This window comes from Rhipicephalus sanguineus, chromosome 11 (assembly GCF_013339695.2).
Source record: "Rhipicephalus sanguineus isolate Rsan-2018 chromosome 11, BIME_Rsan_1.4, whole genome shotgun sequence".
Lineage (NCBI taxonomy): Eukaryota > Metazoa > Arthropoda > Arachnida > Ixodida > Ixodidae > Rhipicephalus > Rhipicephalus sanguineus.
In genome coordinates, this window is record NC_051186.1 from 90,842,487 (window position 1) to 90,914,575 (window position 72,089).

General features: G+C 47.2%; 1 long non-coding RNA gene across 1 annotated transcript; it reads left to right on the forward strand.

Moving 5' to 3' along the window:
- The first annotated feature begins 10,510 nt into the window (after positions 1 to 10,510).
- On the forward strand, positions 10,511 to 38,678 carry LOC119373225 (uncharacterized). Its single transcript, XR_007414353.1, has 3 exons — positions 10,511 to 10,620; positions 38,393 to 38,526; positions 38,592 to 38,678. It is a non-coding gene; the product is annotated as an uncharacterized LOC119373225 (long non-coding RNA).
- The last annotated feature ends 33,411 nt before the right edge of the window (positions 38,679 to 72,089 follow it).

Genomic DNA, 72,089 nt, shown 5'->3' on the forward strand with positions numbered 1-72,089 from the left:
CGTGCCTGCAACGTCGATGCAAGCTATGTCCCCGCAATCAGACGTTCTATGTAACAAGACTGAAACTTGGACTGCGGGTCCGTCATGAAGTCCCATTAAAAGTGGACGAAGGCCCCAAGAGACGAAGGGGACGGTCTTGGCGAAGGAGCTTGGCCTCTATCGTGTGCAAAGCGCTTCTTAAGTCACTATCGCCGCTGTACTCTATTGTCATGCAGAAAAGCGCAGCAAGATTAGGCAGGGGCTACCGTCGGTCACGGGGCACAACACATTTGGTGCGCGCATGCACCGTATATTTACGAGTACAAGTATGATCCTTGATGTCTGAAAACTTTACTGGCAATCATTCAGAGCTGTTCATGACGTTGCTGCGGCCCTGAGAGCGCTAAATCAAAACGTAAGCCAATTTTCTTTTGTTACTTGAAATACGTCGCATACTAATTTTTCATGTTTTCTGGTGATACGAATTTCGGGTGATACGAATATTTTTGGTAACCCCGCGAGATTCGTATCACCGAGGTTTTACTGTATTTCGTTCCGTCGCATGTTTGCTTTCGTGTACACCGTCAGTACTTGAATTTTTCAACCATGACTTCGATGTTGATAAAAAGCACAGCTTGAGTAATAGATATCACGATATTGTTTTTGTGTGATGCTCGTTGGTCGCGAACGCCTTGCGAGCGTACTTCGATGTAGGAACCAGTATATGTGGTATGGTACGTATTATGTTATGCTACGACGCGTCGATGTAAAAAAACGGAGATGAATTCAGAAATGTATACATCCTTTTCTTGCTTATTTCATCGTCGGCTTTGTCTTTTTGCACCTCTTCGTAATAATGGCATGAAGTATGTATGGAGTTATCACCTATAGTAGCTGAAACAAAAGCTAAGATTTTTGGCAGTGTCACTTAGGACTTGAAAAGAGGGTTAGGCAACATCTGCCAAAACGAGTCGAAGACGCGTCACACAGCAGTTTATCGTAGATAGAACGCGCACTTGTGTACCGATGCCGCCAAATCTCTCGAGTTATGACTAAACGCCAGCTGGTCAGCGCGTGTGTGCGACGTAGTATGGGACAGATCCTCGAGCTCTTTTGGGGTCACAATCACTTTCGCGAGATTCCTGGTCGTGTTGTGCAGCGACTGTTACATGTCCTAAGCAGATGTGAGCTGGTTAAGCCGTTAGCGGCGCGGCAACTCACCTTGCATCGTTTTCGAGGCGCCGTGCGCCAGCTGGCTGTATTGTTCGCGGACGGGGCGAGCTGCGCCTGATCTCGCGAACGTACGTGGTCGTATCCCAAATGCGTATGCTCGTGAATATCAATTCAGCTCTTCAACAAACCTAAGCACATATTTCCCAGCGGGCAATGCAGAAAAACACCAACGCGCACGCGGCGCACAGTTTCGTTTGCTGCCACGGCGGTAGCGTTTGTTTACGTTTACGCTGGCTGTCCCAGCGTTCGATTTTGCAATCTTCGGGCAGCTTCGGGTTGTCTCGGGCTTCCCAGGCACGTGACTAAGACGATGTTTCCTGTCCCGACCGGAACTAGCTGGCTGACCCTCTGGTTAGCTCTGGCTACGAGCGAACTGACAGAAGTCCGAAAATCGAAGATCCCCATTCGTGGCATACGTGCGAATCAAAGTAAATGTGTGCCGGAGAGCGCGTGCCTGCTTGACCCAGGTCGTAGCAACTGCGCGCGACCCATGCGGGACACAAACAGAGGAAGAGAAGAAGAAGAGGTGTAGCTTTAGAGCTGAAAGAGCACTGTTCTGCAGAACTGCTCGGGGACTTCCGTTTTAGTTATCTCCTGCTTCCTTCTCGGCACAAGTTCGGCCAACTCACTATAGTTCATTAAAAGGTGTTTTTGAGCTGTGCGTTACAATATAGTATAGCATAACCATATATTTTATAGTATAGCAAGGAGTGGAAAGGGAACTGGAGGGTAAGGAGGAGGGAAATGGGGAGGAAGAGTATAGTTTAGTATAGCGGAGTCGAGTTTAGGAGGGAGGAGAATTGGAGGCATGCACCTGGTCAAACGGAAAAGAGGTTTTTTAGTGCTAAACCATGTCCATGCGCCTAGCTCTGATTCACTTTCTATTTCATCGCTGAGGGCTCCCCTCAGGTCCGCCGTAAATTGGCATTTAAGAGGCTAGGTCAGGTGAATTTTGCATAAATTGTACAGGTACGGGAGACCACAACAAAACGAGTTAGGTGTTGGCTTCCCTTGGTATGACATTACAAAAAGGTGGCTTAGCAATCATTGCTTCGCCCTTGCGGTGAAATGGTGATATATTTTCTGGAAGCCCGTAACTTTAGAAATTTTTGAAACTGTTTGCTGAAACACCCTGTTATAGTACGGAACGTAAGAGAGGGGATGGTTCGAGGTTTCGTTTCTCTTGGTAGACACAACATAATGAAACCAACGAACGATGAAGCAAGGGTGTGCTTAGTTCCTTTTTTATTTTCGTTCGTTCTTTCATTCATTCATAGCAACGGTCTCTTTTCGAGATGCCTTGGGTAGTATACGAGTGTTTATTGGTCGGACTCCAGCTCGTAATAAGATCACGTGCGACGTGACGGCAACTGGAGACAAAAACACCGTTCCACACTCGCCGTAATGGCTGCGAGCGACGCTGGCTAGTACTCGTAGAATTGCAGGAACATAAAAACACAAATACCCAAGAAGGTGGATAGGAAAGCAACCGCCCCTGTAGCTCAACTGCTAGAGCATCGGGCGCGTTATCCGAATATTGCGAGTTCGCTCGCTACCTGCGGCAAGTCAATTTTTGAAGCACTTTAAAACCTTCATATACAAATTTTGATTACTATAATACAGTTAAAGCATACAAGTAATGTCCCCTACACCTTCCTTAGCTTTATTGCTGGTGGCTTCAATAGGTTATCTATAAGTAAACAAGACTGTTGAAGAGCTTGAGATTAGCGGACAAAAAAATTGAAGAATGTTTATTCAGTGACTTGCGCAAATACCTTACCTTCGTGCGGACCAACCGTCGTTAAAGATTGCGCTGTTGTTCGTTGGGAGGCCCTTCATTACATATGTTCCTCTTGGGTTTTCCTGGTACCTGTGTGAGAACATTCTTTTTTCAGCTAACACGACACTTTTATAAAAAAACGCTGTTTAAACTTAGTGTTGTCCGAGAAAAAGACACTGAGTAAGATGGCATAATCGACAGTTGTTCTGCTTAGAAATTGAACTGTACAATAAATATTCATGTTCACCATCATATTTACTGTCCATATAAGCATTTGTGTTGTAAAAGTGCAAAGGAGGAAAATGAACCTTTCAATATCACTTGTAGCTAACATTTTGAAGAACATGGGACTCCAGACAATCGCTGGAAAATCGCCACGTTGATGTTTATTTAGAACAATTGTACGGACGACAATATGACAAACACTCATGTGGCGCTGCGCAGTTGGTGTGGATAAATATTGTTTACGCACAATGTGCTTTTTTTCCTGTTTTTCATTTTCTGCATCCCGCGCGTCCCCTAGGAGGGCAGAGTTCTTCGGTCACGACGTTTGCGAAACTGTGTTTCGAAACTTCGACATGGCTTTAGGCAAATCTGCGTAGATTGGGAAACCATCACGCAGCCGTGTAGCAAGAACACCAAACGCACCACATCGGTGTAGTTTTCGCTGCCATTGCGTGAATATCTCTTGCGAGAATCAGGGAAAGCACATTCATAGACGGTTGCAAAGTTTTGTCTCCGCGAGGCTGCTTAAGAAAAGCAATCCGCAAACGTAAGCTCTCATCGCTCCAGCACTTACGAGTTCAGCCACCAATATGAGCAGAATTCCTCAATTCTGACTGACGGGGCTCATCGAATTTTTATAATGGAGCCCATGGCGAGTCTTGGAAGTCGTATTATAGTAACAAAATCCTGTCGTTGGGGTTACTAAGCGGCCTGAGGAGGCTTCGGCTTTTAAAGGAAAGTATATTTCCGATGTTCACCGCAGCTTTTGTAAGTCCCCTCGCATCTTCCATAGCACAATTGAAGGTATGGTAACGCTGTCGAGGTTCTACAACGAAGAAAGAAAGAGCACAGCGTGCGTGTTCCTGAGATACATGCAAGCGCGGAGCGCACATTTGCATTTCTTTGATTGCCTGCCCGTCTATTCGAGTAAACTTTTTCTCTTCTTCTAATTACTCAGCGGCTCAATAGCATCTGTCTTCTCCATGATGACACCTACTACTTCTCTCAGGCGGCGCTTTCGCCGCCAGCGTAAGAATACCGAAACTACTCAAACGTTTTATCTACTGCCACACGAATATAACTCGCAATATCATCGTTGTGGCTATAGTCTCGCTTTTGTTTCGACCGCTTTCGACATATCCCCCACAGAGCTACAGGGAAGATACCGATGTGATCGCTTTTAATCAAGGTATGGAACACGGGATTTGACTAAGACGGAAGAATAAGACTACGACGTGCGATCACTACCCGCACCTCAAGTTAGCCCTTCTAGTAGGCGAAGTCATCTTCATTTGTGGAGGCTTTGACCATTAAAACACCTCCGTTTGAACGAGCATTTCATCCTTTCACTGTACTTTGCCACGCAAGCGCTGTTCATCTCGACGCCTGCGCACGGCAGGACGTCCGAATATCCCCGTGAGAGTTGTGGAATCTGACCAGGCGGTGAAATCTGTTCGACGATTTTCGTACCACAGTTTTGCAACCTACGTTAAATAGAAGTTCAGATTTGTGAGCATGTCGCTGGCGCCTCATTTATTGTAAGCGCACACCAGCTTTTAGTAATTGACGCACACTAGTAAGCGTAGTTGTGTGATTGTGTGCACATCGTGTACTTACCAGGCATGTCGACTACAGTGAGCTTTAAAGGACAGTTTATGGTCGGACGTAATGCCAGCACTCACTGCAGAGCACAAACGTGAGTATTATCAAAATGAAGCGCACTTTACGGTGCGATGACGTTAATATTACACGTAACTTTTGTTAGAGTATTCCTCCGGGGTCGAGAATCGATTGAATGTAATTTCCTGAATGGTACGAATAAAAAGGGAACAGAAAATGGAGTAAAAAAGGAATACAAAGGGAGTTTAACGTGCCAAAATCACGATATCATTACGAGGGGTGGCGTGGTGGAGGGCTCCGAAAATTTCGACCACCTGGGATTCTTTAACGTGGATCTAAATATAAGTACACGGGCCTGTAGCTTTTAAATGTGAAGCATTTCTTAGCGAACCTTTGGAGCTTTGAGCGTTTCTATCTATCTATCTATCTATCTATCTATCTATCTATCTATCTATCTATCTATCTATCTATCTATCTATCTATCTATCTATCTATCTATCTATCTATCTATCTATCTATCTATCTATCTATCTATCTATCTATCTATCCGCGTACGCCTGGGTGCTCTCATGATCGCCTCCTTAACTTGGTGTAGACCAAAATTGGCATGGGGAGGGTAAGAAGATTTGACGAATATGACTGGCGGGTCATGACATGAAAAGGTGAAAACGCTCTAGCGTACGTCGTCAAACCCTTTCCTCGGGACACGTGTGGCACATACCCGTTTACCACGGGCGGCGGTGCACGGGTATGCGCCACAGGTGATTGACAGTTTATATCTACACAGGAACGGCGAGAACAGACATTGTCTATTTAAGTACGAGAGCGTGAAGAAAAATCGAAATCAGCAGCGTTGACCTGACGCGTGGAATGGATAGAACTTGGGATAACAGCAGTAATCGAACCCAAGCATTGTATCTTAGAATAACAGAGAGCTGAGCTAGTTGGTAAGTATTCATTCTAAAAAGACAGGGCGTGCCAACATGGACACAAGAAAGAAGTCAGGACACCACAGTGTGGTGTCCTGACGTCTTTCTTGTGTCCGTGTTTGCAAGCCCTGTCTTTTACAGCGACAGCTGTTATGAGATCATTTCACCGGCCGTTTTTGGCGCCGTATTTGTCCGTCGCCGCCGCCGCTGCCGCTGCCGCCTCCGCTGCCGCCGCCGCCGCTGGTGTCCGTAAACAGTATCGCTCGAAATAAAAAAAAACGAAACTAGAAAAAATTACAGGATGGAACGAGGTTTGAACCTGGGCCCTCTGCGTGGGAGCCCAGTATTCAACCTGTGAGATCATGCCAGTGCTTGAAGCTGCTTTGCAAAAAGGTAATATACAGGCTTCATGTCCGGAAGGAACCACATTAGCATATGTAATATAGCGTGGTAGAAGAGTAACATAAGCAGCAAGCGTCGCGCAACGCGAATTCTGTAACCAGGCGTCACAAAATGCGAATTGCGCATCGAGTAGGTTGTTGAATGCTTCCAACCCATTACAAAGGGCTCTGCCATAATTCTTCATCGTCATCAGTCACAGCATCAACAAAGTGCGCAAATGCCTTACATGCGTTTAGCAGGCACCACGGCTCTCCGTTGAATGACGAAAAATGGCACAGTGCCTGCTGCCCTACTTCTCAAAAATTACAATGATTTGTAGCGTAGTGGGTTCCTCGCAAGTGCACTTTTATGGATTGCCAAGGAAGTCCATAAGCGCATGATCCATTTCCTCGGGGTCTCAGTAAAATTACAATGATTTATAGCGTAGTGGGTTCCTCGCAAGTGCAATTGTATTGGTTGCCAAGGAAGCCCATAAGCGCATGTTCCATTTCCTCGGGGTCTCAGTAAAATTACAATGATTTATAGCGCAGTGGGTTCCTCGCAAGTGCACTTGTATTGGTTGCCAAGGAAGCCCATAAGGGCATGATCCATTTCCTCGGGGTCTCAGTAAAGTACTTCGCCCCCCCCGTCTCTCTCCCACGTCAACGTATGTTATACAGCATGAAGGGAGAGGCAAATAGCACCCGGGCGTCACCCAATGCATATTACATAACTGGTGGGCCGTTTAAAGCTTCCAACCTATTACAAAGGGCTGAGCCATCTTCATCAGTCGTCGCGTCAACAAAGTGCACATAATACCTTACAGACGTGTAGCTGGTGCCTCGCGTCTCCGCAGAATGACGAATAATGACTTAGTAGGTGCTTCCCAACGTCACAAAAAATTGTGATTTATGGCGTAGTGGGTACCTTTTTAGTGTACATGTATTGTAGCCCTAAGAGAGCTTACAACGGGCTCTAGAAACGCCGCTCTTCCAGCTTTCGTTGTGACTGTGCTGCGGTTTCAGCGCAGGCCTGGTGTTTATTTATTCACATACACACATATGTTTCGACTATACCAACGGTTTTCTAACCACCTTGACAGCGGACAGTGAGCGTAGACCACAAAGCTAGGTCCTAAGGTCTATAACTTCTGCGTTTAAATCGCAGACTTGTACAAAGGGTTCCTGCTTCTCTGTCTTTTAGATTGTTCTGTCACAATTATGATACACCCTTGTGCACCGCAGCGCCCCTAGAGGACTCCATGCAAGACTGAGACACACCACCGCCTCGCCGGACACGCGACAGGCCTCAACCCTCAGATGCTGCGCCCCTAAAAGAATGTCGTTTTCGAATTACTCAGCGTTACCCGTACAATTCCACAAAAGCAGTCTGAACAAATTCCTGACCCCCACATTGCGCTTTCTAAAACATGTGACCTTTTTATTCATTATTGTAAACTTGTTCACCTATTCTAATTTCACAGCCTACGCCACAGTATATTTCGTTTTCATTTATCCAATCGGAAAATCATTATTGCACACCGTTCCTCTAGGACAAAGCAGTTTTTAGCTTGCACTCTTTTGCACTTCCGAAATTTGTCTGTGCAGAATAGCAACTGCACTCATAGCACATACAGATTTCTTTGAAAGAACCTTTATCAATTTGTCCAGAATATGGTAGGCTCCGCCATTCCTACAGAACACTTGAAACAGTATACATGCGTTTTCATTGCTGGCGTTTCAATAGAATGTCGCGAACTCATAGCAACAATAGTACACAATATGGATTGAGAGGCATGCACATTGGCTTTTTATTCGTTGTGTTTTCTTTTGCTTTTTTTCTTTCTTTAAGGTATATACGTTTTCCGGGATTTTATCCTCCAGCATGCTCGGCAACCTAAAGTATTACGCATTCTACGACAGAGTGGTTCACTTGCGTCAGAATGTACTGTTCGCAATACCACAGATATTTTATGAAATTTCCGTTTTCTAGAATACTTCGAAATATTGTCTACCCGTTATTCCTTTTAGGGTCGTATGAAAGAGGGGACAGAAGCTAGAAATTACCCTATGTACCTGAACAGTTTTTTGGTAAATCGATTTTTTTTATTTTATCAATAATAACACTTTTGAATCATTGCCCGTGAAAAACAGCCAGCACATCTTCTCGTTGTTTTATAGAGCTGCTGTAATGTCTACGCTTAGTTTCAAAGCACGCAAGAATTAAAGCGCTGTTTCGAAAACTTTCCGAGTCAAAAATGGAGTTTATTTTGAAGATTTTAAATATGTACAAATATACCAAAATAGTCACCACAAATGAACTCCAACTATCAACTAACAATAGCTGTTTTAGCTACTCCTTGTCCAGCAACTCCAGAACCACTAATGCGCAATGTAGTTCTTACTTGTTTGTGCGGATGCGGTTCATCGTCAGTATCGGGCCAGTGGTCGTCCTCGTTCGGTCATTTCTTGTGTCCCTCACCGATCCATGGATCCAGTCTACTGTCCGATGCGCCGTCCGACGCCTGTTACAAGCAGGAATCGCCTCATTTTATTGCAAAAGCGTTAAACGTGAAACAGACTTAGGCGTGCTTTAAGTTACCATGAAGTATAGCACAGTTTCGGTTTCTGAGTTTGCCTCTCTTAGAAATAAAAGCCGAATTTAAAAATGCCGACACGTTTTTGTCGCGGGTAAGGTTATCTAAGACCGAGTGCAGTGCTTGCCGCTGCTATTTTTCTGTGAGCGTTGCGTTTTTTTTTTGTTTTTTTTTTTTGCAATTGGTAGTCCAATACTTGGCGCAATGTTCACCGCTTTGCTCAATTTCTACAGACGCGCGCGTCGACATCACCTCATAATGTGTTGATTATACGCATAAAGCAAGCGTGAAATCGGTAGTTGCTCTTTAAACATGCATAAACGCCATGCCATTGATTGCCCAGTATTTATGCATTCACAGGGCTAAGAATGGCTTAGGTTTCTCATTGCCTTAAACGCTACACGTTGAACCAAACACAGCGTTCGCTACTGATGCATCCCTTATCCATAGAACAATGACAGATATCCATATTCCAAAAACTGCGGGTGTCATGATGTACAGAGTAAGATTCGTATCTGCGCTCTCACAAATAGCTGCAGCAATACCATCTTCGTTAAACCTCATTCGCCGCTGCACCCTCTCTAACGCGTCGTTTCGTCTGCCTGAGCACTGCAAAAGTTAGCTTTTAGGCTTCTCAGAACACTGCACTCGGCGTGCACTATTTGGAAGGATCGCGAAATACGGATGAGTATTGATCAGCTATTATGAAGTATCCAACCAAAAATTGAATATTTATCATCATGTTCCCTTCTAAGTCCACAAACACACTCAATAACAAAGTGTCCAGCTGCAAAGAAAAGTTATAGTTGCGTACAATTTCTTTCCATAAAGGAAGACAAAGCAGCTCTAGGGCTTCCGTTTGGTACTGTGCTGTAAATTAGTATTTCCGCGAACTTATGCAGCCAGTTGGTATTACTTCCTGACACTTTAAAATTTTCTTCTGTATTGCGAGCAGGATTTGCATAGATTGGTCGTATGCTGCATCTAGATGACCTCGAAGAAATATATTGCGTCAAGATAAAAACTAATTATTTATAAAATTTTGATTATTATCAAGCCCGAAATCTATATACTGTCGCCGCGGTGGCTCAGTGGTTATGGTTGCATACAAGGAAAGCAAAAATTCGGCTTAAATTTAGCTTTCCGCCAGGACACTTCCCGCCCGTGTGCTGTGCGATATCAGTTCTCGGTAAACATTGCTTCGTGGCGGAAATTATCCGGAGCCATGCACTAAGGTGTCCCTTATAGCATGAGAACGCTTTGTAACATTTACCGCCATCAAGCAAACCAAACGCAACGTCTTTACAACAATGCAGGTGTTCGGGCTTCTTTGTCATCCATATTGAAGACAGCTAAAAGCGCGCAGAAAACAAGGACGAAAGAAGGTACACATACACACACACGCGGGCACCTGTGTGTATATATATAAGTGACTTTTTTGTCCATGTTTTCTGTGCGCTTTTACCTTCCTTGAATCTTCACACCGTAATCGCGATCGCAGGGGCATTGTTTGAAGTATTTTTTAGATGTTTGGAGTTTCGCCTACAATACATATATGCTCTGAATATCCCTAAATCAATACGCACAAAAACCAAGGAAAAGTATCAGCCGCACATTGTCCATGCGACCTATTGTCATAAAACTCAGTTCGGAAATTCAGAAATATAACATGAAAATATATGAACAGCACTCCGAGAACGCATGATACCTTACGGAAGAACTTGTGAAGCGTGCAGCGCGTTAAATTTGAAACCTTGCACATGATAATGGAGAATATTTTTTTTGCCCTTACTATTGCAGCCTTTACTGTGGCTGTAAAATGCGATGGAAATAGTACATTTCCTGATTTCCCTGAGAAGGCGCCGGATATCACAAAGGTAAGGTGTCATTTGTGATAAACATGATGCGCCATTATTTTCAACTAAGGATCCAGGGCTGTCGCCATTATACCAGGTGTGTGAGGCAACCCGTGAAGAATTTAGCAGAGGGATTGACACGGAATGTGTGTCTCACGCCATTTTGAGACATCCTTGGTTTCCTACTATTACTCGTTTAAAACCTGTGTCACTTATCACTCGCCAAACCAATGTACCTAATGAAATACTTAGCTTTATATACCTCAACTGGAGTAGTTTTTTGCACAAAATATGGCACTAAGTATCTGCGAGGCATACATTTATTTTCCTGAGAAAAAAAAAAAACTAGCATGCATCCAGTGCAGCTCGTTTTGGCATGTTACTCCGTACGCACGATATTGTCATCCCGCATTCTGAACGAAAATGGCCTATATTTTATTGTGGCCCAACTTTGTTAATATGCTTTTTCGCAGACGCCAACAAAACTGCTTGCACTTTTCTTGTCCAGCGGGTTGTCTTCTGGCATCAACGAGAGCACGTCAAACTCAAAGATGAAGCCAGTTCGAATATACAAGTGCAAGAAAAGAGTTAGGATACTGCGTCCGCGCTGCGGTCGTCTTTGGCTAGTTTTAGTAGACAATCTTCGACAAATTTGCTTGTTCATGACACAGAATGGATGTAGGACTGGGCGGAGGCGGCACAGATATTTGGCATCGAATTCTGGAAATTGGCCCAAATACACCTAAAGAATCGCGGGTAGTCATTTTTAGCATTGTAGCGTCCTCGTGTCTAATGTCTATAATATGTCTTACCTCAAATATAGCCAGTGTTGTACTTGCGTCTGCGCGACCTCGAAAATCTTTATGAAGCAATATTCGAGAATATTGAAAGTGCTGTAGAAGCGGCGGCTCTTCGAGCTGCTGAGTGAAGCTCATGTGAGTGCGAGGCAGCGTTCCCTACCAATATAGGTCGCAGTGACACATTTCAATGTTAACGTCTGTGCTAGCACCGCTCAAAGTAGTGCTGAAATTGGAAAACATTAACCCATAAGAATGAATCAAGAGCATCTAATTGAATCTCATTGAACGCAGGTTCTAATGAAAAAACTTACCGAATAAATAGATAAATGAAAGACAAGATTGAAATGAAATTACATTGATTTGGACATGGCATGTATTCCACCGCGCCGCGCTGCTGCAATACTTCTATTTATTATTACTTATACGCATACATTACGTTAATAATGTTGCTAGAGGAACGCATAAAACATATTTACATTTTCTCAACATCAGGCTCTTAGGTTAACTAGTATATATAATATACATAAGTTTTATAAATATATATATATATATATATATATATATATATATATATAGTCATGTAGATCCTCCGTGAGAAGTCACAACGTTGTTTATTTCGACGTTTCAGCCAGAGTCTGGCCTTCATCAGGAATTCCTGATGAAGGCCAGACTCTGGCTGAAACGTCGAAATAAAGAACGTTGTGACTTCTCACGGAGGATCTACTTGACTACTTGCAACGCTACGGCCACTCCACCACGATGCCTGCATATATATATATATATATACATATATATATATATATATATATATATATATATATATATATATATATATATATATATATATATATATATAAGCACATCGCATCATATTTTTAAAGCCTAAACACGTTCTGCGAGTTAGCAGGACTCGTAAGCAGGATGATCGTGCCTTTGTGCGAACACGCATCCATCATTTTCGAGCACTGTTTAGGCACGGCTGTGCGATTGTGCATTTGTAAGCAGACAGACGTCGACCTCGTGCTTGCCGTGTCGTCGTCTTCTTATCTTGTTCGGATTTTTGTGGCACATGCTAGCGCTCTATCGAGCCCCTGTTAGAGCGAGGAAGTCGTGAGTACGCGACGAGTGCCGAGGAGCTGACTGTTGAACTGCGAATTACATGCGGCGTGTATTACAGACTAGCAATACTAAGACCAGGAGTTGAGTTGTCGGATTCGGAGCAGATTTGAGATGGTGGACGGAAACGGCACGTCCCTGGATGTTGTTGAACAGGAGGAAGTATGTAGATTTGCGGTTGAGGACATTAAACGGGCCTTCGTAGGGGGGGGGGGCGGTATCGTTTTCTAATACAGCACTGGCACGCGCACGACGCGATTTTCGTTGTTGTCGGTGGGGAACTACTGTAAGCATAGCGTTCGGCAGATGGTATGTATAGTTGGAAACATCTGCAGGTGCCGTGGTTGAGCCGCTGAAGAATTCACCTGAAAGTGGAAGATTGGTCGCAAATGTGAGCTCGGCGGCGCTTATGGAGAAGTCACCACGAAGGGACGTGCGAAGACACTAAGGGAAGGCGTTCGGTCCACGGTGAAGGAAAACTGGAAGCCATGAGTAACGGCTACATATGCCGATGGAAATTTTTGATAGTTCTGTTGGCGATAGGGTGCTAAGGGGTAGTCTGGATGGAGTTGAGAGCGAGGAGCCGAGATAAATTGGCGAACAATGTGAGTTCAATTGACGACAATGGTCAGTCGTAATGGTGAAAGGGGCACCATAGGGGCTAAACCACAGCGTAATCAGTGCTCGAGCTGTCGAATCCGCAGTTTTGTTTTGAAAATGCATTATTCAGGCCATCTTGTGAACCTGTCAACACAGGTTGACAGTAGCGCTGGTTCCCACATGGAGGAAGGGAGCCAGCAATATTGACGTGTAGGTGCCTGAAGCGAGCTTCTCGGGAACGGAAGTCACCAGGAGGGGTCACAGTGAGGAAATACACTTGACCCCATTCACACCTGAGGCACGCACGTAACAAATGACGAACGACTACGTTAATACTCGCCCACACGTAACGCGAAATGATGTGTCGCTGTGTGGTGGAAACGGCAGGACGATCCAAAGACAATAGGGCATCAACGACTGCTCGAGGGAATGTAAGGGACACGCAGGCACGAGAATATCCTGTCGACGCATCTGAAACGTGGTGCACGTCCCAGTCAGGCACCAATACTTCAGCCAAGGCTTGAGATAATGCACTCTTGTGTAGCCAGCTGGAGCTCCTCCTCATTTCTCATTTTTCAGGGCGGCAGCCATGGTCGTGAAGCCGTGTTGTGTAGCATGGATAGCGGCGCAATCAAAGCGCGTCGCCCACGGCGCTGCCTTTTCCACTAACGTGGCGAATGTCACTCGTGTAGTAGGCGGCGTAGGCGAGCTGTCTTTGTAAGTATGTGAAAGTGTGCCTTGAGAAAATGTCCAAAGCGCCTCAAAGCCAAGTATATGGCGAGCAGCTCTCGGCTGAAACTGCAGTAGCGGCGCTCGGGAGGAACAAGCTTCTTGGAAAAGAAGGCGATGAGCTGAGAAGCGCCAACGACGGGCTGCTGCAAAACTGCGCCGACAAATGTGTCAAATGTGTCTCCCATGGCGAATGTTGGGGCATCGTATTTAGGATGGGCGATTAGCGTCGCGGCTGCAATACCTTCTTTGGTAGAGAGCTTTATTGCTGGGTACTGAAGCGCTTGGGGCCCCAAGGGCTTGGGTACGCGCGGGGTGGCGTGCCCAAGCCGAGAAGCCTTATAGTGGCGCGTACCAAGGAGTTGCTTCCAATGAAATATTCTTCATTAATATGGGAAACATATAAACCCGAGAAAAAAAATTGCAGTGGCTTAGGTCGGCTATGCCAGGATATACGTAGCGTTAGCAAAGGTTCAGCTGAATATTCTTATCTTTCCAGATTGTCTAGGATTATTAGCCTTCTTCTGTTGATTCTTCGTACTCTGAACCGCTAATTGCCAGGCAACTACTTCGGGATCCGATGAGATAAGCTTATCGGCTCTTCTGCGCCGTCGAGCACCATTTGCGCTCTCCTTCTCCATGACGTTACCCACCTGCCAGTCAGAGGCGCTATCAAGCGGCCCCAGCGCAGTGTCAGACGGCGACTGCACAGCGAAGGCGAATTGCTGCGCGCGCGCCGGGGCCACTGTGTCTATGGCTACGACGTCACTCCTCTCGAATGCGGCGCAGAGCAGCAGCGGCGAGCCGCGCGCGGTGGTTGCGGAGTCTGCGCGCGCGCCGCCGCCAGCGTGTCTCCCGCGCCTACGACGCCACTCCTCCTGAACGCGCAAACCGGCAGTGGCGAGCCGCGCGCGGCCCTGTCGGAGAGCGCGCGAGATGCCAGCTCCGGTGACCCAGCTGTGTGACATCACTGATCCTCGCGCATGCGAAGCACGGCTCATGACCTTCACGAGAAATCGGCTCCGGCTAGGCAAGTTAGCTAACGCTACAAAAAGCTTTTTGCACGTGTCGAAGTTGCGACTGCAGCCGGTGCCGTAGCCCGACAACTACATACACGTGGAGAACTTGTGGCTGGTGATCGGCGTCGTCTTTTCCCGTGTGCAGTTTATTTTCGTCAACTGTGCGGTTTCATTAGCATCTTATAATATGTGAGGTTTTCCACTATCGCAAAGGCGTAGCATGTGCCATAGCTGCCGTCACGTGAAGTGGCGCCAGCTTTGGACGAAAAAAAACAGTCACAGTTTCGCCGCAACGGCTAAGCAATGAATGCGATAGCAACAAATTGGAATGTAACGCGAAGAACGGAAAGCAGCTTGAAATTGCCAGCGCGTCGCTCGAGCCCAAAGGACGCACGAAAAGAAGGCACATAGGACGAGCTCGAACTATCATGCGTCTCAGCTCAACACTTGAAGCGCACTGCTCAAACATAAAGCAGCACACACAAAACGAACGAACAGGTACACACAGGACGAGCGCGAACTAACTTTCACAGTTATTACTTATTTCTGTTTGAAGAGCGCGCTCCTTTCGCAAACGCGGCCGCTGCAGCTGATAAAGTGACCTTCGTACGCTCTGTGACTTCAGCGCAGACATCGCGGGGAAAGCACAAGACATGCAACCCCCCGCTCTACCCCGCGCCCGCCCCCCTTCTTTCCTTGAGATAAGCGCACGAAGGCGACCACGCCTTGTAGGGCAAGGGGCATCGGCGTTCGCAGGAGCTGGGCGGCGACCTTTAAAAGCCCAGCGCCCACCACGCTCCTCGCCCCATCTCGCTGGTAATAAAGAAACGCTTGCAAGCGCCTGCCGTCTCTGAGTCCGGCCAGCGGTAAATGGTGTGTATATAACGCTCGCCGTTAGTTACGTGGACGATCTGCGTTTCGTGGCGTAGTGGCTTGCGCCACGCGCTGCCGAACGAGGGGTCCCTGGTTCGATTCCGCGCTTCGGGTGCATTTTTCTGAATTATTTTTCTTTGGGGCTTTTAAATATATATATATATATATATATATATATATATATATATATATATATATATATATATATATATATATAGATACTTGTACATATACGGTGCATGACGCCGGCGGCGATGGGGACGGACAAAAACCAGCTGAGACTGTCCATATAATGGCTATCGCAATAAAAGAAACTAACACACACGTAATCTATGTCCTCCAAGGTTCCGAGAGCGCCCATCATCTCGCCAAGCCTACAGCATCGATTATTTGTGAATGGCTCTCGAAAATAGGGCCGAATCAACACGAATACTTTGCTGTGGAAGCTTAAGGACATTAATTTAAATCAAGTAAAATCATCGGCTCGGAGCTGACAAACTACAGAGCGCACGACGGCAACTTAATAGATTAAAGGTGGACGTGACCTGCTAGGGACAGCTGATCTCCTGTAGGAGGCCAGTGGTGGCAGCGTTTTTTCTGGCCGCACGCACGCACGGCCCCGGCAACCCGGGGACGTATGTTCTTGGGACTTCTTCGCGCATGCGCAGTACCGCCGCCCGAACGTCTTGGGTAGCAAGCCGCTTGGGTACCCAGCAATGGGAAAGTGGAGAGGAGAAGGAAGAGGAAGTGTGTGGAGAGGGTATGCACATGCGCAGTAAGGGTGGTCATGCCGCACACCACCACCACCGGTTTGAACTCCGCTATTGGCCTGGTGTGCGACCGATGGCGGCGCTGCGAACGGCGCCTGTATGACGTCAGAGCGGGGATTCGCGCGCTTTCGTTTGCTACGTAGGCCCAGCGCCGTGTTGAAACCACCGTTGTGGTAAATCTCAACAACAAAGCAGTTCAATTAATTATTTTACGTATGGTGGCTACTGACGCTGTTCGAACAACCGTTGGTCTGCTTTTAACGTTCATTTAGAACTACAGCCCTTTGTTTCGTAGAAGTGCGGCCGCTCGTCTCGGCGGCGAGTGCTGCGCAATGGTGAAGTACTGCTCTCAGTGTACTCCGTCCGCTCGTGAAAAAGGCGTTAGCTTTCACAACTGTCCTAAGGACCCGAATCTGACGAAGTGGATAGTCAAGTTCAGAATGGGAAAGCGCCTCACGCCTTCATTGACAGTGTGCAGCGAGCACTTCGCGGACAGTGACTTCTGCTACCCACCGTATACGCGACACTCTTACGTAAGCTTGTGACCTCGTTTAAGCGCCTCGCCAATACTTAAGCCGTTTATTGCACGCAGGTGCGGTGCCGGCACCAGGTGCGGTGCCGTCCCACAACCTGCCGCGGAGGCCCCTAGAGAAGGAGCCGACGACGCGGCCTCTGAATCGCCTTGCAGGAAAGCGCGCCTCGTGAGCTCAGCTGAGCGGCGCAGGATATGAGACTACGGCTGCATTTGGATGGTGTACATACCTATTTTACTTATGAAGGCAAGCGAGCGCCTAGCGGAATACTTATCATAAATTCATAAGCGAAACCTGTTGCCGCGGTTTTGTGTACATTCTCCTAAAGTTTTCGCCTGAGGCAGCACAGACACTTTTAAAAGCGGAGCTCTTTAAGCTTTTCGTTAGTCTGCGTGGTGTGGAACACGACCCAGCTTGCCTTTGCCACGTTAATCTCTGTGGCCCTGTGAGTGGTATAATCACTGATTAACTATTTGTTATATTCTAATACCCATGCGACGGTCCTGTGCGGTGGTAATATGAACTACGACGTAATATCGTTCTCACTGAACGAACATTACGGGACATCTGCGATCATGGGCGTCGGCAGGGGGGTGTGCAACAACGCGGCACTTGCGCACTTGTTTGCAGGACGAGAGCTGCGACGGTGATGCTATCTCCGTTGACGGCCTCGACCGCGCATTCAACAACGTGGCCTGCGTCGTACACCGCCTCGTCCTCGTTGAGGCACCGCGACCTTTCACAAGCTTTATCTACATATTTGTAGATGCTGGATAACGGTACCCTTACTAAAATATCGAAAGAAACACCCAAACTAATTAGTATCGTACGGCGGAAACAAGATAACGAGCCAGAACACTGACACATAGTTTCACTTTCTTACCAGCAATGCGGTCGGTGGCATCGACGCACTCGTCAGCCATCCGGGGGATTTCTCGGCCCTGTCGATTGGGCCGCAACTAAAACAAGTTCAATATTACACTCGAAAGCATTCATTGCAGGCGTTAGTTGACCGTCGCGAGGCTGTTCGCTCGACAAAGTTCCCGCCTGAAGCAGACGATCCGCATACAAGAGCAGCGGCTGCTGCAGCGCGGTTGAGAGCGGAGTCCCCGCTCTGTCATCACACGCGAGAGGGCGCCACTCCAAGATCTCGAGGCCAATAAGATGCTTCGCATCTAAAAACGCCAGGCCTCTGTGGAACACCCAGCAGTCACACCGAAAGTTGGAGGAGTGGTATTTCTAGAGCCAGTTGTATACTCTGGTGAGGCGACTAAGCGATGACCGAGGAAGTCCAGTTGTGTGACACCAAACTCGATGTTAGGGTCACTAACAACGAGGTCGGACTCGCTCAGTCTCGCCAGAAACTGACGTAGTTGGTCTTCTGAGCATCATTAGTGGTGCTGAAGAGCATGTCATCAAGGTAGGCAAAGCAGCAGGTAAAGCATCGTAAGATCTGGTCAACGAAACGTTGAAAGGTGAGTGGCGCGTAAGACCGAATTTCATTCACAGATATTCGGATAGGCAGAAGGGTGTTGTATTAGCGGTCTTGAGAATGTCTGCGGGTTCAAATGGAACCTGCAGATAGCGTTTCTAGAGGTCGATTTTGCTAAAAATGCTGCAGCCATGCTTTGCCGAAGTAAAACTCTAGTTATGAAAAATTTGGTACCGATTCGCGACAATGGCCTCATCAGGACTACGGTAATCACCGCAACGGCGCCAGTTGATCCCTGTCTTCTTCGGCGCGATGTGGAGTATTGAGGAAGAAGGGTTGGAGGAGACAACGGATAACAAGCTTAAGCATCTGCTCAAACTCCTATTTGGCAAGAGCACAACAATCTTGCGCGAGGCGACGATCTCGAGCAAATACGGGAATACCAGTCTTGACGATATGATGCGTCACGCTGTAGGCGACCGAGGATTGAAAGGACGGCGGTCGGAAGACGTCCTGAAACTCAGCAAGGACGCTTCACCAAGGATCGAGGGTGATTGTGCGCGCCTGGAAAGGCCGGAACGCTGGAGCGCGATAGGAGACGCCTTGGACGGCTTAGCTGGTCTCTGAGTCCAGGATGTGGCTGTGCTGCATGTAGACGACGAGCTTGTAGTGCGATATGAGTTCGGCTCCTGTGATTGCGTCACAATTTTTACAACACACTTCAAGACAACAATGAGCGGACTGTATGCTTTCCCTGGCCTAATTGTGCGTTCTATTCATTTGGTTGTGTATAACATATGGGCCCTTCTGAAACAAGAATTATTTCTGTCGTTTTTCCATACATGTAGCATGTATTACACGTTTTGAAGTACTAACTCGATATGGTGAAGTGGTGTACTTTACTCCTGGCTTGATTTTAACCACCAATCGAATACCCTCATCATGGTTCCTTCTATACGCTTGAAGTCCATTTTGCCTTTATCGCTCCTAAAGCCAACACTTCAGACAGTGAAACCCCATTGCTTTGAATATCAGGGCCGCGCCTCCTCTATTTTTCTTTGCCTGGGCGAAGGAGAGGAGCGCAATGGGAACCAGCCGTCTGCGTTAGGGCGGCAGCCGCTAGGCACTACCACTATAGTAGACCCGCCGTCGCGTCGTCGCACGCGGAAACGAATGCCGTGGCTGCACTCGAAGCTGCTATGTGGTTCAGTTTCCGGCTGGTTTCGCGCTGTTTAAAGTATAATGAAAACTTGTAAACAGAAATCATGAAGAGCTTGTCGTTCTGGGCACCCAGCTCCTTTCATAAGCATGTGTCGTTCGCGGCTATTCGATCAGGACGATCGCGCGTCGTTTGCTAGGCCCATACCAGAGAGTGCATGCCTGTGATGCGCTGAATATTCGTTTGTCACCGTTACGTTCGTTTGACTGAGAGTCGGTTTTTGACTGTCTGCAAGTGGGTTTTTCAAAGCAGCATTTGCGAGTTCCCCGATGCGTGCTACCGTCTGCTAGTGTAGCACCAGGGCTGGGCAAAGATACTTTGAAATTGTATCGCGATACGATACAAGATACTCTGGCAAGAATTATTTGAGATACAGATACAAGATACTCGTGCAATAATTGTATCAGATACGATACTTCCCAATTGTATCTTAAGATACTTTGATACATTTGCAAATTTACCATTATAGATCGATATAGTGAAGCAGCAAATACCTATTTACAAAAGTGTTTACTGGAAAATTTCTTAATGCGACCAACTCTGTATAATTTTATTGAAATGCCTGTTTGTATCCCGAAAGCTCTATCCTTCTTGCTGAAAGTATACTCGTTTCATTCCGAAACAACTTATTCAGACTTCTTTGGCTGATTAAAATGGCAGCTCTTTATACACTGCGCTGTCAGTGGTTTTTGCTTGACACTTTTGTAATTGATGGGTGTCGCTGCTCTACTTGGGGATCAGCTAGCGGGTTGCCATCTATTTGCAATAACACCATTACGAAGCTTCCGCACGACGTCGCGATTGCCGCTGTGCAGTCTTCCCTTGTCCATAAGCGTATTACCGTTTTCGCAATACCGCATCACCCGACAGTTGTAGAGCAGCAACGCTGGTAGCCATATTTCTTGTCACGTATCGTTTGCTGAACAGGACGCAGGCGGCGGCCCTCACACAACTGCAGACGCGCACGTACCCCAACCCCGCGCAGTGTAACAGACACTACCCGAATACATACCCGAAAAATATATGGAAGGTCTGCCACACTGAGGTCGCCACATTAACTCACATGCTCTGGGGCTGTTACAAAAATCCTCAAGGTGCTAACTCCGGAACCCTTCCGCCGCGGTGGGCCGCTGCCTTGCGCAGCCCCTGCCTCGGCGACCAACTTTGGGCTGTAGCAGGCCCGCGAGGCGGCGGTGAGGCAAGGCCTCGACGTCCCTACGTGGGAGACCTAAGGCCCGGTTGGCGAAAGCTCTGCAGGAATATCAATAAAGTTGTTACTAACCAAATCGTTTGAAGATGATAACTACAGAGTCAGCGCTCAAAATTCATTCAGGACATAAAACTGCAACGGGTTTTCATATTCTACTTATCATCTGGCGTAAAGCGTTCGTCAGCAACATAATCCCTAACGTGCAATCTTGTACCATTTCTTCTCCGAGAGGAGTTGTGCCAGAGAGAAACGTCTCAGACATATAGTATACCGACACAAAGCGTCGCAAGTTATCGCTGCTATTCACACTATTGCCACTTCTAGCTCTGCTACCTGTTGATTTCTAAAAGTAAAAAACAAAAAAATACGGTGACCTAAACAAGGAGAACGAATATAAGTGAAATAGCAGGGCGGTTCGGTATTAAACAATCATATTGAATAAGTATACACGTTTCACGTAAGCAGAACAAAATATTTAAAAAAGAAGTGGTTAACCGCGACTGAATGAAACCGATGGCATATAGTCTACCATCACGTGGCGCTCGTTGTAGTATTTTTGTATAGCGTTGAATTCGTTAATTAACTAAGTGCAATTATGCAACATTTTAAATATTCCCTTTAGTGCGCTTCGTCACGTAATAGTGCGCATTTAAAAACGACCGATAAAACTTTTTTGGTGACGTACATGCTGAGTGGTGAATGAAATCAAACCACGTGACTGCGCTCATGCGCTACCGTACGACAGCGCTCTAAAACGTGCTTCCACCGAAACAACCGGCGCGTGAACCATGAGCCTATCGCTTCTCAGGGACGATGGCGTTTACTTGCCGTGTGCGGCAGTCAGAAATGCGGACGCACTGTGGAGCCGATGCTTAGAGCAGCGACCGCTCATTTTGGCGCGGTCCACTGGCCGGTCGTTGCGCTCGATGCACGTTTCAGAGCGCTGCAATACGGTAGCGCACGAAGGCAGTAACGTGGCAATATTTCTCCGGCTTTCTTTAAATGCCGGAAAAAGTCTGTACGTAGCATGTACAGTGGGGATAGAAAGAAATTTAAAGAGTGTTGCGCGCTGTTTTCCTCATGCTGCGACCTTGGTGACAATAAAAAGATGCTAGAATGGTTCTTGATTGTATAATGGAAGACAATTGGCTTGTATTACCATCCAGGCTACATAGCTTGAAAAGAAATGCGAAACAGTGGATAAAGTAGATGCCGCACTGTTTGCGTTTCTTTCCATTCCCCCCTGTACGTTTCCACAAAAAGTTGGCTCGGTCGTTTTGGAATGCCCTCTACTCTACAAAGTAACGAAACGCACTTGGCCCTTAAGTGAATATTACACATGTGGCATAATTCATCTTAGTGAATTAACAAATTAAGCGATATATAAAAATACGGCATGATTTACTACATGACGATAAACCATGTCGTTGGTTTTATTCAGTTGAGGTTAGCCACTTCTTTGTAAATATTTGGTTCCAGTTACGTGAAGAACCCTGTATAAACGCGATCCAGGCGGCACCCCTACAAATTATGACAATAGAGCATGATGAATCGTCAACTTAGATCTTAAGGTGAGCCAAGAGAAAACTCAGTGCCTATAGAAAATAGCATGAAACGGCTCGTGGGGACGCTCATGAGAAGACGGAGTGCTTATTATTGTGTTTCTTAAATCCTCGTCCTAACATTTTTTTTTATGTTTTTAATAATTTCATTTAATATAAGGCAAACTCAATTTCGCTATTTTACTAAATCGTAAGCAGAATTTTTGTTACGGTTTACTCTAGGCACGCTTAGATTATTCTACTTTTGTCCTCATCATCGCCTTTACATAACGGTAAACTCACATGGATTCCATATATGGGAATAGTAGCAATGACGCAGGCAGTTAAAAAAATAAAAATAAAGCAGGGAAGGAATTTAGGAACAGGTTACAAGAGACATATTACACTAAACAGGCGGGCAAAAACTATACAGAAGCCCAGGTAATGCAAACGGAGGACGGCAAAGAGAGCACTGTACTAAAGGTCAAATTATCATTAAAAAAACTTCTTGAATGATTCAGCAGGAAGTACAAAGATACGATGCGCCAAAATATGTTCTGTTTCGTAAATGCTCGTCTCGTTCTACTGCATCTAGCATCGGCAACGGGGGTGCGATGGTTGTTATTATCTCATTTGTATATAAGCGAATCTCGTCGTATGTAAGTGAAGCTTACATCCACGATACATCCCTAATCGCTGATGTGTGACAGCAGCGGGACGCAAAGCAACCCCATTCTCGCATTCCTGAGACTGCAAACGAAGCACAACGTGAGAAAAACTTCGGTGACGACACGATAGATAACGATAACGCCACATCAGAATTTGAGCGGAAGACGCCGCACGCATTGGAGTACGCAACACAGTACCGTGGCTACGAACAAATGTCATAACACTGACACAACTACAAAGAAAGTAAACATCGAGAAAACAAAATGTCGGATGCGCGTAGATTTTCGCGCGCTAGTTTTTGTCGAGATGGCCCGAGTGCCATCACGTGACTGCTCCACCAATGGGGACGCGTAGACCTTATAGCATGTGCTCGCTGAACCACTCTGGCGGAAAAATATAAGAATGTCACTGTAACCTAGATTTATTCTGGTAGCTTAGTGGTAGCAGTATCAGCTGGAGAAGCGGAGTTCAGCCGACGTTTATTGTTTCGCTCGGGGGTGTTTCTATAGAAGTATCTTGTAGCTTAAGATACTAGATACATTAATGAATGTATCGGAAATACAGATACAGATACTCGTTTTGCGGGACGCATCGCGATACAGATACAAGATACCCAAAGAGTATCTAAGATAGTATCTAAGATACATGTATCTTCGATACTGCCCAGCACTGTGTAGCACAATATATGCAAGCGTGGAGTTCATGCGCTAAATAGCACAAAATGCCGCTAGACTGCTTTCAGGAATATACGTGATCACGCGTTCCCTAAAGCTTGTGAGAGTTGTATTTGTTCCCACCGAGAGAAAGCACCAGCTGGTGCCAGAAAATAAGGAACTATGTCAAGTGATTCCATCATTTCAGAGCTTGAACCAGTTAAATCATGGTGGTACAACAAACAAACAAAATTCACCTCCATATGCAGCGCGCAGTGCCCTCGCTGGCAGAAGGAGTGGCAGCTCGCAGAGGCTCGCGCTCAGGCCAGGAGAGATACCGCTAGCCAGGCGGCGCAGACACACGGCGCCGCGAAGAGCTCCTCCGAGCAGGCCCGTGTTTTCCAGCCAACTAGGCAGGGGCTGCTGTACTCCTCCATCGCTGGAGGCAGCTCAAACAACGAGCTACCAGCATTCACTCCCGCCGACCCCTCTGCGAGCGCTCGGCGCGATTCGGCGATCGCCGTGCTCGCAGCAGCAGTCAGAACAGCGCTGGAGTTTCTCCCGCCGAACTCCCCTGCCCACTCGCTGTGCGTCGCGGCTCTCGCCACACAACAAGCCCTAAACCAACATGGCTAGGGGCCACAGCAATCGTTCCAGGCCGCGCATCCTGCGATGGAATTGTCGCTCGCTGCGCCGCCGATACGCCGAACTTGCGGAGCACAAAGCTCTGCATGAATTCGACCTTCTCGCCCTGCAGGAGACGCACGCGCGCGCCGAGGACCTGACGCTTCACAACTTCATCGGCTACAGCAGACCGACGACGTGCGCGCTGAGCAGCTGCTCTGATGCGCCCTGCACCGACCCCGGTCATCCCCCTGGCTCGCCCCGAACTGCCCTGTATGTGCGCGCCGCCCTCGCGCACACCTGCATTCCCTGTGAACGTTTCTGTGATGACGCAGTGGAGTGCCTCGCAGTGACAGTGCGTGTGGGTGGTGTGGACACTTCGGTTGCGTGTGTCTACGTTCGCCCGAACCTCCGTTGTGATTACGCGTTTGTCCTCCGCCTCGCCGCGGCGCTGACAGTTGACTGCATCGTGTGTGGGGACTTCAACGCTCATCACAACAGCTGGGGTTGCGGACTGACTGACCTTCGCGGCCGGAGCCTGTCGGACGCGATCGCCACCACAGGTCTCTCCATTCTGAACACTGGTGAGCCAACGTTTGTGCGCCGCAACACACGCCCCTCAACGATCGATCTGGCACTGGTGTCTCAGTCCTGCTCGTACATCTGGACACGAGCCCCAGACACTGCCGAATCGGACCATTACCCCATCGCCCTCTCGCCCAGCCACCCGAGTCGCGGGGCGAAGCGCGTGTACAGTGTCGTGAGGTGGCGTGTTTTTCGTGAACTTTGCGCGAAACCAACGCTCGCCAGTGACTATTTCACTCACATAGCGGAGTGCGCGCGTTCAGCCACAACGCGCTATGTTGTGCCTGCCGGCTCCCCCTGCTCTGACGTGAAGCTGTGAATTTGCGCGCCGCTCGCGGACGCGCACAGCGCATTGCGACCCGCACGGACCGTGTCGAACATTGGACGGTACACAATCGCATAGATGCGCTCTGCAGACGACAGGCACGGCGACTCAGGCGCAACAGCTGGTCCGGCGTCTGCTCGTCTCTCAGCGATCCACGTCGCCGTAATCGCGCCTGGCCCATCATGAGAGGACTTCTCAACCCAAGGGCCCCTCGCCACCCTGTGCTTGCGATTGCGGTGGCTCGCGGCATCACGGAGCTGGAACTTTCAGAGCTATTAGCAGACGCGATTAGCAGACGCAGGCCACCGTCCGACCTTATTGCCCTCTGCGCCGACAGACGCGGCCGTCTCGCAGCAACTCGCTTGCCTGTGCGATGCCGAGTTCACTGAGCACGAACTCGCTCGTGTGGTCAACCGCACACGTCACCGCAGCGCGCCGGGGCCGGACGGCATAACTCACAGCATGCTGCGGAACCTCAACGGCGACCAGCGCCAACTCTTGCTCGTCGCCTTCAACGAGGTCTTCAACAGCGGCTCCCTCCCGGATACCTGGCGTACAGCGTTGGTCGTGCCGGTTTTGAAGCGCGGGAAGCCACCGCGCAGCCTCGCCTCATACCGGCCGATATCCCTGACATCGGTGCCGGGGAAAACCATGGAGGCAATGGCGCTTCATCGCCTCCAATGGATAGCCACTGCAAGCGGCACCTTCCATCCACAACAGTGCGGCTTTCGCGCCCTTCGCGCTACGGCTGACGCGATTGCCGCGGTTGTTGGCACCCTGGAACAAGCGCTACACGACCGGGAGACAGCCCTGCTACTTCTGCTCGACGTGCAGTCAGCTTTTGACTGTCTCCCCCACACGACGATCATCCAGGCGGTCTGTACGCTTGGTGTGCAGGGCAAACTCCTGCGCTACATTGACCCATGGAGCACGCCGCCATTGGACCGATCTCGGCCCAACGTCGGCAAATGACGGCAGCAATATTGGCCCCACGTCGGCAAATCACGCTCGCGCTACTTTCACCCGCATCGGCCCGACGTCGGCTAGCCGCCTTTGGGCCGATGCGGGCTTGCCGGCTTCGGGCCGACGTGGGCTAGCCAGCGTCGGTCCGAGACGGGCCTGCCGTTATTCAGCCGATGATGGCAAGCCGTCATTGGGCCTATGTATGCTAGCCGATGCTGGCGCGGTGTCGGCCCCGCCGACGTCGGGTAGCCGCCGGCGTGACCGTTTACACCCGTTATTATGTTTTAGCAGTGGTGGCTTACCGTGCGTTAAGTACGGTAGTACTGTACCGTCGTGGTCGGCACGTAGCTAGTTTATATGGAGACACCGGCGGTAGTTGCTCGATGCGTAAAGTAACCTGATCAGGCAGGCTGATACATGTGTTATAAAGTAAAATGGCTGCGTGCCGACCACGGCAGTTCGGTATTACTGTGGTTACTGTACTGTAAGTCAGCAGCGCTAAAATAGACTATTCGCGGCCCAACGACATTCATCGACTGCCATTGGTGCCATATTCGAAAAATGCTTCCTAATTAGAACGACTGCTCCACTGATGTCTTAGTGCGATTAAGACCCAAATTCTGTCGAACCGTGCAAGGCCGAGAACGAAAGTCAATATTGTCTCAAACAAAACTAAATTGATGAAAGGCCTGCTGCACCAACTACGCATGCGTCTGAGAAATTAAGGAGCAACACATTTGCAAGGTGATAAACACAAATTTATTCACAGATATGAACACACGCCAGCAGTTCCGGAATAATTATGCCATCAAGGAATATCTAAACATCTATAGATACCGTAGCCAACATCTAAAACAACCCCACAGCCACCGTATTCCTCAAAAAAAGCAGGACAATCCTAATCGAGAATGGGATCAGGCGCAAAATCATAGGCGTGAGCAGGGTTCCCCTTCAGAGGGGGTGGGGGGGCGAAGGTTCATCGCGGCCCCCCCCTTCCTATTAAGTCAATGTGTTTGGCAGACCTTGCGCCCACCTCTTCTTAAGTGACTACGGGGGCCGGCCGCCCCCCTGCCCCACTGTGCGCACGCCTATGCGAAGAGTTACAATCTCTTCAACGTTATGCGCGGCACATTCACTATAAATATTGAAAGAACTAGAACGGGCAAAAATAGGAATAAGGATTAACGAAGAATATCTTAGCTACTTGCGTTTTGCGGACGATATCGCGCTTTTCAGTAACGACGGTGCCGAATCACGAAAAAAATTCTGGAGATGTAAACGAAGGCAGCATTAAAGTAGGATTAAAGACGGACCCGAAGAAAAGAAAGATAATGTTAGGCGGCTTGCCGAAAAAGCGAGATTAAGAGTGGCAACTAGACTAGAAGATTGTGTATACGCGTGAGCTAATTACGAGCAGAGGAGCACTCCCCCCCCCCCCCCCACGTTTATTAAGTTCACCAAGGAACGGTAGGCATTCGCAACACATGACTGGCAATTAAATTAGCGTTATCCTTTAAGCGGGAATTGCAATTTTTTCAGTGATATCTTAAGGGCCAAAAAGATGGATAAACTGCTGCACGCGACGCGAGAAACATTGCGAGCGGTACCACAAGATCCCATGAACTCTACATCTAAACAAGATAGACACGCACGCATTCCTAATCTAAAGGTAAGATTGTAACAGAAAGGAATCGTGCATAAAAACCACTCACGTGTGCCCGTTGGATCGCTAAAAACACGAGCGAATAAAAAATGCAAGCGCACCATATCAGAATACACAAAACACGATGGTCAATAGAGAATACGCGATAAGAAGAGAACAAAAATCTGATGACACGTAACAGCAGTGAACACGCGGCCTTATATGAGGTGAGCGAGTTCAACATGGAAGCAGGGGGCCACTGGTTTCTCGCTGCGGTGATCTCTGCCGAAAACAATGCCGGAATCCTGCCGCGTATCCGTCTCGTGCACGATTTTGACTTTCCACCACACATGTCCACACACCGCACTTCTTGAAGAATTCTGCTGGTCGGAGTGAAAAAAACCTGCTCCCGCAGCTACGATTGTCCCTCCGTCTGGACGGCTACCCTACCCTGCCTGGTCAAGCGAGTTTCGCGACAATGACGCTGAACGAGGGGAAGGGAGGGAGGGGGGGGGGTAGAGGTTGAAGAAGACGAAAAAAAAATGCGAATTCTCCCTTCTTGAAAGCACGGCTCAGCCTACCACAATGGTGTGCGATCCCCCCAGCATGTCTATGGGCATGCCGTTTGAGAAAGGCGTTCGTCGAATTTTCAATGCATCACTTGTTGCCACATGTCGCTGCATGAAAACTTTGCGTACACCACGTTGGAGCCGCATTTTTCATCGTATTTCACGTGCCATAATAATAATTTTATGCGACTGTTTCTGAAAGCACGTGGGAAGCAATCGTTGAGCGAGATTTTTACTTGAAAAAGATATGTATGTCGCAAAATGGACGGCAACGAAGTGCAAATGCGAACTGACAAACACGTGGCAAACACGTGTTTGTCAGTTCGTTAAAGATGGTCAGCGGGCTAGTTGATTTGTAAACATTCAAACGACAAAACGTGTCTTCACTTCGCCCGGTCTTTTTTGCACCATACCTATTTTTCTCAAGTAATGAACCAACTAGCTCAGCAACACGCCTTGCTGAGCTTTTACTATTTTCATAAAGTAAAATTATGTGACATCACTGAAGCAAATGCGCTTGTTACGCTTCACCCAAACACGCGCGTGAGTAAATATGTGTAAACACAGAGATCGGAAACTGTCCGTGTAGTATATGAGCGCTGGCGCCACACATTCAGCGGCTGAAAGGATATAGCGCTATAAATATGATGACAGGCTCGATTTATGCACAGAATTAGTATTCACATAAAACTTCTTCCGCTAAAAGCATTCGTGCGGGAATGTTTGGGTGAATTTTGATGCTGGATACATTAGCGAAGTCGGCCGACCAGTGGCAAAAACATTTACGAAACAGAAGTACTTCGAATTTGGCCCATGAAGTTAATGGTATGTGTTATAACGTTTCAACATTTTTGATAGCGTTGAACAACTGGTCAACGAAGTGGCCATCTAATTTCAGTCAGTTATTCTTCTAAAGACCACCTTTTTTTGGTAGAAAAGTGACTGTGCTAGTGATAGTTGTTAGTCATTGTCATAGCAGAAACGAATAAGAGAATGCAAGCTATTCAGTCGGCGATACTTCGCGCCCCGAGTCGTACGTGCGGCATTAGCACGGTACAATATTTGAACTTTGTTATTTGTGCTAGTACAGCAATCCATGTAGCGGTATTCTACAGCTTAAGCTACAAATATTCAAGCGCCTAATGCTCTATTGCATTACGATTGTATCCTAGGCGGGCGAGCTGCCGGGCTTCTTCGGCGGGCTAAAGGTAGAGCGCAACGTCCAGGTTATTCTCGTCACTGACGGCCGGCAACACGGCGTCCAGCGTCGTTGAGGTGCTTCCGTGAACTAGTTTGAACGGCGTCATAGTGCGCCGTTTCTTACACTGCCGTGTTAACCTTCAGGTTATGTGCGGAAGATATTATGGCGTCCCATGTCATGTGTTCGACGTACAGTACATTGCCAGCATGTCGGCGAGGGTTTCATTTAGCCGCTCGGTGAGGCCATTCGCCTGCGGGTGATGTCCGTCGGTGACTTGTGTGGCTCTATTTCAAGATGGTTTGCGTTAGCTCTGCCGTAAAAGCCGTACCTCTGTCGGTGACGAGGACTTTTGGAGCGCCGCGACGCAGGAGGACGTTCTCAACAGGGCATGTATAACTGTCTGAAGGGAGACAAGAAAGTTCCAACATCGTCGATAAGCCATCGGCTCCGATGTCAGCTGAAGCACGGCAGAATGACGGCATGCTCGGCCCAATGTTGCCGGTGAAAACCATCGGCTCGGCCGATGTCGGCGAAAGTACGGCAAAACGGTGGCAAACTCGGCCCAATGTTGCCGGTGAAAGCCATCGGCTATGCCGATATCGGCGGAAGAACAGCAAAACGCCGGCAAACTCGGCCCAATGTTGCCGGTGAAGGTAATCGGCTAAGCCGATATCGGCGGGAAGACGGCAGAAGGCAGGATAGCTCGGCCCTATGTTGCCGGTGAAAGACCAACATTGGCTGAAAGGCGGCAAAATCGGCCCGATTTTGCCGGCAAAAGTCAGCGGCTCCGCCGATATCGGCGCCAGGCTGGCAATGCTGGCCCGAGGTGGGGCCGCGCACAGCCGCCGTAAAACCAATATCGGCCCGACGTTGTGTGCTGCCTGGGGAAGCCTTCCTCGCGGACCGCTCATTGACTGTCCGTGTGGGGAAGGCGAACAGTACGCACCGCCCTGTCACCACCGGAGTGCCACAAGGAAGCGTGCTGAGCCCGTTTCTTTTTACCTTGGCTCTAGCACCGCTCACCGAGTGCCTTCCCAAACAAGACGCTTTCACTGTGCACGCGGTCACCTACGCGGACGACATCGCCCTGTATGTGCGCGGCCCCACCCGATGCCTCGCCAGGGTGCGTAAGTGCCTCCAGAACGCCCTAGAGGCCGTCGCCGGGTTCCTGGACAGCATAGGACTGCGCATCTCGGCCGCCAAAACAGAGGCACTCCTCGTCCACCCGCGTGCCAGTGAACGGCGCACAACCCACCCCATCACACTCCACGGTGTTCCGCTGCCCTGGAAAACCCACGTCCGCTATCTTGGTATCACCATAGAGCATTGACTAAAGTGGAACTTGGAGGTGAGCCGTGTGAGACGTGAAGCACGCCGTGTCGAGGGTGCGGTCCGACGGATTCTCGCGCGAGGAGCCGGATGCCCGGCCTCCTTCGCGATGAACATCTACGAGGCCATGGCAATGTCCAAAGTGCATTACGCGCTTCCTCTGTGCAGCATTCGCCCCATACAGTGGAGTGCCATCGACGCTCACCATCGCCGAGTTCTCCGCATGTGTCACGGACTCCCGCGCGGTTCGAGAGTGGTTGCCACGCTCGCGGAGACAGGCGCCTGGCCGGCGTCACTCATAGGCGAACTGCGCGCGCTCTACCACCTCGAGCGCCTCCAACATGCACCGGATGGGGCCGCCATCCTGTCCCAGTTGCCGGCACTGCCCAACTCGCGTGTCGGAACACTATTCGACACGTTTGACTCTATCATCGTGGACTCCGCAACCGAGATTCCCCTGTGCCCCCCCCCCTCACCAAAGAGTGCCGCTCCCCATCGACGAGCTCCCAGGCGTGCGCTCGAAGCGCAACACACCGGCCTGTGCTATCGCGCAGGAAGCCGCAGCCAGAATGGACCAGGACCTTGATGGAAGGACACACTTTTTCACTGATGCCTCCGTGCTTACCAGCACGGTACCAGCCTCCGTGCTTACTCTGCGGCCGCTGCCAGCGCGGCTCGCCTACCGCGCCTCCTCCACCACGGCTGAGCTGGAGGAATACACCTTGCTGCCGACCTCATCCGTGAAACGTCGCAAGTCACACGCGCGACAATATACACCGACTCGAGGTCTGCCCTCCGCCACCTCGCCAAAGAGGAACGCGCCCGCCCACTCGCACAAAGTGTGGCGTCGTCACTCCACAGTCTGCGCGAACACGGATGCGACGTGGCTCTCCAGTGGATACCGTCGCACGTTGGCATCGCAGGGAACGAGGCTGCCGGTGACCTGGCAAAGACAGCACACGACCCAGCTGTTCCACTGACAACGTGCGCGGACTCCGTGGACTCAGCGCGCCGAAACCTTTGGCGAGAGCTCGTGCGAAACCACCCCGACGAGCGCACGGCCGCCGGCTCTCCACCACGCATTCTATCGGAAAACGTGCTGACCAGGAAAGAGCGGTCCTTCCTCCTCGCACTGCGGACAGGTTCCGTCTGGCCTGCTGAGCGCCGGCACCGCCTCCGCGGTGCGCCCTCGCCCCTCTGCAGTGACTGCGGAGAGAGGGAAACCGTGGCGCATCTCTTCCTTTCCTGCTCCGCCCTCTCCACCCACCGCGAAGCGCTCGCTCGTGCCTTCAAGCAGCTGGGACTTCCGTCTGCCACGGTAGATGACATTCTGCACCCGGTAGGATCAGCCCATCGCGTGCGCCCTGCACTGCGCACGGTCCTCAACTACATCGAAGCCGCGCAACTGGCCGACCGTCTTCTCTGAACCACGCCGACCAAGCCCCCAACAAACGGAACTCCCGTGGTTTTTTTTCCCTGTCATGTGCTTATCGCGTGTTCCTTTTTTCCCCTCGCCCCCCAGTCATGTTTTTAACTCCCCCAGGCCTCCTCCTCCACTCTAACTCTAACTTCTCCTATACGTTTCTCCCCTTTCCCCCCAGGTGTCGCGGTTGTGGTGTCCTCGCCTGAGAGACAGTTTCTGCGTCACTTACCCCCACTATTCACCTAATTTTTCCCAAATAAAGAATCTCTTTCTCTTCCTACAGCGCTGGCTGATGTGCGTGAAGAGACGCTGTTGCTCAAGTCTACAGTCGTAGTGCCAACTCTCAACTTGAGCCAATGTGATATCCGTGAAAAATGCGGCCTGTTAGTTGCTTGAGTTCGTCTTTGCATTTGTCTACGGATTGATGTAGCCTCAGAAACCGGACCCTCAGCTCTTTCTTTTGTCTTCCATTTCGCCTTTTCGGTAGTGAGCAATGTAGTGGCCGAAAGGCTGTCGACCTGGACGCTTTTGTCGCATTGGGCAGCCTGCCCAGCCTTGTGCGCGCATTATTGTGACACGGTACATGATGACTCTCGGTTGTTTCGCTGGTAGCGCATGTGGTGTCCATGGGCTCCGATTCTTCAGCTTCGGGACCTAATGTCAGCGCTGCATGCACAGGGTGGTGATCGCGAGGCAGCGTTGCTACTGGTACTACAGGCACTCGTTGACTTTTCGGACGCAGCACGGTCACGTTTAGCGATACTTGCTGAGCTTGGTTGAATTGTCACCTTGGGCTACAAGCGTGAAGGGTAGTCTGTAAAGACTGGCGCTACGGCATCCTTCTTAAGCGGCCGTTTCCGATATTCTATGAAATCTTCGGGTCGTAAATGACGGCTGCATATTCTAGTGTAGTTTGAATATGTATTAGGGGACCAATTATCCCGCCTAATTACTGCAAGCCACCTCTCCCGAATACCAGCGGCAGCTGGAATTTCACGGAGGGACAGCCGAACGGTGTATTAAGGCGAAAGCCCTAGCTGCCTCATCAAACGCGAATATTCACCGTCGGCGGTGTCAACACGAGTGGTGCGACAAATCATGACGTGATGACGTCACAGTTATAAATCTTTGTGAGGTCATCGTGAGGTCACATCACGTGAGGTCGTCATACGACATCTTTGCTTGGTCAAAATGGGCCGATCACGAAAGCAATGCATAACCATCTGAGGTGCAGAAAGCTTGCAGTGCCTCCGATCATTGAGGCTGTAAGAAAACCACGTCAGGTGCAGAAAAATCTCGGAAGACAGGGAATCTTCAATACATTGAATGGGAAGGGAAAAAAAGCGGATGGCTTTCGCCTTTCAGTCGTCTTAGATGAATGTATAAGGGGCCCTGCGAGTTTTTTTTTCTTGTTCAATAAAGGGAAATAAAAAAGACAATTGTGATTTATTTCCGTTACGTTCGCAGAGTGGAACACAGCAGTAACGACATACTAAGGCATGCGAATGAAGTGGCTGCAATTGCCTGAAATAGATAATGAGCCGCGAATGCTGTCAACTCGAATGCAAGCGCCGAACCGACAGCACGGCCTGACAGACTGCCTGCGGAATACGTACAGTGGGGATGAAAAAAAAAATGCGAACACGCGGTACTTACATTCCATGCTGTTTCGCATTTATTTTCAAGTGGTAGCCTGTATGATTGATGAAAAGACGGAGTCCTCCCTGATACAATCGAAGACCCTCTAGCGCCTTTCTACTGCCACCACAGTCAGAGCGTGATGAAAACAGCGCGCTGCTATGCTCGCGTTTCCATCCCCCTGTAGATGTGAAAGCCTGCGAGAAGCACAAATGCAATTGAACTCGGATGCAAACAGGAATTCGTGAGCTTCGTAATACGCGCGGCCGCCCAGTGCCAGCTTCCCATAGTTAACTCGCACAGCACAGACAGGCGGCAGCGGCGAGCGGAGGTGGAGCGCCCGCTTGACGGCCCAGTGAGAGCGTTTGTTCAGACACTGAAAAAAAATAGAGGAGGCGCTGATCACGGTGAAACCCTTTAATGGGAAGTTTGAGCTACTCAGCCATTTCCTCCTTCTATACACATGCGCCGCATAACGGCATAATGCGTCTAGCACTAGCAATGCCGCGCCACAGCGACTTACCGTAGACACGTCAATGAGGGCCGCTAAGGCCGCTGAAGGGGCCATCAGCCATAAATGTCGCTGCGGCGGTCGTGAACAAGCTCACCTGTTTATCTGTGCACGTTGCGCCCATAAAATTTGCTTCGATAACAGGTCGTGCCCTTTACCAATATAACTTATCTGTTATCAAACAACATTGAACGAAATTAGCTAAAATACACCTGTGTGCCCATCTGTATTGCATTTGAATCTATCGGAAAAGGTGATAGTGGAGTGCTTCACCGGCAGCTAACTGAATATACGTCCATAATTGACATCCTTATTCCATCAGCGTCGGCCAACGTGAAAGTAAGTGTAGCGAGCTGTGGACAACTGCAAGCTTCCGGGTGAGGATGTGGCATCTAGTGTGGCTTCACCACGTTCTGCGAGAAGGTGTGCAGGATTTACTGGCAGTCTACGCTTTGCGTGTTGCTAATAGTGAGGGAGAGGTCTGTCATAAATGACGTCCCAGGAACGTTCTGTCTGTTTCTACTGCCAAGAGTGATATCGCCACCGCCCTGCCCCATTTACAACTGTCCATGCTTTTCCCCGACAAGCACACTCAAGAGGAACTCATTACTACTGCCTCCCTCTCATGAGATATACGGGAAATTGACGCGCGGCAGCCATCTCTGCTTTGGAAAAGCCTTTAGAGATACAGATCAGTTGTTTTCACTGCTGCTGCTTCTTTGCAATCTATGCCTTGAAGTTGTGAAAGGATGAGTAGAAGACAAGAAGTGCAATAAATGCAACGAATGCGTGCTGAATTTTGCTGCTGTAAAAGAAAGAATCAGCTTAGAAATAAATATAATTACCCGCTGGAGACATCCTTACGCCATGCCCACGTAAGCCGTTTTCAAACGTCTGCAGTTTCGAAATTGCAGACTGATGACCTTGCGCTCAATAGTAAAAAAAATTGATCTTCACTTGCGAGCCCGTCCAAGGTTGCAATGCTTGTGTAGGCGTACAACGAACATGGTGATGTACTTAACCCTGCGTTCTCAATTAAGCTAAATGGAGCGCCTTTATACGACACCGTTGCGTTAATCTTTGCGCTGGAAAATCAGTAGTGTGTGCTAAATAGGCTTAAACCATTGTTCATGCAAGACGAGCCACAAATTCGACCTTCTGCGCTAAGCGATATTGGTGGCGAATATCGAGGACAAGAGTATGACAAATACAAAGCAAAAATTAGAAGATAGCAGCTTAGTGTTTATTGATGCCAGAAATTCATGTATGCAGTTTTTCTAAGCCATTACAAAACTGATGAAACCGGCTAGTACAACGTCAAACTTAAAGAAAAATATGACAAAGCCACATGGGAGCATGGAGTAAGAATGAAGACTTCAAGATGCAGTTTTATAAACTCGGGTTGCGCTTTCGAGAACCAAATTCCAGTGTCTCACTTAGTGATTGGTTTGTAATTTAACATGATAAGTGTATATGTGCATTATTCAGCAGATTCTGTAACCTCTGGCAAACTTGATCGCTTTGGTATCTCAGCAAAGTCTGTATTGTTTACGTGAATACAGCAGTCCTTCATTCTTTGCTCGCTGAAGTTAAAGTCCGCGGAAAAATTGTTTATTGAAAGTGAAAGAGCATATGATGTATGGTGTATTCTATACGTGATGCCTATTAGTTCTTGGGATTTCGAACTGCTATATATTACCAAACATGTAGTTCTATTTGAGACATAACTAATTTGCGACAGAAAAACAAATGAAAGAAAAATAGACATGACGCGGTCCTGTCGGTGTTCTTCACATCGTCCTTTGTTAGTTGTCTGTAATTATGTCTCACGTCATTTCGTAAAAAATAGCTCAACTCTCACCTCTGACAAAATTTATTTATATGAATCACTAAACAAACTTACCGTAAAAAAAATTGATGAGTGTGGTCCATGTTCAATTCATTGGTTCTATGCGACTGTAAAGAGATTCCAGCGGCTGGTTGGGCGCTGTAACCACCGCAAAATGTTGGTAAAAGAAATACGCAAGTAACTCGAAGAAAACACTTTACTCCTGGATAAATTAAATGTAAAATCTTTTAAATGAGGTTTCAATTTCATACCATACATGTGTAAGTATTCGTTCTTAAAAGCAGTTCAAAGAACATTGGGCAGGCAGTTTTTTTTTTCGTCGGCATATGCTCCCTGTAGATTGGTACCCATAATAAACAGTGTGCGTCCCAGCACATTATGCTTCTAGTAATTGAGTCCAAGGACATATTTTGCAGCTTTAATTTATATAAAAACTACACCCATGCTGCAGATAGCTTAGGATAGGTTACAATTTGCTAATACTTTACATAATGAACTCGTGTAATGCCAATAAATATTAAACGAAAGATAGGCGCACATGAACTTACATAACCGCCTTTTAATTTTTTCACGTTGTCTCTTCTCCCTTATATTCCATTGCACTTCTTCTGTAATTGTCATTAGGAGGTCAGCGCTTTATCTGTTATCTTTGTTTGACATTTGTCCGCGTTTTTATACGCCGTGCGCTGTGATCATAGAAGTACAGTCTGATATACGGGTTTTTTCGTCCAATAGATCAGGCGTAATTCACTAGCAGCACTAGCTACCTCAACTCTACCACCGCAAAAGCAATATCGCTTTTTCACACCATATGTAAAATTCTTAGCATTTGTATTTTCTAAGTCATGGTGCAGCACGATGAAACCAAGAAGTGCGAAGGAATAGCTTTTTAAAGGGACACTAAAGAGAAAGAAAGAATCGGTTTAGATCGATAAATTGTGCTCTGAGAACTCTCATGTGGTTAATTTCGCCAATATAGGTTTATTAATAGAAGGAAAAATAAAGTTCAAAGTTTCATTTTTAAATTTCGCGCCGCATTTTCCCCGCGTGACGTCACGGATTTCAAAGTGTATTCATCGTATTTTGGCGCCATTGGCTCAACAAAATTACCCCAAACTTCGTATGTTAAGTCTATGGCCCCCTCAAAGGCCAATGTACTTCATTTGTACCGATTAGGAACTGCGTAGTCTCTAGTAGGCGCCGTCCAAACATGTGACGTCACGGCATCTCTTGCGAGCGTCTTCTTGCGGCAAGCGTGGTGTTTTTGGTATCGTGAAAGAGTCCTTTACTAATATGAAATCGTTTTGCTCTTTAGTGTCCATTAAAAAGCGCAACATCTAACAAAGTGTAAGTTGCGCAATGCGACCTCAGTTTAATCATCTGAAATGTTCCCAAATTTTTAGGGGTTCTTGACATCACTATTCACAACAAAGCAAAACAACAGACACCATTTAAACATCCTATGGATGGGTTTGAGGTTCTTAAATATTCTTAAATTAGATTGTTTTTAAAACTGCATGCTCTGTAAGCCTACATACAATGCCACAGCGAGTTATGACTGCACTGGTATATGATACCTTATTTGGAACCGCTGGAACGATAAAAGACTGAAAGAAGGCACTGTGGTGGGCCCAGCAAATAAGCTTATATCATATGTTAGCGAAATGCGTCCTTATGCTTAATCAGTAGGTCAATAAAAGAAACATTTTTAGTGATAAAGGAATTTAAAATATATCCCGCTGTGTAAAAAGAGAAATTCCTAGAAAAACGTCCCATTTGCAATGGAATAACAAATAAGTTATGCTATAACGGCAGAATAATATCTCGGTGAATTTTCCAAGAGGTGAACACTGTTTCAAGTACCATCCATTTGTTTTTCTTTTCTATGATAATTAATCATCGCATCACCTTCTACAATGATAATTCGAATAACTGATTACGGTGTCAACATGAATGTTTTTATGTTACAGTTCTACACTGCAAATGCGACAATATTGACTATGCGGACAACAAAGAGAATGCTAACATGCAAAGTCGATAAGGTTGCTAATGCAACTAACACTTCCGTTTTCTTTGAGAGAAGTTATTGCTTAGGGGAGAAATGGTAAGACATTATCATGTGACATCACACATTGACCAGCTCTGCTGACACAATGCCAACACTCGTAGGGTCAACAAGACGTTGGAGGGGACATTCACAAGTGTGAGCCTGTTTGCTAATGGTACCTTAGACGCAATGATCGTCCACCCTCCAGGTAAGGGGCTTGTCATATCATTTTATCTAACCCAAAGTTTTCATATGGTCTTTGTAAATGTTTGAGATAACCATTATTAGAACCAATAGACAAGAAAGCCAAGGAAAGTATAGGGGATATTTTTTTGGAAATTATGAAGTAAACGTGAAGAAAGTTAAGTGGACAAAAATATAACTTACCGTCGGCAGGGACCGAACCTGCGACTTTAAAATAACGCGTCCGATGCTCTACCACTGACCTTGGGCAGCGGTAATCCTCCCGTTCACTTTATGGGGTATATATGTCCATTTCAACCTAGGAGTGTTACTCAGCGCCGCCAGTAGCCATGACGGCGAGTGTGGAACACTTTTTATTGCGATAGCAATTATATGGACACTCTCGGCTGATTTTTGCCGTCGCCGTCATGCCCCGGATATGTTTATGTATGTATATGTAAATAAAAACGAGAAAAATAATAATTCAGAAGAAAAAAAAAATCCCGAGACACTCGATCGGGGTTTACAAATTGCGACCCCTCGCTCCGCAGCTTGCTGCCTTAGACAATTCTACCATGCGTCATTTTTTTCTTTCATGGTATTTATTATAATGCGCATTTGAAATTATCACAAACGCTATGACGTAGTGATGGATTCACTTCTCGACAATAATCGCACAAGCACTGCACAAGCATTCAGAGGCTTACATGCATTTATACTGCCTCATTCGGTCTCCTGGATACTAGCGACAGAATACAAACGAACGTTGCGCATTTAAACCCTCTAAGCGCACGCTCGCAGGAAAAAGCATTCTTCCTGTTGTTCTTCGAGCGCCCTGATGATGATAGTAACGCATGCAAAACCACATATAGCATAGCCAAATGTGCCTTGCGGCGCTCGCTCTACTCCGGCGCGTCCTCTAGCTTGATAGATAAAGAAGAAGTAAGAAGGCAAAGTAGTGCGCTTGCGCTGTAATTTTAGCCTCAGGAATATGAACCGACTAGAGCCAAATGAAGTTGTGTCTTAGTCACCCGAATCGACACGCGCAGGGAACGTGAGCCGTTGCTTCACGTGCCACTGCCAAGCGCCTTATTTATTTTCTTCTCTTGAGGTCACGCGCTCTGCGGTTTTGTTTGCCGCCCAAAGGAAGGCTCTGCAGGGCCTTGGGACAACGCGAGCGCAAAAATCCGAGAGTGGCTTGCGTTCTGCGCATGCGTCCTGGCGTCTCGCAAATTTCTTGGGCACCGGATTCTAAAACTGTCTATTGTTTCGCCGGACTTGGGATGTGCGCCTTCAACTTGTGCTTTGACATACAGGGTCTGGTCGAACGTGCTCGCGAGATTATCTCTTGAGGGGGAATTCTGTACGTCTTGTGCTTTCACACCAAAGTTTGCGTTGAAGCTATAGACCACACGAAGGTTACATTGCTCGCTGGAGAGGCCGGGTTTGCGAAAGGAGGGATCTGCTAGCTATAAGAGCCAAAGTAGGGGCTAGTTGAAGTAACAACTGTGACAGTTAGCGCTCTAGCTACTTCTAGCTGCTTGCCATTCTTCCTGTGACATTCCGATTTCTTGCTATCGCATTTATTGCTTCGCCCTTCAGGCGAACCTGTGACTTTTTTGTGTCTGATGGCGTCAGGAAGCACGTGATCGTTCTACGAGCTGGTAGCTAACCAATAATTCCTCGCATACTGCCTAAGTGCATCAAGTCGGCCAAAACAAGACCTTCGCAATAAATGAACGAAAGAATGAGAATTTTAAGGGCTCCTTATTCCTTGTTAGACACAACATTATTCAGAACTAACAGAGAAAAAAGCCGAGGAAAGTATAGATGTTATTCATGGGTGTGTCCAGATAAGATCGAACACGAGGTCCCGGTCACCATTCCCGATTGTGATGAAATTTCGTGTAGGTCTAGGCATTACACCCAGAACAATGGTTTCAGAGTTAGTTTTGCGAAAAAAAATTTTGTTCGCCTCAAAAAAAATATACAAAGTCTCGCCGCAAAAAACGCTTTTCCGCCAATTTCGCGATTTCTGAATTTTGAGCGCACCTAGGGAAAAAACGGTGCACTTCTTCATCACAATATTTATTTCCCTTAAAGAACAAGTGAAATACAATCTCATGAGTCTATTATTTCCCTTGCTTATCGAAACACTTTTGAAGACAAAAATCACAAACTTATATTGTATATATATATACAATAAAAAATAAAATTTCTTGTTAGCGTCACATCCATAACGTAAATCTCATGGACACTGTTATGATATGGCTACAGCGACCTGAAACTAGTTGCGCTTGTCGTGTCCACTTCATAAAGTGTGTCCTCCCTAACTTATTTTGTCAAAGAAACTATAGCGCAGTATTTTAATCATGCAAAACAAACTAGCTCAATACCTCACTGCTGAAACCAGCGTTCTAGTAAGAGAAGCGGATTTGTGCTTTGAGTTGGTGAAACAGTGTGTACATTATTCCAGCTCACTCTCTATTTACGTCAAAGACTACTTTTCTGTGCCATCTGCTGCTGATAGGAAGCCTTTCAATTTTTAAACAATTAGGACATACGAAGGAGTACATGCGTGCGGTTCTGGGTGTGGCTGGAAAAACAAAGAGTTTGCTTGATTCCAACACTGTAGGCCATTTTCAGCTTCCACTTTTTCCACTCACCGACTATTTATCTCATTTACCCCTTGAATGCTGTTGTCACGCGTAAGTGGAGCTGCATGCTATCACATTTCATTGATGTGGCGTGAATGCGCGCTGCCACCTACCGGCCGTCTACGCAAGATGGCTGCGTGGCGTATCAAAAGGCAAAGCTTGCCCAACCATGCAACATGATTACGAAACTGGTTTCTTTTGACAGCGGAGTTGTTTAAGCTTACCAAGCCCTATGTGACGTTAAAAGAAAACAATCATCATCATTAACGGAACCTACCTCATAGGGCGTCTCGCGTCGCTGGCAACATATTGTAGAAAGGAAAGTAGGAGGAGACGATAAAAATAAATGAAACAAACAGAATTTCTTGGTGAGGCGGGATTCGAAACTGCATACCTACGGTCGGAAGTAGAAAGAAACCAAAACAGCGAAAAAGAAAGCATAGTATAGCCTTCTGTGGTATAATATAGCAATAGGGTAGGAAAAAGATGTGAGGGTGAGGAGACAAAGTAATGGCTGTAAAATCAATGAATGATTAATCGTTCAATCGAATAGGTGTCCCGCAAAATAATTAATATCCACCTATTGTTAACCGTTCATTTAATCGAACAAATCAACTAAATCTTTTCGATTTCACGCTCATTATTCAGAATGGCGTGAAAATCCTGAAATTGTACTAGAATGCCAGGCAAGATCAGACGCTGTGATGATGCGACGAGTGCATGGCGGTCGAGTTAGAGCAGGTGCTTGGTGTAGATGTGTTCTCGAGTTCTAAGTTATGCCGCAGCCGTCCGAGTCAAACACTTTCCCTCTTTCGCGAAAAAGAAAACTCTCTCTGAAGACATTTCCAGTGCATTTTCTCCCATTGTGGTTGGAGGGCAGTGAAGCCCGATTGGTAGCAACGACGTTGCTGAATGTCGCATGCGACCATTTTGCAGGTAACGATGCAAGATGGTGTGAATGTATCCTGGCAAGGTGCAAAATATGCTCCGGTAGAGTATCAGTGGCTACGTATTTTGACGTAGGGTGATTTCGCGCTGTAACAGAAGGTGCCCCTATAGACGCACATTTTGGAAGACCGAGGCACGTCCCTTGAGCTTGTAGTTTCTTGAGTGTGCGCAGATTTTTGAAAAATGACTAAAAGTAAGACTCGTGGTGACAATATAAATTGGTACTGCATGAGTGTGCTAAATATTTCTTGATTTATTTTGAAAAATTTTGCCAAGAATTCAGCAGTCATGCAGGCATTGCGGAATCAGGGCCTCGACGAACCATGTATAAAAATACTGGAAGAAATCTAAACATGTTGCACACCCTAGACCATAAAAAAGTGAGAACATTCCAATAAAGAAGGGTATAAACTAGTGAGGCATGATTATCCCAATGCTATTCACGGCGTAGTTAAAGAGGTTTTCAGAGCCCTAGATATGTAAGAGTTATGAATACAAGGTAATGGAGAGCACCTTACTAACCTGCGATTCGCTGATGACATTGCATCAATGAGTAACTCAGGCGGGAAACTGCAGCTCATGATTACTGAATTGAGCAAAAAGAAAACATAATGGTAGGCCTCCGAATTATTACGTAAAAAATTGGGCGCGTATCTGCGTGCTTCGCTGCAAATGTCGTTAAAAGACGATAGCCTTGTGCCAGCCGTACTACACGAATCCTCCTCCTCTATGTTGAACTGCCGCATCTGGCTCATAGCATCGCATTCTCAGCGCAGCCTAAGAAACGCTAGCATTTTCAGCTGAGCCTAAGAAACATTAGGGTCTTTAGAGTTACCTATCTATGCATTTTCTAGTAAAGGAACACACCACCTAATACTTAAGTATTGATGTTGTGCCTAAGATATGCGCAATATTTGATTTTCACAATTATGTTCACAAGTATGTTCACAAGTATGAACGGCCGCGCCAATTCAAGATGGCTGGTCGTTCAGAGAGTGGTTATACTTTGGCCGGGTGGCTGAATCGGGTGACAGACAGACAGACAAACAGACAGACAGACCAAAATTTCTGCGTTTAAGTTCCCCAAGAAAGACTATCGTCTTTAAAAACTAAAGTAATGTGCAGCAGTCTCGGAAGAGAACACCGGTAAGCAGCGAGGCACTCCAGGTGGTAAAGACATACGTCTTCTTAGGGCAGGTAGTTACCGCGGAGCCGAACCATGAGGCTGAAATAAGTAGAAGAATAGGGTGGAGCACATTCGGCAGGCACTCCCAGATCATGATTCCTAGTTTACCACTATCGCTTGAGAGGAAGGTTTAAAATAGCTGCATCTTAGTGGTACTTCCCTAAGGAGCAGAAACCAGGGCCTTACAAAGGCGGTTCCACTTAATAGAGCCACACAACGAGCAACGGAAAGGGAAATGATAGATGTAACATTTAGGGACAACAAGAAAGCAGCGTGGGCCAGGGAACAAATTGGTGGACATGTTAGTCGAAATCAAAAAGAAATGGCCATGGGCATGGTTGTAGCGCGTAGGCAAGAAAGCCGCTGGTCACTAAGAGTAACAGACTTTAGGAGCTGGAACTACGCCTGGGCAAACATATTGTGATAACGCATACTCGATGACCTGTAGCTGCGACCTCACCAGATAGGGATAATTTTGTTAAACTCGAGTGAACAAGTAGCCAAAACGTAGCCAAGACCTTCTTCCTGAAATCGCCGGCCCAGAAAAGTAGGCAAAGTGGCAAAAAGAAGCCAAGCCTCGCAAGCCTGAACAGTACTATGCCATCTTTAAAGGGTATATTGCTCAAGAATAACTGTTATTCCCCTTTCCTTCCAGTTAGGATGTAGTACTAGATATGTTTTTTTTTTTCTGCAGGCATTATTGGCTTACGCACTGAGCAGTTGCTCTATGCTGACCCAGGATTTAACTGCGGAGTGTTCAAAATATTCCTCCAGTCAACCACTCAAAATGACCGCCGTAAGTAAGCTCCTATGTTGAAAAAAATTGCGGCAGATCCTAGGAATGCCAGGAATCGATGCCATGCCAAGCAGTAAGCGAATAGTAGCAAATGCTGCATTTTTTTGAGCGAACATTGCCAGGTGGATTGACAATTCTGCACTTTGATTAGCTATATGCATATAGAGGTCTTACCAAACAGATCTACAACACTGACGCTGAAAGGGTAGTTAATTTCCGACGTAACGTTAGCATTCACTTTAAAGCATAGACGTCGGTTTTATCGAAACATAGTGGACGGTACGGCGCAATGATGTTCATGTCATAAGTAGCAGTGGTTGGCGTCTACCATGGGGGCTGATCAAAGAATTACTATAGGTTGCGGAGTAATAACAATACGTACGTAACGTTCATTACATTGTTATAAAAGCTGATAACCAGCATTGCAGCCACATATGACGTCTTTGCGCGAGCTTTCGCCGATGTAGTTTCGAGAACTGGCATGGCTCTGTGGCAGAATGCTCGGCTTCCATGCAGATAGCCTGGCTTAGATTTTAGCTGGAGCCATGATCTTTATATGCTGCGTCCATCTGATCTCTCGCTTACCGACAACGCTCCGGATGCACGGGTGATATGTTCTGCTACACGCGCTTACTAGGGCTCTAGCGTTAAAATTTCTAAAGTCTGTTGTAGCTGTTGTAACTAAGGTGACATTGCCTGGGAATTGCGTGTGCGGTGCATACCTCTGTTACAAAGGCAATGGTAAGCGGGCATGTACCAGACGTGCTGTTGGCAGCATACACGTCACGTTATTCCTGTCAGTCATGTTCAAGATGTCAGCCAAGTTCTTAACAGCACAAACAACAGGAGGAGATAGAAGAGAGGAGACAGAGCGTTGACAGGAAGGGTTGGAAGAGAGAGGAGGCAGAGCGCTGACAGTCGTTTGTGCTGTTAAGCACTCTTTATCATGTTGTACCAACACGACCAATCCTACTGTCTCTCAATCATGTTCACCATGCACTCATGTCCTCATATGTCAATTTGTATGTTTGTCAAGCTGACGAGACGACCACAAGAGCGTCTGGACGTAGGTTGCCAGATAGATAAGACATACAGACACAGACAGACGGACAGACAGACAGGCAGATAGATAGATAGATAGATAGATAGATAGATAGATAGATAGATAGATAGATAGATAGATAGATAGATAGATAGATAGATAGATAGATAGATAGATAGATAGATAGATAGATCAAAGCGATCGCATTTAAAACAGAGCTTATTGCTTGTACCATGACTGCAGACATAACTATTTAGCGCGAAATACAACGAACAAGGTGAAGGCAACAGACTGGACTCGGCTCTAAGCTTAAACTATCTGTTGTCCGAGTCCTGACTGTTGCCTTTACCTTGTCCGTTGTTTTTTGCGCTAATTATTTATGTCTGCAGTCAATACGCACCAACTAGCCCAGCTCGATTCTCTAATACTGCTTGTACCATGTTCGCAACATAATGCGCTTGAAATAACGCCTGTCCGGGTATATTAGACAATTCAAAGTTTTATGCCCTAGAAGCTCTGTTTCAATGGCTACCTATAAATGTACTCCCATATTATTAACGCCTAAGTCTTAGATGCTTAGTCTTTGCGAAACTTGATTGCTGTCCTGCGTCGAAGTACCTGCGCGTGAGCGCCAGATCGAGTGATGCAAAAAGTCATGATAACGAGATGACGTCACCATGGCGTTCTAGATCGACAACATTTGTAACACCACTTGCGCGTTATTTTTACATCACATCCAGCGCCATCACATGACATCTTTTTTTGGTCAAGTGTGGGCCAGTCACGGATGCAGCGCAAAACCAAGTGAGGTGCAGAAAGTTTGTCACGCCTCCAATCTAGCAGGCAGTGCGAAACCACGTTATCTGTTCCTTTAATTTTCATCAAGAAGATCAGAGAGGCTTGGAGAAAAAGCTGAGAAGCTGCTTGACTAGCTCGGGACTCCCGAATGTACACTTTGGCGCGTTTATGACAAACTGTGCTGCACATAATGATGAATAAAGAGAAAATTATACAGAAATAAGTTCATAAACAGTGTAGGTAAACATGGCACACAAATACCAAGAAAATAAAAGGCTGGAAAAACAGAACTACCAGACCACCATACAATGCATTGTCATTAGAAGTACGCATTAAGAAGAACACATCGCAACACGTTACATTACAAAAAAGAACACTCGTAACAAGATAGTCCTCTGTTAAACTTCAACAAGTGAAAACTAGGTAACATGCGTAAGATTTATGAACAATGACGCTTAAAGGCATCACATATTGTGTCAAGACAGGCGTCAAGACGTTGTTGGAAGTAATTTCAAAGCAAATCAAACAATGACAACGTTCAGGAATTTTAGAAAAAAGTGAAGTTCTTTTGTGGAGGATCTTTCTGGGGGCGTAATGTTTTACGTCAGGTATAGAAATCTTTCGGTGGGTGGTGGGAGAGGATCAATATATCGAATGATAACCGCCTTCGAGTCGCCTTTGGTGAATGCATAAATGACCTTGTGAATTTTTTTATTGTTCAAGATAGCGGGCAACAATTATTAGATTATCAGCTGGACCAGCAGCTGTCTTTTTTATAATACACACTATTCAGGTGAGCTACGATGCTGCTTTAAAAGCAGAATTTGTTTCAGACAAATCAATTGGGCTTTACGGAATGCTCCAAGAGACCATCTTGCTTGGCAAAACTCAGCTCGCAGGAGTGAGAGTGTTTTTTTTTTTTTCTAACACAAAGCTCAGAAAAATCTGATCTAGGCACCGTTGAATACGCCGCGCCTAATAAGAAATCAATTTCTAAGCAGGTACCATTAAAACAGAAGAATCCACGACTGCGATTATTAAAATCTTACGTTACAGAGACACGGGTTGTGCCAAAGATTAGATCAGTTGAAGTTCTTTATTTTTGTTATGTTTTGTTACGAAGTACGTGTATTTGCGTCACTGCGACTGAATATGGGGGACTAAGGGAGGCTATCGGCCGAATCTTTGGCAGCAATTGATATCTCAAATAAATATTTGTACCATGCAGACGTTGGAGAGCGACGCAAAAGTGATGAGCATAATTAGATTCATTGCATGCATATGAGTATAAATGCGCGAATAGTGTGTGGGCACACATTGTATTTCAAATAGAGAAGATAAATTTCGTACACACTGAATCAAATCTGCATAAATAGGTTGTTCATACGTGCCATCTATGTGTTTTTTTCAGAAATTGGAGGTGACTGTAACCCTCCATGCAGAAGGCTGGTAGAGACGTCCGTATGCATCAGCGTTCATATACCCTGCTGTTTTCCTTTGGTTATCCTTGTGTTTCGCCTTGCTGCCGAAGCAGGTCCGAGATACAACATAGAAAGAAGCTCGTTGTTGAAATATGATCCGCCATGTGCCACAAAATTCCAGCTTCTCACAAGAAAACCGCCTGCCATTTCAATGAACTCATTCAATTATTTTCGTTAGCCATCCTGATAGCTAGTACTCCCTTCACTTATGCTCCGATGTTATATGCTCCAATATGACTCCACTTGAAGCAGAAGTTCGCTCTTGTGCCACTTTTATTTTAACAACCTCAACGCACGGCATAAGCAGACGACGGAGCTTGGCGCCCTTTTTTCCCGAAACGCACTGCCCCGAGGCATGCCGGCGCGCGCTTCATTTATCTAAGGTCTATTACAGCATCGCAGGGAAGGTAATCAGGGGCCGTTGCTTGGAGCTCGAGAGGTACAGAATCTCGACCAGCACACAGCATAATAATAATAATAATATCTGGGGTTTAACGTCCCAAAACCACCATATGATTATGAGAGACGCCGTAGTGGAGGGCTCCGGAAATTTCGACCACCTGGGGTTCTTTCACGTGCATATAAATCTAAGTACACGGGCCTCAAACATTTTCGCCTCCATCGAAAATGCAGCCGCCGCGGCCGGGATTCGATCCCGCGACCTTCGGGTCAGCAGTCGAGCGCCATAACCACTAGACCACCGTGGCGGGGCCAGCACACAGCATGGGAAATTGTGCTTCTCGTAACCGCGTAATTTGTTTCTGGCAGAGCACAGAGTCCCGCTATCGCAGAACAGGTGGTGCAGCGTCTCCAGTGCGGCGTTGTTAGGGCAATTAAGCGAGGGCACGTCGCAAACGGCATGTTTCTATTCGGCGGGCAAGGTCGAACTAGTGCGGAAGGAGGGCCTGAGGGAACGGATGTAGCGTCATCAACATCACCCATCATCATCATTTTCATTTTCTAGCTACCGCGCTGCGCCTCTCGCGAAGCTCATGCCGAGAGCTCGAGGCGCGAGCCAATAGAACGAGCTCAAGCTCCCGGCGGTTCGGACACTGCCGCCGTCGCCGCTCCGCTTCGGCTACCGCCTTCCCAATACAGTGGCGAGAAAACGGCACGGCCACGTCAGCATTCACGTCTTCTCTCTCCTTCTCGCTACATTTTGTGGCATGAAGAGCACGCCCTTCACCGAGCGGCTCGCTGCCATGTTTCCAAGACTTTTCCCGCCAGTCAAGCCGTTTGACCCGGTCTACAGCCGAGCGTGGGTCACTCGGCTTCATGTCATCCTCGAGCTGAATTGCGCCACCGCACAACCGGTGATGCACGCCATACTCCTCAAGGAGCTCCCGGTTGAGCTGCGCCATCTTGCTGGCGCTACCGACATCCAGCCCGCAGCCATCCGACGACCTCTGCGCTGCGGTGGTGGCCTGCTACGGCCATGCGTAGCACACCTTTTGAAATGTACGAATGTCTTCAGTGATTGAAAAGCGACTTGATTTTCAAGATAAGTTACACAAAGATGGATGGCCGTAGGCTAAATACCGAGATACTGATAACTTACTTGAAGAGGCGGATTCGTGCGTTCAGGAACTGGGCCTTCAACGTTGTCCTTTATGTCATGACCACCTTTCTTTGGAGGATGACTTGGTGGCAGGCTAAATAAGTGGGCGTGCCGCAGGTGACATCCCGAGAGTTTCTGTTGCCGGCTTTGAGTACTGCTTACAAAATTTATCACACATTGCAGTCTTTGTTTTCAAATCTTCTGTGAAGAACTTCCACACCGCGCACCTCTTGCGATTCCTTAACATTATGACATCATAAAGGAAACAGCATACAAAACAAAATATAATTGTAACTTCAGGCGTGAGGGCTGTAGCCTGTGAGCGAAGAGAAGCGGGCAAGTGCATTTCTGCTTTGTCAGGGTCAGGCTGCCTCCAGCCCGAGCTTGAAGCCTTGGGCGGCTTATAGGTGAGCGCCGTAGTAGAAGCAGATCATGGCGAGTTCATTTCTGACTCTATGGGGTAGGGCCGGCTCCGTCTACAGGCTCGTTCCACTAGCGTTCCGCTGCAGTGAAAAAAGAGGAGATGCGCTCGACTTCTGCATCTCGGGCATCGCTCACGCGAGCGATGCCCGAGATTATGCACTCCGGCCAAAAGGGCGGTGGTGGTTTGAGGGGCTGCCGTAATCGATTAGTCAAACCGTTTTAATCGTATAATTTGATGAAATGAAAGACGGTCATCGATGAGGACTAATCGACTTGTGGCTTACCTTTACTCGAATAATCATTCATCGAATTTACCATCCCTACAGGGTCGGTAGAGCGACGGTCAAACTTCGTTGACGATGCACCGGTGATTAGCTCACTTGGACTGATCACACACGTATGTGCGCCGACGCTGGTGAGCGAGAGCAGTAAAGCCTCAAATATGTAATGAGGGCGCATTTTGAACGTGCCGCTCTTGTTGGTTCCACCAAGGGGGGGGGGGGGGATCGGAGATCTCTGTTCGTTCCGCGTTCGTTCTGGTGGGGTTACGTCACAAATGTCGGCGGTCCGCAGCTCTCTTCCGCCGAGAGGAAGAGGACAGCCAATGGCCAAGCGGTGAGCGGCGAGCTTTCCGGAAGTAGATGCGCATCGTTTGTCCTCGGCAAGGGGACCGTATATTTCAAAATAAAGTGTTTCTCGCCTTGTAATAAATACAGTTGTTATACGAAAAAGATATTGTTTTTCTTTTCAAGCTCAAACAGTTTCCCAAGCAGCAATAGGTTTGAGCGCTGATATTTATTGATGTTAGTTTTTAGGGGCGAAGCTCCTTAAGGCGGCACCCGTTCGTCCCTCGTAGTCGTAGTCGTAGTAGTAGTGCGTAACAAGTCTTACGCTTTGACCTCCAAGGTGGTGCCGGTGGGAGATTTTTCCTGTGCGTTGTTGAACAATAAAAAATTCGCAGCGTGCGCGTTAACTAAAAGCCGAATTCTTCTGTCTCTCATTCCCCATTAGCAGCCATTGGCATGTTCCAGTAGGAAACGTTAGTAGAAGTAGAAGTGTAAGTGTTAGCTAAAAGCCGACTTCTTCTGTCTCTCATTCCCATTAGCAGCCATTGTTTACCTCCAAGGTAGTGCCTGGTGAGATTTCTCCTGTGCGTGATTAAACAATAAAAATTTTGTTCAGAACGCCGTTGATTGATGAAATAAATCAACGAAAGACGCCAGATGTTTTGTAAAAGCAAAACGAAAGAACGCCAGATGTTTCTAAAGCAAAGCGAAAAGACGCCAGCTGCTTAACGAAAGACGCCAGATGTTTTCTAAAGCAATGGTTTTCTAAACAATGAGAATTCACAGCGTACATGTAAAATTAAAGTGAGCTGCAAGTCGTCATAACTCATCGAACCTTTAGTATAAACGCGCCCGGTCTCACGTCGGTGATGGTGTACTGGGCAGAATTCACGGAAGATTCACGGTTTACCGACGAACCTCCGCAGCTTCGCCCACTCATCATCATTCACTCCGTGGATATGCTGTGATTTTTTTCTAACGTGCTCGCTATGTGAAGTCGCGCACGCGAAAACAAAAAAAGAGAAAAGTAGCGGTTGGCGCAGTTTTTCAAGATGTCGTCCCACCGGAATGTCTGGCTTGGCTCCCGGGTGTCGAATAGTCAAAAGGAGCTCCTGCTGGCTTTTATAAAAGAGAACCCACAGATACCTACGCCGTCGTGCCCACTGGGGCCGTCCACGAGTGAGGACCGGGACGACACCTGGCAGTAGCTGGTAGCGCTTTTGAACTAAGAAGTCCCTGCGCGTAAGACCACAGCCCAGTGGCAGGCCCGTTCATTTTGTTCGCACTGTTCGTTTCGAGAACAGAAAGCGACGCCGCACTCGCTCATGTCTTCAAACGCATCTCGCACCTCCAACCGCAAGGGAAGCGCACGTCGTAAGCACCATTTTCTCAAAATCAGCTGTTGCGACAGGCGAAGCCGCCGCATCACGCGCGAAGCCGTTTGTTCGCTCGAGAGAACGCGTGCGAACGGTCCCGAGCTCCGTTCGTTTGTAGCCGATGACATGCTCGTTATGACGCGGTATGACGTCACCAAAAAAGAAAAGATCAAGCAAAAAAAGAAATGGCGACACCCCCCGGCCTTGAGTGGCATCTCGCGCTTCAGCCAATCAGCGCGCTTGTTCTTCCCCAGGAGAATGAACAAGCGGAACGAACAGATCTCCGATCGCCCCCCAAGTACACTGAAGAATTGGTCGCAGGGTGTTCTTGTTATAGCTGGGCGCTCCGCTGACGTGATACCAATCACAGAAGCCGCATGCGCAGCAAAGTTCACGCTGACAGAGTTGGTAGAACAATGGTCGAATTTCGTTGCCGATACAGCGTTGATTAGCTCGCTTGCACTGCTCACACGTATGCGCGCCTACGCTGGTGAGCGAGAGCAGTAAGACCTTAATTATGTCAGCATTATGAACATTAATGAAGTATTATGAAGCAATAATATGCATTAATGACACCCTGCTGTTGTTGTTTCCACCAAGTATTGCACTAATAGATTTCTCTAACTAGCGGTCAGTTTTACGAAAATCTTGGAGGCAACATAAAACAAAAGGTTTTGGCTTTCTTCATGTTTCTTTGTTTTTCAGGTGCGATCTACGAGTTGCGCATACGACAGGCATACGACAGGCCATATAATTCGAAATGCCTCATGGTATTCAGGAAAAATGCCGGAAATAACTATGTTGATGCATTTTTACCCGCATGTACCAGCAACACTGTTATCTGTAAGTGAGACACAGATGTTTCATGGATAACCGGGCTCATATTTCAAAGAATAAGTTCCACTTTTTCAATTTGCAAAATAATAATTATGGGTAGAGCGCTTATGCCTTCGGAATGGCTTTTGCTTTGAATAAAATAATTTCGAAAACATGTTGCTTGTCATTACTTATATAATGCCACGGAACAAACGTTTTTGCGTGAAACAAAGATAGGAGGTAGAACCACCACGTTTTTTATCCTTAAAAGCAGCGAGTCGATAAGCGCCGTATAACGGAGAACAGTGGCGAAATGAACGACAATACGCGCATTCGCCTCATGAGCACTCCTGTGCAGTTGTCTTCTTCTACCCTATTCCACGGATCGGACACCAAAGCCACTTGCGTTCCCTGTAAGAGTGAACCGTCCTGTACGTATATGACGAACACAAGAATTAAGACGCCATTCTTTCGTATGTATCTTTCACGTACTATACGGCGGTAGAGGAAACAACACATATGTTACATTTCAGGCTAGTTTACGGAAGGAGCCCAGCACCGACGAAGGCAACCTTGGCATCCCCACTTATGCGCAACGCGCCAAAGCCTGAGAGAAGGAGGCCAGCGCGCGCTCTCTTCATCGTCTTCTTCATCTTCTGCTTGCTCCCCGAACACGTGCGTCCGGCTCATTAACGAACTAGGCAGGCGCTAGAACTAGCAAATAATTCAAGACAGGCAATGACCAAGCTAATGAAGCGAAGTTAACTAGGGGAAGCCAATTAGGCGAGGCTTATTAAGCCGCGTACTGCTAAAAACATGCCAATTAAAACCATGCTATCAAGACCACGTTAATGTAGCCGTGCCTTGCTAAGTTCTGACTATTTAAGATCATGCTAATTAAGACTAATCCGTCAAGACCATGCTAATGAAGTCCTTGATAATTCATATAGTGCCACATAAAACTATGCTAGTTTGGCGCAGTTAATTAGAACCTTGCTAATTAGGATTAAGCTAACTATTTTCACTATAATTAGTGCTGTACTAATTAAGGCAACTTTATTGAATACTATATTAGTTCAGACATTGCTAAGTAACATCAAGTTAATTATTACCGTGAAAATTGATACCGAGCTGATGCAGTTTTCACACCGAAGCAGACTGAGCAGACCCAGCACACTGAGTTGACGTACAGGCGCAAGAAACTGTTCAAACAAAAAGTTGGAAGAAACTGTTAATTAGCGCCCACCTCATGAAACCCTTGACAATCACACTGGCACTATGACAGTAAGGAGTTGAATTGGGGCCTTCTCAGAATCAACGAGCTTGAAGCCGAACTCGCGTGCCAAGAAGTTATTGACATTAAACGGACTGAGCGTTGGGCGAGTTGGTACTTCCTTACTACGAAAAACTGCGCAAAAGAAACAGGGTCAGGTAAGACACACGCACTGCGCTTGTGCGTTTGTCTTACCTGTCCCTGTTTATTTTGCGCAGTTTTTCGTAGTAATAGTAATTGACAGGCGCCTACGGCAAGGCTCTCACCCGCCTACCGCGTTTCCTCTTGCCGAGGCGCAGTACTCACGCCGCAACGCCAGCGCGCGGCACGATTTAGCTATGAGCTGCGACGTAACTTCAAAATACTTGACGTGACATAATAAACCACGTAATAATCGATTGATGTGAAACAAGCTGTGCTGCGTGTGCGCCCTTGTTGCCTTCTTGAGTGGAAATTTCCGAGCTCCAGGTGGAACGAAAGAAGGAGCCCGAAAGAGCATCACCACCCACGAACACGCCTGTGGGACGCCCGATCCCCAAGGTCTTTAGCACGTTGCAGACGATAGGTCGGTCTGGGCCCATCACCCAGTTTCGACCCATCTCCCGCCCAATACCACGATCCAACATTACGATGGGTACTGGGTACGTTCACGCCCACCATCGGCAAATTTTCAATAGGACTGGTGTTTCAAAATCTTCCGAGCCCTCGACTATCGTGTCTCTTTAGTCAGAGTCGCTTCGGGACGTTAACGATATAAACCAAAGTTAGCCAAACCTCCTTATAATGTAATCCCGATTTCTACGGCATTGCTTCACGTAACACACATGGAGTTAAGAATTTAGCCTAGCCTAAATTTATTATCTGATTTTTACTAATAGAATACATAGAAAAACTAAGTAAACAAATTAGCCGAGAACTGTATAGGGAATCTATTATTAAGGATTACACCCTAGAAAAGAATAAGTATTACATCCGGATATCTAAAAGAGCATCGCGCAATGGTTTGCATTTTAAGAAGCAACTATCGAACCGAACCCTAGACATGGCCAAATACAATATTCTTGTAGCCTTTACAGTTGCAGCGTTAACAATTTTTGTAAAATATCATGGACGTTTGGACCTTTCTCGACTTCAGGCACCAGATATCACAATGGTAAGTCGTCATATGGGCTGAACATGATGTACCATTATTTTCAGCATAACATTCCTGGCGGTCTTAATGTATGTGTTCAGGAAAGGTTTTGGCAGAATGTGTGCCTCGTGACTATCTCGACCCTACTTATTATTTTCCGATCACTCGCTGACCATTTTCGTAGAATCCATTCTGTTTACTAAAATACTTTATATTACATTGATAGTTTTAATTCGTGAATTCTAACACAAATTGCGGTGCAAAAATCTGCCTTGCATATATTTATCTTTATGAGGAAAAAGAATGCATGAGAATGGGTGCATATGTCGCGTTTTCGCCTTTAAACTCTTATGCATTTCGCTGTTGTGTTCAAGAGTGCGCGCAAATGGCCTATTAGGAGCGAAGTTGTTTAGCATATAGTTCCTTGTCTGGACCACCAGAAAGCTATCATTATCATAAACGGGTATGTGCCACAGGAATTTCGTAAATCCCACTACTGACTACTGGTCCACTAAAAAATGAAGAAGGAAACAGAAGGAAACAAATGGCTCCGAAGCGATGGCGGCGAGCCGAAGACCCCATGCACGTACAACTAGAGAATACTAGTGAAGGGGAAAGGCAACGACGGCTGCGAGAAGACACCGAACCGATGGAAGGTCTACGCCAACAACAACGTGCCCGTAGATCTACGAGAGGTGCGAACGCTTGGTTTCAGCGCGAGGTTCTGTCTCTGCAGTTTGGACATCTGTGCCGTGTCTTTGACTGTCTGTGTGTTAACTGTAACCTCTATGCGCTGAGAAGCAACGTAGAAACAAGCTAGTATCATCTAGCTAAAGCCTAGCAACAACCTAGAAGCAAGCAGATTAGTCTTCAGAAGCGTTACAATCGTCCAGCTTCGCTGTTTCAAGCCTTGCGCGGCTTAGTGCAAGCTTCGACAATTTTTTCTTTTAATTGTGGACCACATTTTTCCTATGTCCTCTTTAATTGCACCGCGCTAGTAACATCACTTGTTCATTTTCTGCCTAACGAATTGCATTCAGTAATTACACAGGGAACAGCGAAGCTCAGGCTATGCCAGCTCACTTTTGCCTGTGCAATAAATGTTACTTTACTATGGCCACGCTGAGGTCGTCTTTAACGAGTGTTCGCCAAAAATCTCCCGCGCATTGGCTCGTTCATTGTATAAATGAAGTGAAGACCCTTTGGACAAGGCAGCAGAACCCTTGGGCCTCTAATTACGGAAGTTGGCTCCCTAACACTGAAACGTTCGGGATCAACTATTAGAAAAATTTTAGTGGCATTGTCTCTAACATTTATAATGTGTCTAAACTGTAATACTTTCCGTATTCTACTCACATTTTCGCTACAAGGATATACCATCTGCCGAGCAATGATCATCTGAGGGCGTCTTGGCGTTCCCGACCTCTTCGTTGCGTTTCTCAATTTCACTGTTCAGGAGGCTACCAGTATTTGCCAAGGTAGTGTCGAAATGAGCAAATGGGAAGTGCTCCCACACTATGTGTAAATGAGTTCCTAGTCTACGCATATTGAAACTAAGTTCTAAACAGAAGTGTACCTAAAAATACGCGACCTAAAAAAGAATATATTACGCTGTAATTAGGTCATTTTATTGAACATGACATATATTTATTCATGCGCACTGATACCTCAATACTTCAATTCATTATTTCTTATACAAAGCGTACAATTACGCCATAGAGAAACACATATATAATTTATGTACACTACCTGTCTTGCAAAATCCGAACAGTATGACAACTATATTGCGCCAGCGCAACCCCAATACCTCATGCTAGTTACAATCCGAGAGCATTCTATGAGTAATGAAATAATTAAACGAAAAAAAATCTTTTTTTACCCACAGGCGGGAAATATTTCCGAGCCGTATAAGTCGATAGAGTAATGCACCATATTCTCAGTTACAAGCCAGCAATAAATACAAGCCCCGCCCCAAAACTTCCGCACGCCTGCGATTCATCTCTGGAAGAACAACGTGCCAGGTGGTTTCCTTTCACACCTTTAGTATTTTTGGCTGTTAATGCAAATACAACGCATACCAACAATTAAAAGTTTGTCGTGCTGAAATTTTGCTAGCATTACAAGTTTTCGACTGAAATTTAGGGACACTAACATGTGTCTGCAGGGGAAAATCACCTACGTGAAATACGCTTGTGTCTTAATAGGATATCTATGCAAATCCCATCTGGATGAGACAAGCATGGCTGTGAGCGGAGCTTACATTTATTCTTAGGTTTTCCCCGACTACAGTAAGTCAAGTCAGCAGGCTTACAGCAGGCTTTACTGCAAGTAGTAGTCCCTGCATGCTAATGACGATTGCATAAAATAACTTCATTTTGCACCGACTTCATACTGGCTGAGGTTTTTGTGTGTTTGAACCACACTAGCACTTTATATCAAAACTTGTCACTGCGCACGTCTCCGCAATGTACAAAGCAGTTTTAATCATTTTTAGACCCTTAATTATTTGTTACGTAATTAACGTCACGTACATTTCCCTGGGTTTATACACATGATCAGTAACTTCTAATCAAGCGCACAATTTGTAGATATTGCCCAAATATGCATGCTTGTCAGTGTTTGTGTGCCAGCCCTAGCAACAAGACCGTCGCGCACCTACGCGTGGTCATGGCTATGTCGCGACTCTGATGGTTCACTATGGTGGGGAAAAGCACAAGCCTTTCAAGAGAAGTGCAAGAAACAACAAATGCCCGAACAACCTTGCTGACAAAGTGTTCTGCACAGTAGGGCTTGTAGCCATTAAAACGGAGTCGCTTTAGACGACGTTAAGGAGACCACAGGCGACAGCCTGCACATTGACAACGCTGATTCAATTACCTTTATGTGGTCAATCAACTTCACTCTCCGCGACACCCACCCCCCTTCCCCCGTGTGCTTTCTGCACCTCCCCCGCAGGGGCATCTGCGCGAGCAGGCGTTTGGTGTGTAGCGACACCACGGACCAGAGCTAACGGGGGTTTCGACCCCTCCCACGCCTAGCTGTGCGTGGCATTGCCGTTTCCGGGAAAAGGGGATCCTTGGGGTTGAGCCGAGGCCGGGTGTTTGAACCGTTAAGGCCCCCCGCAAAGGCAACACACCCCTTTGGCCCGGCTTCACGTAGACGGCACCCCTGGGCTCACCCACCCAGGGGAAATCGGCAGTCGCCTCTTCCTGTCTCTCTCTCCCCTTACCTTCGTCTTTACCTCTCACTTTTAATCTTTCCTGTCATCTTCTCTCTTCCATTTACTTCCACTTTTCCTGGCGGCAAGGGTTAACAATGTGTGGCTATCCTACCTAGGTAAGGCCATATTTGGTTATAGGGACGGCGCACTACGGGCGTTGCGCAGACTTGTTCACATGTTCTGCGACGTCCCCTTGTTGGGCTCCGTGGTGGGTGGTGCGCCGTTTCCGAACAAATAACTTTTTTATGGGAACCTTCAACCCTTCTTCAACCGATCGTGCCCCGACAAGGGTTCGCACCGACGCAACGTCACTCTTCTGTCCTAAAAGCAAAGAAACATTTCCGAAATTTCATGTGCTCCACTGTGAGCAACCGAAGACAAAAGCTAGAGCTATTTCACCATTCCTAGTGGCCAAGAGCCTAAAAGAGACGATTGGATCCGGTTACAAAGCCACAAAGATGGCAAGTGGGCATCTGCTGCTCGAACTAAAAGACAAAGAACAGTTCAGCAAACTCGCACACTTAGTAGCTTTTGGTAACATAGCTGTATATGTAAGTCCACATCGAACGATGAACACATTGAAATGCGTAGTGTCGGACGAAGACTTGATGACATTGAACGAAGATCAACGGATGGAGGGATGGAGGGACCAACAACGGATGGAGGGACCAAGGTGTAATTCTTGTTCAAGGAATGTAAATCAGACGAAACAACAGCGAAATCGCAACGAAGCATCTAATAATAACTTTCAGTTCAACCACACTACCCGAGAATCTTGAAACTTCATGTCCGACCGTATATCCCTAACCCGAGGCGTTGCTTCAAGTGCCAGAGATTTGGTCATGGATCGCAGAGCTGCTGAGGGCAGCTTATTTGCACTAAGTGTGGCACCACCGCCCATAGTACTCACGATTGCAGGAATGATTAGGTCCATTGTGCAAACTGCGAGGGCAGTCACCCCGGATACTCCAGAGTTTTCCGGGCCTGGAAGAAAGAAAAGGAAATAATTACTGTAAAGGTAAAAGAGAATATATTATTCCGCGAAGCACGACAACGGATTGCATCGTCATTCCCACAAAAAACATCCTTCGCCGAAGTGGTGCAACGAGGGGGGGCACCACTAAGGCCCTTGGCAGTTGCCCGGACCATGCCTAGCGTGCCGAGGCTAACGCCACTCGCCCCTACGGCGGGAGGAGCCAGCGCTGCCCTGCCCACGGTCACTCAGTCCACACCAGTGGCCTACACAAGGTCTGGCAGCAGTCAGGGCTATGACGGGGCAAAGGGGCTCCAATCGTCCTCCGGCTTGATGGGGGCAAAGACTTCGTCGGCCGCGACGAAGTCTACACTACGCAAACACCACCCGGTAGAGCGACTGTCTGTCGCCTCTCAAGAGCCGATGGACACTACTGGCCCACCGGCGCAAGCTGCGCCGAAGGAGCTGCGAGCATCCCTCGACCGCTCCAAAAGAGACAGAACTCTGATCACAGGGCCTGGAAAGGGCTCTGTGACTTAATGTAATAGTTCCTTCAGTACACACAGCACTAACTTACACATAAATATATACAGAAATTATACAATGGAACGTCTGAGGTCTCCTAAGAATCCCCGACGATATCCAAGGGGCTGCTACATGAACACTCACGAAAAGTGCTGCTTCTAGAGGCCGACAAAGAAGGAGGATTCGTCATAATGCCGAACGCTCTCTTTCAGGAGAAGGCCTTGTCGGCAATAAGGAAAAATTTCAAGCAGGTTTCGTTCGATCCCCGGAAACAGAAACGCCTCGCACTCCAAGCCCTGGATGATCTCAACCTTCAGAGCATCAGAGGACGAGCGAAGAAAGAACAGAAGGCAGTCCTGGAAATATTTTTCACGGTAAAAACGCACAAACCTGAAGCCCCGTTTCGAGCCATTGTTTCTGAAAAAGCGACTTGGCAGCGTCTGGTTAGCGGCTACCTACAAACGCAGCTACGAGTACTGGTGAAAGACGACCCGTTCGTCATTAGGAAGTCATCTGATGTCGTCCAACTTTTACAAGGTTTGAACTGTGGCAATTTCAACAGGTTCTCAATTGACATAGAAGATCTCTACTATTCTGTGCCGCATAAGGAATTGCTCGTGGCTATTCGCGAGAGGATCGAGGATCATGGTGAGCTCGCGTTTTCAAGTGCCACTGGTGTTAATTGTGAACAATTTTTAGCATTGTTGGAACTGTATTTGGGTTCTACCGTGGTCGAGTTCAACAACGAATTCTACGTACAGAAACAAGGAATATGTATAGGTTCGGCGGTCGCTCCAGTCTTGTGCGATTTTTTTCTGTCCGTTGTTGGAAGCCGCATCCAAGCAAAGTTGCAAGACCCGCGCATTGTAAGCATCTATATGTATGTTGACGATTTTTTGGTCCTTCTGAAAGATGTTTCTGACCTTGATGCAGTGATTAGTAATGTTGTCAGTGTATTCCAGAATGAAGGGCAAGGTCTTAAGTTTACTTTTGAAAGGCCTGTAAACAATGAGCTTCAGTTTTTGGATGTTAGGTTGCGTTTTTCTGTTAATCATATCTGTTGGTTATACAACCCAAGATCGAAAAAAGCCTTACTACCTCACAGTAGCGCTCACTCGAAGCTTGTCAAGCGCGGTATCGCAAAGAACTGCTTGAACTCGGCCCTCAATAAGACTTGCAGTCATGCTCTTTCCGAAAGTTTCTGTGCCCAAGTTCTGAGACTAAAGCGCGCGGGTTACCCCCCAGAACTTATCACTGCCGTTTGTGAGTCCCTCCTGTAAAATATTAAACGTTCGAAAGTAAACGACAAGCATAACAAAGCGGACATGCCGGTTAAGGTCATCCCATATATACACCAAGTGTCGCACAATATTAAACGAATAGCAAGGAAACACAACGTCCACGTTGTTTTTTCCGCTCCATGCAAACTCTGAAAGTTGTGTGCCTTGACTAACAGTAAGAAGCGACGTGTTTGCGTCACGCAACACCGGAACAAGTTTACAATGTGCGTTTTTAATGTCGTCTACAGCATTCTTCTGAGTTGTGGTCGCCGCTACATCGGTCAGACCGGCCGATGTTTTAACGAGAGAGCTAGGGAGCATAACTTGAACGTGCGCAATCAAACTGGAGGATTCCTGGGTGAGCACTGCAAACGCTGTGGTTGTACCCCTGATTTTCAACGTACACAGTTCCTGAAGAAAGCGAAAGATAAAACTGAGCGCGAAATCATGGAAGCCTTTTTCATACATAAGGCAGGTGACAACTGCGCTAGCAGGCCTTCAATCGTTTTGTCTGACGCTAAGATTGATTATCTCAAAGGTTTTATTTAAGCGTGGTTCTCACTTGCACTTCCCTTTTGTTGTCATGTAATCTTTCATCGTTTTATGCTTTACATGCGAAGCGTCCGCCAGTTGTTATTTTACTATGTTGTTGTTGTTGTTTTGTTTTTTTTCGTGTTTTTTTTTCTTGCACGCGTGCTCCATGTGAAATTCCTCTGCTATAGCTAAGCAGATTCTTAAGATTGTTGTTTATCGCTGCCTGTTAGTTCTGGGAAACGTGGCTGTCACAACGAGCGATTATGGCACATATAAATGCACTGGCAAAGGCAATAAAGTTCAGTTGTAAGTCAGCGCCCGTGGCGTCTACTATATGTCTTTGTCCGTGTGTTCTTTAGCGCTGCCCCAAACAAGTTCGACGATGAACCAGCTCGCCCAAACCAAAGTTTTGATAGAACATATTCACTTCCTCTAGTTAACACACAAGGCGACAGCTTGGAAGATCAGGCAGACTTCCTCGGCGCACACTTCGAACAGGTGTCGAGCTCGTCGCACTATACTGAAGCCTTCCAACAATACAAAACAAGAATCTAAAAACAGAAACCAGAGCACAAATCCACAAAACACGAAGCATACAATGAACCTTGCAGAGGAAAACGGGTTCCGACATCCCTCCTCCGGAGTTAACGGGGGACGCGATCCAGCAGCGGTGCACCTTGAATGCAGGCATGCCCTTCGACACGGCGCAAGCACCTTCTACCGCTGCCCGACGCGCTTACCTACCACGTGCCGTACACCTAATCATTACTCGCATTGCGCGTGGCGTGGTTCTGCAACCACGACGTTCCGGCGTCCGTCGACATGTATATACAAAGCTGAGGTTGGCGGTGTGCTGCCACCGACGTCTCCATCACTACTCCCCCCCTCACTACCCACGTAAGCGGCCAAGTCGACCCTTTGGACACCACTGAGGTCACAATGTTCACGTACCGACATCCGCGTCAGCACTGTGCCCGCACAAGAAAGAGCCATCGCAGTAGCTACTCGTCGATGGTTGCTCGTCGTGACTTCACTGTGCCATTTCGCATTGTTTCGCGCACATCGCCCGCACCAGCCCTTGTGCACCCGCCCTCAACTCCATCTGCAGGTACCTCTGCCAGCCGCGCTCACTCGCGCCACCCGGTGCGCTACCGAAAGGCACCATCAAGTTGTCGTGGGATGCACCTGGGCATGACCCCAGTGTACATTCGCCCAGTTCTCCGCCCGCTGCGTTTCTTCCAGAGCCGCCCGCCAGAGACCCAATGGATACCGATATTCCTTTACCGTTGACGGCCTAGACTGCCGACGGTCATTTTGTCTCGCGTCACCAGCCTTGTATATACGCCCCATTGTTTTTCATTTCGGCTTCATTTCTGCGGTGGGGGGTGGTAATCTGTATCGGCATCATCATCATCATCGTTTTACCACTTACGCGCCGCGCCTCTCGCGCAGCTCATGCTCAGAGCTCGAGGCGCGAGCGGTAGAACGAGCTCACGCTCCTGGCGGTTAGGACGCTTGCAACCGCCGTCGCGAGGGCGGTCGTCTCTTGAATAAAGTGGCAAGATGTCGCAACGGCCACGTCGACCATCTTGACGTCACACTCTCTCTCGCTACAAGTCAGTGTTTGCTTGGGCAGGCTAATGTTTTCATGTTTGCCTGTGCTTGGTCATGTTTGCTAGTGGGTCCCAACTATTTGATGGCTGGTGGGTAGTGCCTGTTATCTGTAGCTTGTGGTGGCTAACATAGGATACTACTATCTTAAGTGGCTACAAGCTATTTACAAAAGTAATAGCTCACGGAATTAATACGACATTAGAGTTCAATCAACCAAAGGACCAGGCAGGATTCCATACAGGCTTCTCAACAACAGACCATATTCATACTATCAATCAGGTGATAGAGAAATGCGCGGAATACAACCAACCCCTATACATACGAGGGGCGTTCAATAAAGATTTCCCCTAACCCACTTCCTGTGGACGGAGAGCAACGAAACTTTGCAGATTTATTAGCCCTTCTCTACATAGGTGACACCCCGGGACACACAGTTCTCCCATCTTTTTATGCAACTATAAACACCTCACTTGTAGAAGTCGACAGGTTGCTCCAAAAGCCATGTTGTAACTTCAGAAATCAGAGTCTCATCATCTGGAAAATGCTTGCCCTTCAAATATGACTTCAATGTTGGAACGAGGTGGAAGTCCGATGGTGCGAGGTCGGGTGAATGAGGGGAATGCGGTAGAATTTCAAAGCCGCAGGAGCGTGCTTCCGTCTGGGCAACATGTGAGTTGTGAACTGGGGTATGGTCTCGCAGAAGGCGGACGCCTTTGGTGAGCATGCCACGTCTCTTGTTTTTGATGGTCTCTCGCAATTTCCGCAGCAGTGAAGCATAGTATGCCCCAGTAATCGTGGCACCCTTTGCTAGGAAATCCATCAAGACTACTCCGTGCTGGTCCCAAAAGACTGTGAGCATGACCTTGCCCGTCGAGGGCAGGGAGCGTGCTTTCTTTGGGGGCGGTGAGTCCAAGTGCTTCCATTGCATCGACTGGACTTTAGCCTCCGGATCATAGTGATGGACCCAGCATTCATCCTGTGTAATCAGTCTGTTGAAAAAGTCCTGCTGGTTTCCATGGCACATGGTCAAAAGAGCCTGGGAGCATTCGACTCGTACCTGCTTTTGGAAAGGTGTGAGCAGCCGGCGAACCCAGCGATCGGATACCTTGCGCATATGAAGATGGTCCTGAATGATTTTTTTCATGGACCCCACACTAATCTTGACATGTTGGGCTAGGTCTCGAGCGCTAATACGGCGATTTTCAAAAATGGCGGCCTTCACTTGCTGGATGGTGTGTTCATTGACATCGTAGTGGGGTCGCCCTGCAATCGGAGCCGCTTCCACGGAAATCAGACCATATTTGAATTGGCGATGCCAACTATTTACTAAATCATATGATGGGGAATCCTCCCCATAAACCTCTTTTATCTCATCGAACGTCTTCCTTGGAGTGCGGCCTTTCAAGTACGGGAACTTGACTGCTGCTCTGTATTCCACTGCATCCATTATCACACCTCACACCATTTCAGCACCTCTAAAAGAAAGACCGTTATTAGTTTAGAGTTGCAAATTGGCACGTGAACTACAGTGACTTATGTCATTAAACATGCGCAGTTTCAGCATCCTGCAATAAATGGAAGTTAGTCAGGGGAAATCTTTATTGAACGCCCCTCGTAGCCTTCATAGATTACGAGAAGGCATTTGATTCGGTGGAGACATCAGCAGTCATGCAGGCATTGCGGAATCAGGGCATCGACGAAGCCTATTTTAACATATTGGAGGAAATTTACAGCGGATCCACAGCCACTATAGTCCTCCATAAAGAAAGCGACAGAATCCCAATAAAGAAGGGCGTACGGCAGGGAGGCACGATCGCTCCAATGCTATTCACCGCGTGTTAACAGGAGGTTTTCAGGGCCCTAGATTGGGAAGAATTAGGGATAAGAGTTAATGGAGAGTATCTCAGTAACCTGCGATTCGCTGATGACATTGCATTGATGAGTAACGTGGGAGACGAATTACAGCTCACGATTACTGAACTGGATACGGAAAGTAGAAGAGTAGGTCTCAAAATTAATATACATAAAACTAAAGTAATGTGGAACAATCTTGGCAGAGAAAAGCGCTTTGCGATAGGTGACGAGACACTGGAAGTTGTAAAGGAGTACGTCTACTTAGGACAGGTAGTAACCGTGGAGCCGAACCATGAGAGTGAAATAACTAGAAGAATAAGTATGGGATGGGGCTCATTCGGCAAGCATTATCAACTCTTCAATGGCAGTCTACCACTATCCCTCAAGAGGAAGGTATATAACAGCTGCATCTTACCGGTACTTACCTACGGAGCAGAAACCTGGAGACTTACAAAGAGGGTTCAACTTAAATTGAGAACGACGATGGAAAGGAAAGTGATAGGTGTAACCTTAAGAGACAGGAAGAGAGCAGAGTGGGTCAGGAAACAAACGGGGCTTAAGGATATCATAGTTGAAATCAAGAAGAAATGGATATGGGCCGGGACGTAGCACGTCGGCAGGATAACCGGTCGTCATTAAGGGTAACTGACTGGATTCCAAGAGATGGGAAACGCGTGAGGGGGAGATAGAAAATTAGGCGGGTAGATGAGATTAAGAAGTTTGTAGGTATAACGTGGCAGCAGAAAGCACAGGACCGGGTTGATTGGCGGAACATGGGAGAGACCTTTGCCCTGCAGTGGGCGTAGACAGGCTGATGATGATGATCTGATGTGGACAAACTGTCGGTTTTCGTAGGCTAGTGCCAAATAGTGGCGGTGATCCGCTCTGTTAAGTACTATATGCTTCATATGTACAATGTGACTGTCACTCGTACACTCTAAATTAGTATGTGCCTTTTCGAGAGAATTTCTCATCTGGAGCCATATTCGTGATCTCGCTTACGTACGTTTGTCTTCTAGAAAACTTCACACTCACCACTTTGCTTTCTCAAATGCTATGTCACCATGATGGATCACATGTCGTACATGACCTTCAAGAAGAAAGCACGCTGTGATGGCGAACAGGAATGTTGGCGATATAGATTATTATTGTGGAACAGGGTAGTGATGAGAAAATAGACAACGCCCAATCGCGGGGCTACCTGTTATTATTCTACCTCCCTTCGTCAGGCTGGTCAAGCACGAGTGTCCAAGGTACGTTCCGGCTCTTTGTCATTACAATCGGTCATGACTGCGGGCATGTGGATCTGCCCAAATTGCATCTGGAAAGCGGCCTTCGTTGTGGACTGCCGGACGGTCTTGTGGGGTGTCGGGCGACTGATGTGGTGATTGGTTAAACATGCCGCTGGCCGCCGGCTTTGGCATGGCTGGCGGCCGCGGTTGGCATGGCTCCTATGCACTTATTTCGCTCATCTGCCAGGCAGTCGATGTCATCGGCGTCATTGTTGACAAAGCCAGGAGGGTCAGGACTTTCGCCGGGAAAATGAATCCTACATGACTTTGTAAAGCTGAGAAACCATTTCCTTCATTCACATTCGCAACATCAATACCAGGGGACTTATTCTCCTCTATGTTATTGTCGCCCGAAAGCTCTGTAGGCACTGCTGGTGGAACACCGGCTGCGTTGAGTGGGTGTACAGCGCAAGCTTCTTCTGGGTAGATGGTACATCGACGGACAGTTTCCAGAGTGTCGTCTTTATTTCTTTTTTTTTCTCTTTATGTCTCGCTCTGGTTTGTCTTTATCTTTTTTCTCTCATTGCATGTCTTACTGTATCCCTACCTTTTTTATGTTTTTATTCCCTTTATTTCTCTCTATTTTTCTCATTCTGTTTCTTTCGATTGCTTTCTTCTTGTCTCTTTCTCCCTATCTCTCTCTTTGACGTGTCTTTGCCGAGCAGAGTTTTCGTTTATCGCTCGCAGCTATTGTACTCGGTAATGGGGCTCTTCCTCTTTCTTTCTCTCGCTTTCGTTGTCTCAGACTTTCTCTCGCTTTCCGTAGATGTTTTTCTGTCCGTTTTTGTATTTGTTCCCTCTTTTCCTTATTTATCGCGCCCTCATGCATTACTCTCTCTACCTCGCGTGTTCGTTTTCGTTTGTCACTCGCACCTACTGTACACGGTAGCGGGACTTGCGCAAATCTTGTGGCTCACATCTAACTAAGGCAAGAGAGAGAAGGAATGTAGGAAAGGCAGGGAGGTTAACTAGAATATGCGTCCAGTTTGCTACCCTACACATGGGGAGGGGGAATAGGGGAGTAAAAGAGAGAGAGAGAAGGATAGACACATGTCACATCACACACACAGTGCCGAGTTTCACAGGCGGTCGCTCAATAGGGTTCTTTTCAAGTACCGCAGTAGGGCTCGTGTGGCTTTCTGGGCTGATATGCTGCGCGACCAGGCTCCTAAGATCTTTGCTTCATTAAAGGGACGGTCATCCAGTCTATCCAAGGCACACTGGAGAGCTAACTAAGGAGTTTTCTACGATGGAGCACAGGTCATCGATAGCTTAAACACCTTCACTGTAAACAGAATCAAGAGAGCGCGTGGGTTTTTTTTTATGATGGCAGGTGCTTACGACAGAGCAGAAGCTACCGACTCCTTAGCACCTTCGCTGTTAAAAAAACATTTTTCGCAATTTGTGACAGCGTAGAGAGCGTATAGCGTGTTCAGGCACGGTTTTCATATGCGTTTTCACACTCTACTCCCTTACAGCCGTACGTAGACATCATTTTAGGCAAGATTTCTAACTCGCTATCTCATAGATTGTTCAGTGCAAGGCAATGCAAGAACTTTCAAAGGAAATGTAAAGGAATCATTACCTTGTCTCAGTGAGGTCTGGCGGCTCAATGCGGTAACGACGACGCCCACAGTTCAGCAATGCTATAAAATTAGCAAACATTAGGGCTGTAAAAATTCGCTTAGGTGTAATCATTTTCTTTCGATATTTTGATCAAATTATCAGTGCACACTAAAGCGGAGCCTTGCAGTGCTGCGAAGCTGTGCCCTTAAATAATTCGGAAACATGGTAATTTTGCAGACTGCCTACAAATTTATACAGTAGCGCGGAAAAACAATAAATTTCTCGTTATGAACCATGGCGACATTTTCCTTTTCACAAAACAAATGAGTACAGCGGCACGCTTTCACGAAACAATAAATTTATACTTTTTCCTGTGAGCGCGAAACAAAAAAAAGTAGTGCATTGGGGGTGAAACAATTACATATTGTTCTGCTCAAGTAACCGACGCAGCTCTATTTTAAAAGGCTGTTAAGTGGCTAGCTAGGCAAATCTGTCGTCCAGCTTTCCTAATTTCTTTACCGCTACCCTGCTTATTGGTAACGCTAACGATTCAGTCGGCTTCTCTGGCGCAGAGCAGATTCAAATAATTCATTTTCACAGGTTACAAACAAAACTCATACATGGCAATGGGCCATTTGTATCTTCCGTGCGCCTGCTCTCTCTACCATGGCGAGCATGAGCAGTGCACGTGGTGTGCTCGACAAAATTCACGTGACCTTTTGTAGAAAGTTTTCCTTTCTACACGTTTGAAGACAAGAAATCACAGTATTACGTTACCGCTACAATAGTGAGGTGCAGCATAATAACTCCGGAGGGGGACCCGCCATCCGGCTGATGTGGGTAATTTGATGTGCGCGCCATTTGATGCAAGCCTGTGTGCATCCGCCTTCGACTAAACGCCGCTTACTTATTTTTCACTCGACTATAATTTGTCGTAAGTGATCATCTTTTCCTGCACTTTCTAGATTACCTGGACCCTTATGTTTGCCGACATGTGGTCTGTAAGTCTTTGCTCTTCGAAGAACAAGCAAAGCGGACTTCACTGCGTCCATAGCCATGCAGATCCTCCCATCTGAATGCTTGACCACTGCTTCTTCTTCCGATATCTGTCGTAAAATATTCATCTCGGGGCTATGAACCAGTTTACTTACGGAACTGGCGAAATCAGTTGGATTAAAAGCGAGTGGCATGGAGCATGATTTAAAAAGCATGGAATATTCTACTATTCGCGTTGGCCCTTATAGGGCTGACGCGCTGGAGTTTTGAGTACTGTGGCGGAGCCTGGTGGCGTGCGCCGAAGTTGCTTGGGTAGTCAAAAATGGACGCCGACCGGCGAGTTACGCAGTTCTCAGTTGCTTTGAGCGTTTTACTTAATTTTGCGCGTAGTTTTTAGACTCAAAAAGTGCTTGAAACGTACGCAGGAACTTGTCGGCTATGCCTGCAGAGTCTGACATGTTTGACGAGCGATCCCTGCTTCAACAAACCGTGCCGAAAACAGGTCGTCCGGGCGACGGCTCTGAGCAGCGCGCGGTCCCGAAGCGCGGTCGCCGCCGTTATTGTTGCGTGGTTAATTGCCTCGAAAGTGGGGGTAAGGATCCTAATGTGCGGTTTTACTAGTTCCCCTGAAAGCCGTACGAAGTGGAGCGACGGAACCGCTGGATACGTGCCGTCCGACGCGTGAAGTGAGTACGCGAGAAAAACGCGGTCTGCTACGTAACGTGCTGATTACTTTTCGTGCGCGCGTTATATATAACTATATATTCCCTGTGTGCAGTCCTGACGGCACACCGTAGCTGCCGACGGCGAACACGAGGATATGCAGCCCGCACTGGTGGGAAACGAAAAAACGATGCCAGGAGTCACCCTGCATATTATGTGCCTACGATTTTTCCGGCAGCGTACAGCCGGCCGCTTCCTGCTGACCCCTCAAATGGACTTGAGAGGTCCCCCTTCGAAGCGAAGCTTCGCCACACAACAAACATTGCGCGCCGTCGCTCCTCGACCGCCAGCGCACGCTGACAGAATTTGACGAATTCCCTGGAAGCAAATGTTGAAAATTACGACAGTGCATCGTGCAAAAGTGTGTTTGCGACTGGATGCGGCAGAAAATGGCACACGGCGCGAATGCGCTCATTCGGGCCGCCGGCGGCTAGCCTTCGTCACTGGACCTTTCTTAGTTCCGTTTCGTCGTGTAGTGCACATGATTGCGGCTTTCTTAACAGCAATATTTTCGTTTATGCACTGTCGCTAATCGCGCGAGCATGCCTCGTAGAACTTAACTCGAGTTCAACGTCGTATGAGATTCGCTGCACTTGCGAGTTGCAGCGCGCCGAAACGGTTCCTTCAATCTCCTGCACGTCGTAAACATACTTGACGTTGACGAGCTTCTTGCGTTTACACAGATTGCTTGGCCTGAAGAACTCAGCCACGCCAGAAATTGGCCGAAATCCAAAGCGCAGCACAACCGACAGCGGCGGCTCCATTGCGCATCTGAGCTTAGTGCTGCATGCGGCCGCCAGTCTGACTACTCGAAACCAAGGAACTTATCGTAGGGGGCGCTTTTTAGTACCGTTTTCGCAGCGCCGCCTGGGCAGCCAGTCAGGCCTATGGACCTATTGAACTAAAAAAAGAAGTTAACGGGACGTCGGTCACAGAGAATGTGAATAAATTGGCACGACGCATATTGAAAATGAATGGTAATGAAAAGACAATGAACTAAGACAATCATCGAAACTCTCGTCGTCGGCACATTATTTATTTATTTATTTATTTATTTATTATTAGATTTGTATACATACAAGCACCAGGACACAGAGAAAAGAGGGAGAGAGCAAGCTGGCAACTGCAACCAGAAGGGGCACAGCGCCTGTCTGCTCTTTCGGGAGGAGGGAAGAGACAGAGGAAAGGAAGTTAGGAGGAGAAAAAGAGGAAAGGAGATAGTAAAATAAAGAAAAAATTGACGATGACCTGGACAAAAGTAGGTAAACACACACACAGACAAAAATAAAAGAAACGCTTATAAACGGGCGGCCAGATCTGTTTGGTCCATAAAGGTCAGCAGAGCTCGATGGGCCTGGTCGCGTCGCGATGCACAACCTCTCGGAAAGAGGTAATCGTCGATGGTCGAGCATTTAAATCCGAGTAATTTGTATTCCTTAATCAGCAAAGCACGCTGCGTAGCAAACGCGGGACAGTGTAATATTAGATGCTCAAGTGTTTCACAGGAGCCACAAGCTGCACACAACGGGCTGTTCACACGTCCTTGACGATATAAGCGTTCGCGCACCAATACTGAGCCGACTCTTAGTTTATATAACAGTGCTCTGGAGCGACGAGGCAAGCCACGACCACGAACACGGGGAGGGAACGATCCGTTCTCGACACGCTGGTCTGGGTGCTACTTTAGGAGGTGGCGGCGTATAAGCAGACGAGCGTTGTCCATCATAGACGAAATTTCCGGGCAGTCACAGTCATCATGATTACAAGATGAAGCCAGGCAATCAGCCTCTTCATTTCCAGCAATTCCCACGTGTGAATGTATCCACTGGGCAGCTAGGGACACCCCACGTGAGAGAATGTTGTCGGCTGATTCTACGATACTGCATAGAATAGGGCTGTTGGCCTCTTTTCCAGTGAGTCTGCTAAGGGCACCACGAGAGTCTCTAAGGATGACGACTTTCGATGTTGGCAATCCTTCTACATCACAAGCCATGACTTTCAAGTCTCTTGTAATAAATAAATTATCCCCCAAGAGTGGTAGCGTCCACTCAAGAACGGTTGTTTGTGTACTGTAAAACGCTCATATGGTGCGGCCGAAATCTCAGGGCACGGCGTGAACACTTTCTGACATACTCCATATCGGCTGGAAGTGTTCCCTTTTGTGTGGGACCAGTAGTAAATGCGCGATAGCCTGCCCTGTCACACAGAAAACAGAGATTTCCGGGCTTCTTTATCTTCTTCGCAGACTACCACATTGACATCGACGGTCCTGGTTCCTTGGGAATAAGTTCTTTTCCCGAGTTTGGGAGCGCTTGCGCTTCCATGAAGTTGTCCGCAGTCTCGCACAGCGAACTCAGTGTCTTGCATCTTCTTTGCTTGAGAAAGATCCTGAGTGCCGGAGAACAACCCTTCATGAATTGCTCACGAATCATTAGCTCACAAATCATAATTCAGCGTAGTTGTGCTCATACATAGGCTCCGGTCATACATACGCTTTCTCATACATAGGCTCCGGTCATACATAAATAGGCCTTCTCCGGTGATACATAGGCTAAGCGAAAGAGCCCACTTTTCACGCGGCCACCCTTGACACGTTGCGACCCGTACAAATCGCTGTAGGTGCGCGTCGAAGTCGTCCCGACCTTCTTCGAAGGGCGCAATCAATTTATGACGACTGCTGACATCTGTAACTCATTCGGTGCTCATGCTGGATCCTCCTTGTTCATCAGCCACCATTGGCTGTACACTGGTTGTACTCTACTGAAGTCGAAGCTTCAGCTCGACAATCTTCAGTTCTTGTTCCTGCAC